This window comes from Pelodiscus sinensis, chromosome 3, assembly GCF_049634645.1.
Source record: "Pelodiscus sinensis isolate JC-2024 chromosome 3, ASM4963464v1, whole genome shotgun sequence".
NCBI lineage: Eukaryota > Metazoa > Chordata > Testudines > Trionychidae > Pelodiscus > Pelodiscus sinensis.
In genome coordinates, this window is record NC_134713.1 from 158,515,136 (window position 1) to 158,576,967 (window position 61,832).

The window sequence follows — 61,832 nt, forward strand, 5'->3', positions numbered from 1 at the left end:
ATACAACACATACTATCCCTGTATCAGTTGCCTCTTCACCTACAGTAGTATTGGATTTAACCTTGCCCCAGAAGTTCCTGCCTCAGTGCAGGGGGTGGATTAGATGACCTCTCCACGTCCCTTCCTGTCATACATGTCTGTAATTCTATGAAATAAAAAATTGGGCCCTTGAGGTAATAGGGATCTGTAGGTAAAAAGGTAGGGTCTATAGGCTATCCGCATTCTAAATCCATTCTCTGGAATGTGTGATGAACCTGATTGAGCATGAACGTCACACTTCTTCCCAGAATTGTCTGGGGGCAATTTGATATTTACACTCAATTCTGAATTGAGACTCAAAAAAGCCAGAATTAGTTCATGTGGCATGAAAGGAATGTGGGGGAGAAAAATATTTAGCGGTGACTCTTTTGCTGTCCTCTCTCAGAAGGCTGAGGGAGTCAATTATTTTTTTAAAAAACCCTCAAAACAGGAAACTCCTATCAGCTCAGCAGGAAGTTCTATTGCTTCGTGGAAGTGCTACTTTAGGCTCATTGCTACTTTAAGGAGCTGTTTGTGAGTAATCTATGATCTGAAATAGGCGTCAAACCTTCTCTGAACAGGAGGAGTGGTCCTTTGGTGGGACGGGTAGTGGCAGAGGGGTGGAGGAAGGGGGAAATGACAAGGGAAATAGCTTGTATTATCTTGCAATGTACATTTACATTGATAATATTTTCATTGTCCACTACGGTAAATTATGATCCTGTTTTTGTTCCATATTCAGATCCAGGAAGCAGGGAACCTGTGTCTTTTTAAAAATACACAGTCTTAACCTTTTGAGATTTTGTTATTCAATAGAAATTGGCATGTATAGAATGTGAGATATGGAGGGATTCAAGAAGATATATCGATTTTTGGAACAGCATGTGCTAAACTCTTACCATATATAAATCAGCAGGCTTCTGTGTGTGTATAGGTCTGCTGATGGAGTGGACAATGGGGGCAGTTGCCACAAGGCCTGCTAATGCAAAGGGATGTGGAGCCTGAATTAGGTGGCTCTTAGGGCTGCCTGGCGAGGTGGGGGCACCGCACAGCATGCTCCAGACAGCACTGGAGGAGCGGGGTGCAATGGTTAGGGAGCTGCAAGGGCTTGCTGCCCTCAGCCTGCCTCTTCCACCTGAGGCCCTGCCCCTTTCGGGCATGTAGAGGCCCCTCCCTCTTGCCATGGCCTAGCCATGGCTGTTGGCTCCCCTGAATATATATATATATATATATATATACGCTAAAATTTTTATATAGGACTGACTACTTCTTTTGGGGACCTCAGTTTTGAAATGTCCAGCATGAGACTGCTTAAAGGCTGAGCACTATGTATTCTTTGGGTGTGGAGTATACATAATAATTCTGACTGAAGAGGCGCCACTGGCTTACTACCCAATATTAGCTATCTTGTGTTGTAGTTGTTTAACTATTTTGGATTGTTCTTATCGCTGTGGTGAAGCCTGTTATGGCTATCTTTACAATGGAATCATTTATTATCTGCAAACTGTACTGAACTTGTGTAATACAAAGAAGGAAACCTATTTGCAGCTTCCAGTTTCTCAGTTATCATTTTCAAAGCTGAGGTGATCAAAGTGTTTGTTCATCTTTGTTCATTGTTTGTTCATCTTATATTATTATGAAGTTTGGGAAATCTGAATGTGTTAAAAATAAGAGCTGAACCTTCATTGAGACTTTAAAGATTTGGTTAAATGATTTCAGTTTCTAGGATTTTTGTTTAATTCACATGGGCTCAAAGTAGTATTCCAGATCCAATTCGCACACATGAGCACTTTCAGAAAATGAATATACAGAACCACCTGCACCTCCACAGCTCCATGTCAGTTCTTTGCAGATGAGGCTTTATCCCATTCACTTTAAGTAACCACTTCCAACCATGATTTCTCAAATACAATTACCGCCCCCTTCAAAGAGGATATTGCTTCTTTTCTACTACTTGTCTCCTGCCTAATGTGCTGACGAGTCTCAAGTAAACATTTTGAAGTTGGTCTTTGTCATCTTAGTTGGGGATCTTCCTAGCTGAGTTTCCCAGATGGGCAATAAAACTCCCTTCCTCCATCTCAATACTACAATTTACGCAGATAAAATTCACAGAGCAGAAATGATTTAGTGGAGGAGTTTGCAAACTTGTCATAGTGTGGTACTCATCTTCATGGACAGAATGTCTCGTGAACACCTCATCTGTCATTCACAATTGTGCAGACCACCTCTCCTCTCACTGGTGATTGCACATTATCTCTGGAGAGTCAGCACTTTTGAATGCAGGCTTCCAATATAGGTGTCTAAATATAGAATTAGAGCCTAGCTTTAGTACACTTAAGATTGTTTAGAATCTCGGCCTATGTGTTTTCAAATACATTGTTGATACAAAGAGATGTGTAGCGTATGAACTGTAATTTTTTGTTATGTGCACCTCTTTGTTTTTTATCTACTTACCTCTATGCTAGGCTTTTCGAAGAAATATATCTCAGGCTTGCTAATGCCTTTTTTGTCCTTGGATTAGATAAAATGTTTCCAGTTGTACTTAGGAAGTAAATAGATTTTTGCTAGGGCTGTAAAATCACTCTTCCTCTCCCAGTGCCTCTGGACTATTTCCTCTGTTGAGGGTCAAGTGCTGCTTCTCTGAGTAAACAATTGAATAAGGATGCTTGAAAGGGTGTAACTTGTCAGGTAGCAGCTCTCCAAATATGAACCTGCAAATAACAGGTTGTGATGACTTATCTATTTGAGGAATGGCCTCTTTCCCAAATGACATAGCACCACAATTGTGGTTAGCACTGGTGCCTGAGCTGGTGCCTTATTGTTATGAGAAAGGGTTGGCTGGAAGTCCATTCTCTACTCATGCTCCAGACTTCCACAGCTCACCTCCTCTGGTCCACAATAGCTTGAGTATCTCAGGGTACAGGGCCAGATTGCCCTTGAGGGTCAGGATGTTGGGTTGGGTTGAGTAGAGGTTGTGTATGGCAGCAAATTCAGATGACTATGCTGTAGCTATGGTGGCATGTAGAACAGACTTCTAACTTGAATGACCCTTTGCAAAACTTCTTCCTTTGACAATACGGTAGGGTTTAAATCCCTCAGAATTGCATCTTTTAATCTCATTCATGGTTATACAAGGCTGGCTTTTGACCAGAGTGATCAGGGAAGTTGCTCAGCGTGACGTACTGATAGGGGAGGAGGGGCTTCCCACTCTCCTGGACAGAGGGCCTCCTGCATTAGAAGCCATAGGGCATGGGAGGGGATGTGGTAGCAGAGGCTCCTGATGTGATGTCTGGAATGGGTGGTTGACTGAGCCTGGTGCGAGGTTGAGAGGGGTGAAGGGGGGGGATGTGGTCTGCCTCATATTCTGCTTCCTTCAACTTCTGCTCTATACACTGTCTGTAAAAGCATACTTTCATGTTTACGTGGGACATGATCCCACCATTGCAGTTGTGCTGTTCAGCTGGTGCAACACTGCAATTTGCCAGGATCTTCTGAGTATCTCCTCATTTGTGACAAAATCAAACCAATAGAGGCTAGGAATATGCCATAACTCTTCACTCTGAAAATGGTGTAGAGTTTCCTCTCTTCAGCTGTTTATAAATTCCAGACTTCTGCTCCAGGTAACATGGTTGTCATTACTATCATGTTGAGCAGTCAAATCTTCATTGTCACACAGATGCCCTGCTGCCCAAAGACAGGCCTCTGAAGATTCTCAAATACCCCTGAAGCAAGACTGAACTGGCATGTGACTTCTTCATTCATAGAACCTCCGCTGTCAACTGACTACCCAGACAGATACAACTATTCACCCGTTCAATGTCATTGCCCTCTATGTGCAGCATCAGCCGGTTATTCATTTCCTTAGCTTTTCCTTTATCACCACTGATCTTAACTTCCATAGATCCTGCATTTTTTCTCCGGCGGTAGTCTCTTCAAGTAAGACAATATCATCCACACGCTCCAGATCTTCTAAAGCCGCCATTCTCAGTCTGGAGGCTGGGACCCCAAAGTCGGTTGTGACCCTGTTTTATGGGGTCACCAGGGCAAGCTCATTCTTGTTGGGGCATGGAGCCAAAGCCAAAGTCTGAGCTCCGCCTCCTGGAACCAAAGCCCAAGCCCAAAAGTTTCAGCTCTTAGTGGCAGGGCTCAGGTTACAGCTCTCCTGCCTGGCAATGAAGTCCTTGGACTTCAGCTTTGGCCCCTTGTCTCTGATGGTGCTGCTTGGACTTTGGCCTGGGCAGTTGGGCTCAGACTTTGACCCAGGGCTGCAGGGCTTAGGCTTTGTTCTCTGTCAGGGGGTCCTATAATAATTTGTGTGGTCAGAAGGGGTTGTGGTGCAATGAAATTTGAGAACCCCTGCTCTAAAGATGAATCTAAGTTTCACATCTCCTACTTAGGCCTCATTCCCTTTTGTCATCAGATAGTTTAGTTAGTAGAGCACAATATAATGTAGATGAGAATATGCATCTCTGGCTTACCCCTGATTCTACTGAAAATCACCCTGCATGACAACCCAGACTCTTCTGGGGGTGCACAGCTGTGCCGCCCAACACTTTGTTCAGGGGCCCGTGGTAGCTGTCAGCCCCGCTTGCTAACAGTAGGAATAATAGAAATGTGCTAGAAATATTCATAGTAGTAAAGGAGCAACAGGCTAGGGCAAGAACACGACAATAGATAGGAGCCTGGGCAAAGTATCCTCCCTGTCATGTTGTGTGTATCTCCTCCCACACTCCCAACTATTTCCTCTCCTGTAAGAAGGGCTGACCCTTTTCCCATGACAGGATGCAGCCACTCAGAAAGACCAGGGCTTGGCACAGACTCCTGAGGGCTGTGTGAAATGCCTGAGTCTGCCTGAGAGAACTGTGCCTCAGTTAATTTTGACAGGTTCACTAGGGCATCTTCTAGGAGACAGGAAGCACACCCCTCTCTTCCCACTGCATTTGGCAGAGGAGGTTGGGCACCTCACTATACTTCTGTCAGAGAAAAAGAAGCAAAAAGAGACCAGAAAGGTGTTCATCCTAGGGATAAATATAGGGTACCCACCTGGCTTGTCCATGGTCACAGTTGAGGTGCCCCATCCCATCCAGCTGCTCTACTTCAGCTTCAACAGGCGTTTCTCTCTGCAGCAGAATTTCTGTGTATAGTTGTGCTGGAAGCTGACATCAGTGACAATGTCAGGGAAGTAGCTGCATATAAAGCATAAGACCAATGGTTTTCAACCATTGCTCCTTGGATCCCTAGGGGTCTACAGACTATGTCTAAGATTTCCAAAGGGATCAGCACTGCCATTCAAAATGTTTTAGGGGTCTGCAAAGGAAAAAAAGTCTGAAAACAGCTGGACAAACACATTATATGGTAGCTGGACAAGTGCCATCATGTAGCATTCCGGCAGGGCAAAGGACACGGACAACTGCATAAAACAGTGGTTCTCAAACTTTTCGGCATCATGCCCCCTTTTTGATTTTTGAGAAACCCTCACGCCTCCCCACCTCTTCTTTACCATCACCCAATCCCCCTTTTAACAACAAATTCAATTCATAATTTAAAATTAAAAATAACCACAAAAACTGATGTGGCCCTCCCCTGGCACCTCAGCCCCATGGGGGGAGGGTAGATAGGATTGAGGTTCAAGGCCTCAGGCCAGATGAACTCTTTTGGGGTTCCAGGGTTAGTGGAATTTGTGGGCCCCTCTAAATTCTAAGGTGGGGCCAAAAATCAGTGTGCAGGAAAGGGATCCAGTGTTCCAGTGAGTGGGACAGGAATGGGGTGCAGAATCTGGGTGTAAAATAGGGACAGGAACAAGCTGGGGGGGTGAAGGTGTCTGGCCAGCAGGGAGCAGGATGCTGGTGGGTGTCGGGCTAGGAGGCAGGGACAGAGTGCTGGTGGGTGTGTGGCCCCGAGGCAGAGGCAGGGTGCTGGTGGTGTCTGGGCAGGGTGCTGGATGGGGTCTGGCCAGGAGGCAGGAGCAAAGTGCAGGTGGGGCCCTGGACAGGGGGCAGGGTGCTGGTGGGGCCCTGGGCAGGGTACAGGTGGGAGACTGGCTAGGGGGCAGGGTGCTGGTGAGGCGTGGGTAGGTTGCAGGTGAGAGTCTGGCCAGGGGTCAGGGTGCTGGTGAGGTGTGGGTAGGGGGCAGGTGGAACCCTGGGCATGGTACTTGTGGGGGTCTGGGCAGGGGACAGGGTACTCGTGGGGGTCTGGGCAGGGGGAGGGGACAGAGACAGCTTGGCTCGTACTTGGGGGGTCCCACAGCTGCGCGCCAGGTCCGGGTCTCAGGAAGCACGTGCACTGCTTTCCCCCTTCTCAAACAGTTGGTGCATTTCCTGAAAAGCCAGGTCTGTCACACTGCTACTTCCCCTGCTGCCTGCCTGTGTGTGTGGGTGGGGGGAAGTAGGAGTCCCGGGACCGCACCAGCTCCAACTGGTTAGGCAGCATGCGGCTGCCATGGGGAGCAGAGGAGCAGGGCATGCGCTGCCTGAGCAGTTGGAGCTGGCACTGTCCCGGGACTCCTGCTTTCCCCCTCCCATGCACAGGCAGGAAGCAGGGGGAAGTAAGTCCCCAGTGGCATGACTGACCTAGCATTTCAGGAAATGCCCCGACTGTTTGGGGGAGGGGAAGCAGCACACACGCTTCCTGAGATGCTGGCTCTGGTGTGCAGCTGTGGGACTTCCCCCCCCACGCCGCAAGAAGCCACCACTACTTCCATTTTCATAGGAGGTAGCACCATCTCGGGCTCTTTCTGGGGGGGGGGGGAAATAATGGAGGGGCTGGTTCGCCTTGTGACCCCCTTGGAATTTCTTCACACCCTCTAGTTTGGGAACCGATGGCATAAAAACAAGATACTACTTACAGTATGCATCTGAGATGTCACAGTTCCTATACTGGGGAATTGGTTCAGAGCTAATCCAGAGGGAAGAGCACCTCCTACTGAATCACTAGCATTGCAATACTCTATGCCTTTTTCCTTGGAGAGAGACATTAAAACAAAAAGATGGACAACAAGAATGAATCTTGGGATAGGCTGGAAGTCTGTTTATACTAAAATATGCAGTGATTTTTCTGGGCATGTCTTAGCTGACTTCTTGAGGCTGTTCAGAGCAAGTTCCTGATCTCCTTCATTTCTGAAAAGCTTGAGAAAATCATGTTGTTTTCTGTAAGGGGAGATCTATTGGACAAGACATTAAACCAGGACTGGGGAACCTCAAGCCCGGGGGCAGGATGTGGCCCCCGGCTTGCCTGTTTGCAGCCCCTGAGGCACAGGGCTCCCCCCCCAGCATTGGGGAGCCAGTGCTGGCACTCTACCCTCCTCACCCGACTGTGGGGCTGGAGCACACAGAATGTACTAGCCTGCTCTCTCCCCCTCCTCCCAGGCTCTTGTGCACAAGGGGAATGTGGAGAATGTCCTTCTCCTTCTCAGTCAGGAGCCACATCAGTGAGGGGTTTTTGTTTTTTGTTGGTTTTTTGCTTCTCACTGGTATGTGGTCCCCAACTGATTTTTCTGTGGGTCAGCGGCCCCTGACCCAAAAAAAGTTCCCCACCCCTGCAAGGTCTTTATCTTATGTAGATTTCTAAGATACCTTGGGGTTTTCTTTAGGAGTAGGTTCATTAACACTGGTATCTTGGCTGAATTCCATCTCATCTGCTTATTGAAATTCCCTCTGTGGCTTCAGCCCTATGTGCTATTTTTAATGTTCTGCCGTTAATGGTCATTCAGTGTTCTGTACACTGTCAAACAGTGGCGGGCCCTTTCCCTAGAGATGGCTGCCTTTCAGTGGTGGGGGTCTTGATTAGAAATGCAACCCCCCCCTTCCTCTAATCCCACAAATATGTGTTCAAATAAACCCCTCAAATTCACTTAAGTGATGTGATTGTTTGGTGAATCTCTGTTCAATTTATGAATTCCAGATTGATTTTATTGATTGTCTGTATTCATTGTATCTGGCAACCGTCTTTTACTGTGTACGACCTCTTTTCCCTTATGCTACAGAGCAGGGAAATGCTGCCTACAAACCTGTCTTTGAAAGAGACAGCAGATAACTTGTGAACTAACCTGGCCCAAAGGGAATAATAGGAAGGCTGAAGTTTGGGGGAAGCCAGTTTTCTCCAATTTCCCTGCCAGGGAGTTAGGGTTTAGACAGAGCAATGCAATTTCCCAGCGGCAGAACAAAGGAACCAGGTGTTAGTGGCAAGATTTACAAAATCCAGGGACTCACAGGGCAAGAAGCGAGGAAGCCTTTGACATGACGGAGGAACAAAACAGGGCATGCTTTTGTATCATGGGGGACTGTTTCTGACTGAGGAACCAGTCAAGACCAAAGGAACCTAATCTCGAGGAGGGAGGGAGAGACTCCATGATTCAGAGAAGTCATGAACTACATGGGAAAAGATCTTGGGCAATCCAGAGGACTGTAATCTAAGCCTAAATAATGCTCCAGAATGGTGAGGAAACTGAGGTAGGGAACTGCATCGAAGCATACTTATTATTTTTGTCTCTCTCTGTGTATGTTTTGTGTTATAGAAGGTAAAGAAGACATTATCTTTAGAAACCTTTGCAAAACCTTTTGGGTTTGTTAGCTTCAACATGGCATAGAATCCTAGGGTTAGAAGGGATTTCAGGTGTCATCTGTAAACCCAGAGTCCCCACAAGGTTAGAGTTTCAGGAAAGCCATGCTCCCAACTACTGGAGGGTCTTTTAGGAGGGTGGAGGGTAGGAAGGAGCATTGGGAACTTAGGGTTGTTGGTTATGGGGCCTGGTTTCTGTGATGGTGTAACAAAGAGCCTGTGCCCGAAGTATACCACAGAGGCCCTGGTGTGCAGTCTGGGACTGTGGTGATCCCACTCTCTCCCTGCTTGCCCTCTACTTGCTGGAAGCCAATATCAAAAATAAAATCAACAAGTTACAAGCCAAATTTTCTGCAGTTTTATAGCAGTTTTGGTAACAAACATTATATGACTGAGATATCCAGTCACACAGCACAAAGAATGCCCACTCAAAGCAAATACTCAAGGAGTGTTGCTAATTTTGCTTGTATAGAGGGCATTAGGCTCAGAGGTTTGGCCCAATATATCATCATTTTGTTAGGGCTCGCTGTGACATCTGGTGGTAAAAGTCCATCATCGATTTCAAGGTGTCTGGTTCTATAGATACTCTTCTCCACCCACATATGAAGGACTGGGTCTCTGAGATTTTGTTTTAAATTACTACCTATCCTTAATAGAAGGTGCTCTATTAGCATCAGAATTAAGACATTTTACTCCAACCAGGAGTAGACTCTTATAGCTCAAAATCCATAGACCTAATCAGTGGTCAAAATGAACACTACTTGGTGTCTAGCAGATTGTCTTTAAAAAATTAAGACATTGAGTTTCCAGAACTGAGCTTCAGCTCCTAAGTGTATCAAAAAGAAAACATCATGTATATGACTTGAAAGAAAAGCAGGGCTTTGATGAATGCCCACAGCTAGCAGATCCTGGCACCTGCTAATGAGAAAGTTTGGATTGGGTTAGATCATTTTTAGACCTGAATTTATAAGCTGTGACTGCCAGACAAGAGAACTGTCACCACTGTTCTGTGGTTTACAAATACTTTTGCTGTGCTAGATTTAGATGGATGCATAAAATGTGTGTTGGGTATACCATTACTTATAGCATTCAAGGTGTACAGAGAATCAGAAAATTCTACCAGAAAGAGAAAAATTGCTTGGCGTATTGAGGAAATCTGTAGCTGGCTATATGTGTCTGCTGTCAAAATTATGAGTCAGTTATATTCAGGATTTTGAGAGTCTTACACGGGGAGCTGGTACAATTTGTATTAACTGGGGGGGGGGGGGGGGGACACTGAGAGCCACTGAACCAAACTGTCAATCCTATATATGATGGAAACTACTTCAAGCCAAGGGGTGAGACACATCCCTCCCACATCCCTGGTTCTAGCACCTATAGTCTTACATATCTGGAATTTGAAAGCCACTGACAAAGTTAGGGTATATATTAAAGATGAGCCCAAGCTGTAAAACTGAGATGTAAACTTTTAAGGCTGTTTGCATTTGAACAATTCCCTCTGCTGTATCCATGAATCTTTTCAATTACAGAGCATTGGGGTATGTCTACACTAGCTCGGTAGTTTGAGCTAGGTAGGCAACTGAGGGCAACCGGAGTTGCAAATGAAGCCTGGGATTTAAATATCCCGGGCTTCATTTGCATCTTCCCGGGCGCTGACATTTTTAAATCCCCCTTAGTCCAAACTCTGTGCCCGCAGCTACACGCGGTATGGAGTAGGTAGTTCGCATTAGGATCTCTAATTCAAACTACCGGTACACCTCGTTCCACGAGGAGTAATGGTAGTTCGAATTAGAGATCCTAATTTGAACTACCTACTCCGTGCTGCGTGTAGCCGCGGGCACAGAGTTCGGACTAAGGGGGATTTAAAAATGGCGGCGCCCGGGAAGATGCAAATGAAGCCCGGGATATTTAAATCCCGGGCTTCATTTGCAACTCCGGTTGCCCTCATTTGCCTACCTAGCTCGAACTACCGAGCTAGTGTAGACATACCCTTGGGTGGCTATGGCTTTTTACCCTGTTTAATATCTTTATTTCCAAAGAGTTTAAAATTCTGACTTCAGAAATAATAAAGTGTCTAAGTCAGTGGAAAGCGAATGAAATGGCTTAATCCTAGCCCTCTGAATGACTGCAACATCCTTCCCTAGGGGTGCTCTATTTCTAGGCACCTATTTCATTTTCATCTTACTGGTAAGGACTTCATTTCAGAGGCCAAGTAATATGTACAAAGCTATATAAAGAAAATTTCCACTTTGCATGAGTATTGTAATCAATTTAGTGCTAAGGCCAAGGAGAGGAATTTTACACTTACACCCTACAACTGATTTAATGCAGGGTTCACTACAATGGAGACAGACAATTTTCCACCCCTGTAACCACATAGGACTATTCCTAAAAAAAATAACTCCTGTGGGATTTGTGCCAATAAGCTCATTTAAAATACACAGAGCCTTCATTCACATTTGTTTACATGGTATTGTCATATTGTTAGCAGGCCCTGGAAATTTTGCAGTGTTCTAAGGCCTATGACATCGAGGGACCAATATTATACACCAAAGCTGTCACGTTGCTGGATCTTGAGGGGAGCAGCCAGATCACTGATGCACCCATAGGTGGGGGTGTTGGCCCCAAAAAGGGTATAGAAGGGGGCCATGTGAGGTATTGAATAGAAGCTTATTATCTAATAATCCTATGTACGCTGTTCATGTGTTTGTATAATGTCTGTGTGTGCAATTATTAGCATGTACTTGTATGGACACTGACGATTTCCCTGCATGTGGTTAAGCATTGGGCAGGGCCGAGCCTGTGGAACAATGGCTCTCAATGGGCCAAGGACACACCCAAAGAATGGGGGCTGTCACCTGAGAGCAGCCAGCAGGGAACATAGAGATTGGCCTCTGACCAGGTGACTCTGCTACATACTAGAAGAGGCCAGGAAGGAGGTATAAAGAGGCCATGTGGTCAATGCCATTTTGTTCTCAGCTCAGCACTTCATCCCAGAGGCAGCATTGCAGGGATCGAAGAGCCCGGAAGACCTGTGAACCCATCCTGATCTTAGGATGTGCAATAAGAACTTTTAAACCAGCAGCTGTAACATCTCTGCTAGAGCCTGCATCGAGAACTGGGAGATTCGGTGCATGTAACGTACTGTACTTTAATAACCTTACTCTCATGCTTTTCTTTCTTATGTTAATAAACCTTTAGTTGTTAGATGCTAAAGGATTGGCCCAGCGTGATTTGTGGGTAAGGTCCAGAGGGTAAATTGACCAGGGATCTGTGGCTGGTTTCTTGGAACCGGACAGAACTTGTTCAGGGTAGGTGGGATTGGGTGCTAGGACCCCCCCACCTGTGTATAGGCCCGGGGCCATCTGAGGCACGGATGTTGCTGGGGTGTCGGAGGGGTTTTGCTCGGGAGGCTTCAGGCAGGTTGCTGAAGCGCTCTGTGGGACTGGTTTGTGGCCTGTTTGGAGAGGTCACCAGTCTGGGGGCTGTAAGGAGCCCCGAAGTTGAGCGATTCGCCCTGAGCGGACGCCCTCAGCTGTGCCCAGACACGGCCCGGTCCGTCATAAAAGCCTAGAGCAAGCAGGTCACATTCACGTGGATTTCCTTTCCTCTCGGCAGAGATTAGATGTTTTAGGCACACTGACTCATTTGAAATATCAGATTCATTGTTCCATTTGACCTGCTTGCAGAAATAGGAAAATGACATGCTGAGTGAATTGCCCACATTAGCCTTGAACTTTCTCTGTGTGTAGAGTTTCATACTAAACTCTGATCTGAACATCCCCAGTCCAGCTTTGGGAAGGGAGGGAGGGAGGGAGGGAGTGGTTTGGAAACACAAGGAAGGAAAGGGATAGACCAAAAATAACAGATGCATGCTGTATTAGGAAAGCTTCATAAAAAATAACACAAAAGGTTACTGTCCGGCCATTCCTGTGTAACAATTCGGTGTCCTCCTCCTCCTCCCAATTCTTTTCAGACTCAGGCACACTCTCAAACTTAGCAAAGTCAAGCAAGCCGGAGGCTAGGCAAAATTTGCAGATGGGCTGAAATGGCAATGTCCTCTTGCCTTGCCAAAGCTGAGATGAATAGCCCCATAATCCCCCTTCCCAAAGCTAGCACCATAATAAAGGAAATAATAGTGGAGGAGGAAACTGAATAAGCTGCAGAATGTGCAGCATTCTCCTAGATGGTTCTGCAGGCACTCCATCAGGTATTCCCCCAGTGATGTGTTGTGGGTGGTACAGATCATGGTCAATGTAAGGTCAGGTCACCCACAGCTCTGATGGAGAGCTGGGTGTGTCTAGACTACAGGGTTTTGTCGACATAAGTGGACTTTTGTTGACAAAACTACCTGCGTCTATGCTGCCGCCGAGTTCTGTCGACATAACGTCGACAGAACTCAGCAGTTTTGTCGATGGCTGTAAACCTCATTCTATAAGGAATAACGCCTTTTGTCAACAGAGTTCTGTCGACAGAAGGTGTTATTGCATCTACACTGTCCTTTGCATCTACACTGTCATGTTGACAAAGCAGCTTGCTTTGTCGACAGAACTGGATGTAGTCTAGACGCTCTTTGTTGACAGAAGCTCTGTCGACAGTATCTGTCGACAAAACTTCTGTCGACAAAAGCCTGTCGTCTAGACGTACCCTGAGTGTGGGTGCATCTGTTGCATCTGACAAAGTGGGTCTTTGCCCATGAAAGATTATGCTCTAATAAATCTGTTAGTCTGTACTGTGCCACAGGACTTCTCGTTGTTTATGCAGATTCAGACTAACATGGCTACCCCTCTGATACTTTCATCACAGCTCTAATTGTTCTCTGTACAAAGGCAAAATATTTAGGCATCAGAAGGTAGTTACCAGAGGACAGTTTTCACCTTTAACTCTGAATTTCCTGGTTGTATCCAGTTTACTCCAGTTATTAAAATGACGTAAAACAAGTTCTGACTGTCTGTTTCATTAAAGATACCACTGCAGTGTAGGAAAGTTGACCTCACTGTCCTGGCTAAGTTCCAGATTGGCTAATTAACTGCATTCTGCCAACCTAAATGCCCCCTAAAGTTTCAATGGAACAATTTCTTCCATGCATTTATGTTCTCTTCCCTGAAACAACTTGTTGGGTAGTGTTGTCTGTATGAAACGACTGGCTTACCCTAGGGATACATGCAGCAACTCCAAAATGCAGTTTTCATACATAGGGACAAAGAGTCCCCCCTGAGATTTTTTCCAGGGAGGAATGAAAGTAGCAGAAAATCCATTACAACAATAGCTGAAAATCAGAGCAATAGGATTTGAGCCAAATGGCATCTTATCGTGCCCTTCTTCTGACTGTGGAAGTTCCTCTGTCTGTTTGGGGAGGGCAAGACAGGAGCAGAGAGAAGAGTGGCTGAGTATGTTGGTAGAAGCAGTCTTGTAACAGTTGGTAGAGCTGTTCATTGGACCCCTCCTGTTGGCATTTTTACGGGTGTGCAAAAGCTATCTGATTGGCAAGCATGGAGACGGAACTACTCTGTATAGCCATTCAGTATGGACAGAGGGAGAACAGCAGCTCTCATGCGGGGACAAAAATCTCCCTCTGCTGTCTGTTCAATTCTTGACCTCTGTTTCTGAAACTGCTAAGTGCAAGGCTAAGTGTGGTGTGACGGGTTTTTGTCATGTGGACTGAATCCACTGACTCATTTCATATGGACAGATCAACAACTGAAGCTGCTAATGATGTTTCAGTTCATACAAGGATGGCCTGAGTTGATCCATACAGGAAGGCTTTGTATTCCTGGAGCCCTGCAGCCCCCACTTGAGTGACATTTATGGCTATCTTCAGTAGTCTTGCCAGTGGAAACTTTGTATTGGAAGACAGGTTGATGAACACCCAGTTCTTTGGTGTTGGGAAGGTGGACTTGTTTTGCTGCTAAAAGCTAACTTGCCAGAACTTCACTACAAGCCCTTGCAAGTAGAGATTTCCTCACAAGCCAGTTCCCAGAACTGTGAACCCCACATGTAGGTGGGAATGTCATTAAGGAGTGATACCAGATGCTTCCCACACTATCCTAACCAGCCCTGTGTCCTGTTGAAATCAAACAGAAACGCAGGGTTTGGAGTTAAGTGAATGCAACTTCCTTGGAGGAATCTAGCAAAATGCAGCAGACACATGGATTGCAATGCAAGGTAGTCAGAAAAAAGGGGTTCCTGGCAAAACAGTGGCCCTGATAATGTTGTGGGAAAGCAGATGCAGCCTCCTTGATCATGCAACTTTGTGTTAGTTGCTGATCAGTCAACATATCTATATCAATGAGCCAAGGGTGTGAGTGTAAGCTTGCGTGCACACGCATCCTCGCATCTGCTTGCTGAGCACTAGCTGGGTTGTAAATAGCAGTGACAGTGGCAGAGGCATTGCCCTCTGTGCTGTGTGTGGACCCATGAGGATCAGGTGCCTTTGTACATGGCTTGGGTCAGCCAGGCTGCTGCTGCCTGTGCTACTGTGGCTACACTGCCTCTTATACTCATATTAATTCTCATTAAGCTCATGTGGGTATACGAGCTGGGAATTATCTTGGCTCATGGTGTAAACGCTGTATATGATGGAACCCACTTCAGGTCAGCGATGTTGCCACATATCCTTAAATATAAGGCCAGATGCTAAATCTGTGCTGTGTTACTGGTTCCACCCACTTTCTACACATCTTCCCAGCATTACACCAGCACTCAGTTGGGCCTTCACTGTATTATTGCCTGGAATAAGGTCACCCAAATGAGTATCTCATCTTGCAGTGGCTGATTAACACAAGCTCAGAAGCGTATTGCAGAGGCTGTGGGACTAAGTGGTTTGGTTCATTTCAAGTCCCAGTGAAACTGTGGAGCTTTGGCAACTTCTTCCATGACTGGCAGGAAAGAAATGACTTGGTTACAGTGAAGCTAGTGGCAAATGACAGCAGAGCTGAGCAGAAGCAGAAAGGAGTTTCTTATTTGGGTTTTACCCTGCCCATATATTGAGCCAAATTAATCTTGGGGGCAATTAAACTGGCTCCAGTGAAGCTACACCAGTGATTACAATTAGATTCCCAGAAAGTAGCAGGAAATTTTAATGTAGGTGTTAACCACAAGTCCAGTAATCTTGGTCTATACATCATCAGTACAGATTGTACTAGGGATGATTTGCTTCTGTTGAAGCCCCATGCAGGAACAAGGGTCTCTTTAAGAAACCACTGATATTTTATTCTACTATATAAAGGAGAAGAGAAAGAAATAGACCTTTTTTTTAAACTTTTACCTTTTTTAATAATGTTTTAGGACCAGGGTACAAAAAAGGTTAATGCACTATTTTTTAAAAGATAAATGCACTGCAGTAAGCACATCCTACATACATAGAATATATTTCTCTATATAATATCAACACAGATATAAAATAAGTTATACTTGTCTCTTTTTTTCATCACAGTAGGAGCTCAGCATATATAAAGTGACAACAAGACGCAAAGCCACACCTCATCCCAAATGAGAAAAATCAAAAGAGGTGAGGGAGGAAAACAAAGCTTAGATCGGGGGGGGGGGAAGCGTATTACCAAAGTAAAATCCCAGAGATACAGAAATTCCATAGTGAATGAAAGGAAGAGTTGAACATTTCTTGGCTCAGGATGGAAGTTCTGGATGGAATAAACAGTAGATGTCTGAGGGCTAAGCAAGGGCTTATTACTGGTATCCAGGCTGTTGTTCACAACGACACAGAAAATACAGCAAGCCCTTCCTACTGCTATGTGGTGCCTCTGTGCGCCGGACAATGAATGAGTCATCTGACAGTGCTGGATTTTATTTTAAGATAAGAACACGAACTTGCAGTTTTCACTATACACACTTTTGTGATAACAGGTATCACTTTCTAGGAATGATAAAGACCATCCATCATCCAACAAGTTTTCAGATGGGGAAAACACTGAGCAGTTCCAAATAACACAGTTAATGGATTATTGGGAGATGATGAAGCAAGCGGAAATTCCTTCTGTCTAAATCATCTGATCTTTGCCTCTAAACAGTCAGCTATTTCCCTGCCTTTCTACTCTCCTTCTCTTGTTTTCCTATGGGATGCATTATCATTTGCTTGGCCATGCTCTGTATGGGAATGTCCCAGTGGTGTCAATGGGAAATACAGGTGCTCAGTAGCTCATTGGGTCTTACCTACTGTAGTTAGAGGAATTCATGCTGCCAAATTCAGACCTAGATTTCAAAAGCACTGATGTTTGCATCAGTTCAGATCTGCTGTTTTGGCTGAGCCCGCCCTAATGACAGAGGCCATTTGGAAAATTCATCACTGGATCTGGATCCAGATTACAGTCACCTCTATAGGACCATGTCCATGGGAACTTTTATCGTGTGGGCTTGTCACTAACTACAATGTGCTCTTTTATGTTGTCCTGCAGCTCAGGGACTTTTGCATTGTTGCTCCTTCCCCACCAGGTATTTCACAAATCTTAGGCTGTGTCTCAGAAATAACGTGGATGAAGTTCAGGAATGACTTGGGAGATTTATCTTCAGATAACTCACGCTGAATCCAACCCCAGAAGACACAGCCCCCTTGATTCTTCCCCCGCACTCTCATCTCTTAACTACTGCCACTGCCTCTACGCATTTCCTTTTCCTTCATCATTACGGACTACATATTAGGAAACAGGGAGACTACATAGGAAGAGCTAATTGTATGTTATTGTGAGAAAGGGCTGGGCTTTTTTGTTTTCTTTTATACATTACAATTATTACAAATCCAAAAGTGACCTGACATCTAAAGGTATAATTTAAGTAAACATGTCTCTGAGTCTTCTCTCTGTCCTCCTCCTCCCCATCTCTCTCTGGTGACCTTCCTTTCACTCTGTCAGTTTCCTCTTGGATGGAGGGAGGAGATGGGAAGGAAGTTCATTTGGGAGCTCATGACCTTCCAACTTGACCTTAATGAGATGATTAGCCAAGGCAAATTCCTCATCATCCAGCATCCCATCCTTGTCGATGTCAGCCAGTTTCCATATCTTGCCCAGCACAGTGTTGGGAAGCTTGGATCTCACCATTTCCTTCTTGGCGTTGGCCCCGGTTATTTTGCCATCGACAGGTGACAGCGTGTAAAAGATCTCATCGTACATGGGCTTGTCCCTGGCTACCACCCACTCTGCGTCATCGATTCCTTCTCCCGCTCCTTCACCATAGCCGTGGCCAAACGGGCCCTGCTGGGTGCCCTCAAAGGCACCTCCCTTCACCATCTGCATGGGTCTTTGGGACTCTTCTTGGCGTACCAGCACCATGAGCTGCGCTATGTCATTGGCCAGCATGTCTTCCACTGTCTCCATCAGCCTACTCTTCAGTGGCTGGAACTTGCTGAAATCTTGGCCCTGCAGCTGATCCTTAAAGCAGGACAACAACAAAGAGAGGGTAAGCTGCACGCATTAGTGAGACTTAGTTGGGCTGCACCGGGCAGGAGGGGACACAACAGTAGTGCTTGGTATGCCTCTTTCCTGCCACGGATCTCAAAGCACTCGAGGGCCAAGAATAGAACTTCCTTTCCAAAAGCAGGCACCAGGAGCACTATGCAGTGCATCTTCCCTACAAGCCTCACGGTTCCTTAATCCTTTCAGCCCACAGCTGCTTCTGTGCCTCAGAGTATTTCAGCCTGGATTGCTACAACCCAGCTACTCTCCCCGATGTGCTGCCTGCCAGAGCGCCTACACCCGTGCCAGAGAGCAGAGCAGCCACAACTGAGGCATAAGAATTTATTTATTTATATAGCTTTGATTTTTGCCACTGTGAACTACAAATTCAAGGCAACAAAAAGATGCCAGTACTTTACAGCATATGCTGTGGCCAGTACAGCTCCATATTACTGGGTGGAAACATACAATGCTGGTATTACCTGGGAATGTACTCTCTCACATTACAATACAGAGGCACAATTAAATCTACATCAAAAAAGTTCTAACAGAAGCTGTGACATTTCAGGAATAAGCCCTCCTTTTAAAAATGCAGCAGAGCCCCTCTCCAATATCTTATGAAGCAAACTGAGGGAGTGCGTGGTGTGAACGATAATTTCATTCTACCCTTTGAACTTCAGGGCGTAAACTGATTGTCCATGAGAATAAAGAGGAGTTTTTCCTCTTATGTGCTGCATTGTGCAAATGGCCAAGTGCATTCTTGTTTTCCAAACATCACATACCAGTCCCTCTCCACACCGGCGACTGGCCTGGAACTAATCTGATGTGACAAACTCTATTGGCTTGACTTTGCACAGCAAAGTAGAAGTGCTTAGAGCAAGTATTACAGGTTCATCCTCTACTAAGAGAAGCCAACATCTTTATCCTTCAACCTCTACTTCTTTCATAAACAGCATCCATTTACTCCTAACTAGTGGTATAAAATGTATATCTGAGCAACTAAGGAACTAGATCCTCCAGCTGGCGCTCAAGGATTTAAGAGTATTTTCCTTCTCTGTACATAAACAGCAGATACCATGCGCTCCACAAAGATGTGGTCATATTCTTCCCAATGCAACCACTGGAAACTAGCTGCTGCCTGGACTGCAGCCAGACAACAGTTTGAACATCTCTGTACCATAGTTAGTGTATGTTATATGAAGTCCTGATCCAGCATTCACTGAAGTCATTGGAAAGGCTCCCATTGACTTACATGGCTGTTGGCTCAGGCCCCAAATGTGCAGCACAGAAAACTTGCTTGTCCCTTTGAAAACGGAGGGGGATACTTGTCACATCCTCTTTCTCTACTGGAGTCTTTCTTTGCCAGAAATAAACAAGCAAGGGAGAAGAGAGAAAATAATAGCCTCAGTTTGAATACAGAATGTTATAAGTGTTATATTAGTAGCATTTGTGAGGCCAGACTGGCCCTGAAAGCTCTAAGCCCAAGGTCTGAAATAAAAGACAGAAGGAGTTAAATAATTTACTGTAAGTGCCAGAGGCTTAAGTGAAGGAGTCTTCCCTCTGGTGAGGGCATTAACCTGCCATTGTTGAAATATCTATGTCCAAATATAGCCTGGACATAGATATTTCAATAATTGTAGCAGCATCAGTTAGGCATTGCTTCTCACTCATTCCTCACAGCTGCTACAATGCTCTTGCATTCATTGGTCAATGCTCTGGCCTGGTTATTCCAATCCTTACCTGCATCTTCCTGAGATTCGGGAAGTCTCCTGGTGAGATCTGATGCTCCCGTTCGATCCGGCTGTAAATCTCCCCCAAATTGTTCACAAGCTCCTTCTTCTTATTGTCTTTACCAAACACTGATGGCATTTCCTTCTTCAGAGAGCTAATGATGTAGGCATGGACCTGTGGGGCAAAACAAGAGATGGGAAAGAAGATAAAAAAGAGCATTCATGGGTACATCTGAATGTTATCCTCCGGCAGATGGTACCCATGCATCCAAGCTTGTGGGTAAACCCCATCCTCTCTCCCTTTCCCTTCATTGAGCTCTTTCTCCCCGCCTGTTTTTGCTGGTTACCACTATAGCACAACACATGCCATTCTCAAGTGTGCTTCCTGATTCATCTGACACAACTGCACTGTGCATGCTGGGAGATGTGTTTGTAAGTCACCCATCACAGGGAATTGTTTTGTTTCATTTTACATCTCCCCTCAAGGCAAAGCATTCTTCCAGCTAGCAATGCCAGTCAGGTTAGCAGACACCGTGCATTTCGGATCTAGCTACAGTCTAATCTTAAGATTCATATTTTCTGTGTGGCCTACTTGAATATGACTCATCAAATGAGCATCTGGTGTACAAGGAGTCTGCAGACCCAGGGTAACTAATTCCTCTGATGTCAACTTACATCAATGTGACTAAGGACAGAATCTGTCTCAGTGTTGCTGAGGCTGAACTTACCCACAGTATTGACAGTGAGTCTTGTAGTACCTTAAAGACTAAGGGTGTGTCTAGACTACAGGGTTTTTTGAAAAAAGTGGCCTTTTTTCGAAAAAATGTACCTGAGTCTAGACTACCACCACATTCTGTTGACAATAAAATCGAAAGAACGCGGCGGTTTTGTCGACGGCGGTAAACCTCATTCTACGAGGAATAACGCCTTTTTTCGGAAGTCATCTTTCGAAAAATGGCTCTATTGCATGAAAACAGAGCTTTTTCTAAAAAGAGTATCTAGACTAGAAAAATCTTCTTGTTGTCTAGACGCTCTTTTTCGAAAGAGGCTTTTTCAAAAGATACTTTAGAAAAAGCCTCTTTCAAAAGAGGCTTGCAGGCTAGACGTAGCCTAACAGACTTATGTGGGCATAAGCTTTCATGGGTCAAAACTATTTCATCAGCTGCATGGTCACTCTGACAATGTGGTTTTTACCCACCAAAGCTTATGCCCAAATAAACGTGTTAATTTTTCAATTGCCACAGGACTCCTTGTTGTTTTTGCAGATACAGACTAGGGGTACGTCTACACTGCAAGCTTATTTCAAAATAGAGCGTCCACGCTACAGGAAAGCCTCAAAATGAGTCCGAGTCAGGTTCCCCTAATGTGGACATGCTATCTCGATTTAGAGCCACAGGAGGCACTGAGGAGGAGTAACTTAGGGTTTGTCTAGACTACAGGGTTTTGCCGACAAAAGTGGACTTTTGTCAACAAAACTATACCTGCGTCTACACTACCGCTGAGTTCTGTCGACATAACGTCGACAGAACTCAGCAGTTTTGTCGACGCTGGTAAACCTCATTTTACGAGGAATAATGCCTTTGTCGACAGAGTTCTGTCGATAGAAGGCGTTATTGCATCTAAACTGTCCTTTGCGTCTACACTGCCATGTCGACAAAGCAGCTTGCTTTGTCAATAGAACTGGCTGTAGTCTAGACGCTCTTTGTTAACAGAAGCTTTGTCGACAGTATCTGTCGACAAAACTTCTGTCGACAAAAGCCTGTAGTCTAGACATACCCTTAAAATGGCCCTGGGGAGGAACTATTTTGACATAGCAACAGTGGAGCGTCTACACATGCCCTCTTCCAAAATAGCTTTTTTGGAAGAGGTGTTATTCCTCATGGAATGGGGTTTACCAACGTCGGAAAAAGCCCTCTGTTATTTCGATTTTCTTCTGAAATAATAGAATTGCTGTGTGGATGCTAGTATTGTTTTTCCTGAATAACGGTCCTTATTCTGAAATAACGGTGCAGTGTAGATGCACCTAACACAGCTACCCCTCTGAGACTTGCCACAGTATTGAGTGAGGCTGTCCTTCTATTTCCTCACCTAATAATGCATCATGTTATGCTGGTCCAGATAGGATAGAGAAGCCTGAAGTGTTATTTGGTTACTCTTTTTCAGCCAGTTCAGATCAATGCCATTCAGTGTATTCTTTTGTCCCCATTCAAATAGTTCCAGGATGGGGCTTCCCCCCTATACTTTGAGGAAGATTTCCACAGGCTGCTAATAAGCTCAAAGGGTGACCTAGCAGTTTGAGTGAATTGCACTGTATCTCTTTCTCTGGTGTACATTGTTCTTATGGGTCTTCTCTGAGTCAGACTTCCTCTGTGATAGAAGCAAAAGGCCCAGAGATGCCCAAGCCCGATGTGTGTATTATTAAGTCTGGTGATCTGGGGTGAATTTTAAAAAAGAGGCTGTAAGAGATGGTGCCCACAGCTTGCTGCTTCTTGTGCAGACATACTTTCTAATATGATTATTTTTGCTTCACCCTGTTCTCAAACCCATCTTTATAGAAGCACCACTGGGAACAGCAACAAAGGTGAGGCCCTGATGGGACATTTGTTTTTCATATACACAATATGCCCGTGTGCCAGGATGGGTAGGAATGGTGTCCCTAGCCTCTGTTACTCTGGAGATGAGTGAGAGGGGAAGGATCATGAGGATCATGTGAGGATTACTTGTTGTGATCCTCCCTCTAAGGCATCTGGCATTGGCCACTGTCGGCAGACAGGATACTGGACTAGATGGACCTTTGGTCTGACCCAATCTAGCCATTCTTATGTGCCCCCCCGCTCCCCATATATATGATGGACAATAGCAGTGACCCAGTGAGCTGAAATTGCAAACTTTATAAAACCAAGCCTGAGTTTCTCTGGCAAGACCCACCTTGGCCAGCCGTGCACGCTTGATGAGATCGTTCAGCTTCCGCAGGGCTGCATTGCGGGGCAAGCTCTGAATATCTCTGAACAAGTCCTGTTCTTCGGCCTCAAAGAGCTTGCGGTTGTCAGGGATCAGCAGCGGATGGGACCAGAAGGATCCAATGTAGACCCTGATCACCTCAGGCGTGTTCACAATCTTCCCCAGGGACCACATGAGGGCTCCGTAAACCCGCATCAGCTGCTGGGTCTCAATTTGGTCAGCCTTGTTGAGAACCACCCTCATCTTGTCCTCGTGGTTCTTCAGCGCCTTGATGACCTCGGAGAACTCGTCTGAGATGTCCAGCTTGTGGGCATCGAAGAGGAGAATAATGCGGTCAACCCGCTCTGCAAACCACTCCAAGACGGCTGCAAAGTCATAACCTGATGTGGGAAGCAGGAAGAGCAGAGAGACACATGGGAGACAAGAGGCAAAGTGGTGCTATATTCACTGACAAGCTGAAAAAGAGTAGGCAACATGCTGCAGGTTGTGTAGAGCTCTAGGGAATTGAGATAAGAAGGGAACTGGAGACATCACTCTCCTCTCCACTATATATTCCTGACCCTAACATATGAGCTTCTCACATCTCCTTCTTACCAACACTTGCCTAACGCATGCCAGTTTATTTTACATACACTCGTTATCTCTGGTCCGGCTCAGGGGAGCACCCCGACCAAGTCTTAAAAGCCACACATACAAGAAACTGTGTTTTGAACCCAAACTAGTATATTTCTGCATGGCAGGAATGTCTAGCTTCTTACTTACTTTTCAACAAGGTAAACCACAAAGACGGCTGGGTTCTGGATAATTATAATCCGTACCCAGCTGCTCCAAGGTGCATTTCTTTTTTCTAATTAACAATATTTAGCCTTGCCAGAATTCAAGTTGTACTTTTTAAAATAATTTTGAGGAATAATATGGATGTCTACTTTTAAACATTTTTTAACGTTTTTTCATCCATTTTCACAGGAAATTATAGGAAGGTATCGGACAATTATTATTTAATGATCGCAGATAATGAAATTCAAAAAGTTAAAGCTTTCTAACCAGTAAACCTAAACTGTCAATATCAAATGTCAAACATACAAATGATATAAACATCCTTAAATCAAACTGTAATGTAATGTCTCAAGCAGCTTTTTTCATATGTTGGCTATCTGTGAATGTAGAGGATTATCAGGGGAAATATTTTTTTCAGCAACTTGTGTGTGTTCAATATTTACTGACATTTAGTTATAAAAATCTAATAATTCCAAGCCTATTGACAGTCTATTTTCAGGCCTTATCTAGTTTTATGGAGCTAATTTTGGCCCATTATGTTTAAAAAATTGACACCAACAATCTATTTTACATACGCGAGGTTGTCTCATCTGATCATCACATATGCTAGCAACAAAAGCCACAGAATTCACATTTAAAAGGCATCCTTGTCAATAATCCCAGAGATGTACCTGGGCTGCAAGCTTTGGATCAGCTGTTCAAGAAGCACCGAAGTGCAGCACAGTCCAACTGCCTATGCTCCTCTAGCAAACAGATGCTCTTCCCACCACTACTGTACCATGCAGCTCCCCTCTTGCTGGGCTCAGAGAGGTTAGAGTGCTGCTGTTGCTATTTTCAGACAAATCATTAAAAAAAGCACTGTTTTCTTCTTGCTTCCTTGACTAAATGTATGAGAATTTGCTTATCGGCTTTACCCTGGCAATCCCTCGAGGGAGGCAATGTGTCCTTAGGTCATAGAAGGCAGGGTCTTGCTCTTCCAGGCCTCTGTTCCTTGCAGTGCCACTGACTTCTTGTGTGATTTTAAGCCAGTCATCTACAGTGAAATCTTGCATCTATTGAAGTGCATGGCAAAACTCCCATTGATTTTAATAGAGCCATTATTTCTGCCATAAACTCTTTGTGTGCCTCAATTTTCCAACCAGTAAATGGGTATGATATTGTGAAAAGGTCATATGAGTTATAGCGCCTTGCTCTTATAAAGCACTTTTCATCAACAGATCTCCCTACATATGGGGGTTCATTGAAATATCGGATACATTATTGGACAGAGGTGGCTATGAGCACTCTAGAGAATGGTGGAATCTCTACTGTATCAAAGCAAAGGTCAGAAAGAAAATGTAACGGTGTTCCTTTTATGTAGTCTTTTCAAGTGGCTTCCCACATGCTTTCTAACATTTTACAGAAATAACACCACAGTGGGGCTCCCCTGCCATAGAATTCATATGATCCTTTCAGAACCTGACTGATGGGAGTAGCTACATCATGAACTCAATTGTCTCCGCAGCCAGCCTAGGGGTGCTGTACCCGTTCTGTGCTTCAGTCTGCAATATTTCCCACCTCTCTTTTCCTCCTTATTTTTTATTTGACAGTTTCTTAAAGCTTTCCCCAACATGCACTTGTTTTCTTTCTGGCTGTGTCTACACTGGCCACTTATTCCAGAAATGCTTAAAACGGAACAGTTTTCCATTATAAGCATTTCCAGAAAAAGCACCTCTACATTGGCAGGATGCTTTTCCGGAAAAGCACTTTTTCCAGAAAAGCGTCCGTGGCCAATCTAGACACGCTTTTCTGGAAAAAAGCCCCGATTGTCATTTTTGCGATCGGAGCTTTTTTGCGGAAAAGACTACTGTGCTGTCTACAGTGGCCCTTTTCCGGAATAGTTTTTCCGGAAAAGGACTTTTGCCCGAACGGAAGCAGCATAGTTTTTCTGGAAAAAACACTGACAATTTTACAGTAGATCGTCATTGCTTTTCCGGAAAAGCAAGCGGCCAGTGTAGACAGCTGGCAAGTTATTCCGGAAAAGCGCCTGCTTTTCCGGACTAAGTGGCCCAGTGTAGACACAGCCTCTGAGTATAGCTGTGCCTGTCAGTGCAAATGACTAAAGGAAGGACAGGAGTACAGCAGAGGTACATGCTACAGGGCTATCTATCACTCTGCTTGGCACAAATAGGAGTTGTGCGCATAAATTCCTTCGAATGTCAAGTGCAATGTAACATATCTGAGCAGAATATAATTCCTTTGGGCTTTTCATGGCCTGCCTGAGTTAGTGAGTCTCATGGTGCTGATTGCTGGAACTCCACTGGCAACAATCAGCAAGAGATACAAGCAGATGCCCTGCCCCAGGCATTTGCTCTCTCACTGAAATCACATTCCCTTACTGGTAGGTGAGAGTCAGACATGAATGGAAAATAAGTCCTGACAGTGGAAGGGGAAGCAGACAAGATAAACAGGATAGCTATTTTCTTCCATCTGATGTTTCTTCATGGGACAGGTTTCCTACTCCAAGCTTGAGAGGCAGACAACGGATTTATCACAGCTACCACGTTGACAAGCATTTCAGATCGGTAAGTCTGATGAGGGATTTTTCAGAAGGTGGACTAAATTTAGAGAGAGAGAGAGAGGTTTTCTTGTGAATGACTCCTAGCCCAGCCCTAGCACTCTCTGGTGTTCAGAGGTTAGTAACGGGGCAATACGATCCATGAGAGAAGAAAATAGGCAGCCCATTTATTCTTATCAAGTTGCCTTTCTTTCTGCTGTGCTAAACAGCAGAGAGTTCCTGCACAGTTTGACTCCATCCACCATTGTTTTGGTGACTTCAACCCCTACCTCAGATTTTGGTGTTTCCTGCAAATTTGAACCTGGCCACTGAATTTACACCAACGAAAACCTTCAAGAAGTGAGGGTATGTGTACACTATCACCCTAGTTCGAACTTGGGTGGTTAATGTAGTCAATCGAAGTTGCAAATGAAGCCTGGGATTTAAACATCCCGGGCTTCATTTGCATCTTGCCGGGCGCCGCCATTTTTAAATCCCCGGTAGTTCGGACTCCGTGCCCGTGGCTACACGCGGCATGGAGTAGGTAGTTCGAATTAGGCTTTCTAATTCGAACTACCGTTACACCTCAGAGTAACAGTAGTTTGAATTAGAAAGCCTAATTCGAACTACCTACTCCGTGCCGCATGTAGCCGTGGGCACGGAGTCCGAACTACCAGGGATTTAAAAATGGCGGCGCTCGGCAAGATACAAATGAAGCCCGGGATATTTAAATCCCAGGCTTCATTTGCAACTTCGATTGACTACATTATCCACCCTAGTTCAAACTAGGGTGGTAGTGTAGACATACCCTGAGACAGCAACTTTCACTGATAGAGAGATTGGTTCTGAGTCAGAAAACCCTCCAAACCTTCCTCCTATATGCACTAAGAGATTCCTACACTAGGCTTCAAACTGGAGACATATCATGACTTGAATACTAATAGGCTTCACTGCTGTGACAGTATATTAACTCTGGGAAGCATCTGGAATTGCTCTGTCAGCCAGTCTACAGCACGGCTCTAGGGCCTTTTGCATTCAGTGGCATTGCAGCTACTAACACCAAACGAGTTTCCACCAGACAACATACGCGTGTTTCCATCACCCCACTTTAGAGTTATCCCTTCATTGCACCCCTCACAGCCTGTGATATTATCTGATGTCACTAGGGAGAAGGGATCAGTCCTAAATAATAATAATACTTTGCACTGCTAAAGCAAGGATCTCAATGTATTTCCAAACATGAACAGAGCCTCAGAATATCTGTGGAGGGAGAGATGTTTTATTATCCCCAGTTGGTAGATGTAGTCACTGAGGCACAGAAAGGTTAAGTGACTGGCCCACAGTTGCACAAGTTAGTCCATTGCAGAGTCAGAGAGGAGCACATGAGCACTGCTGAAGGAGAGGAGATGATGGTCAGGAGAGAGATCAGACACACTGAGGGATCAGGGTATGTCTACACTACCCCGCTAGTTCGAACTAGGAGGGTAATGTAGGCATACCGCACTTGCAAATGAAGCCCGGGATTTGAATTTCCCGGGCTTCATTTGCATAAGCGGGGAGCCGCCATTTTTAAAACCCCGCTGGTTCGAACCCCGTGCAGCGCGGCTACACGGGGCACGAACTAGATAGTTCGAACTAGGCTTCCTAGTTCGAACTACCGTTACTCCTCGTGAAATGAGGAGTAACGATAGTTCGAACTAGGAAGCCTAGTTCGAACTACCTAGTTCGTGCCCCGTGTAGCCGCGCTGCACGGGGTTCGAACCAGCGGGGTTTTAAAAATGGCGGCTCCCCCCTTATCCAAATGAAGCCCGGGAAATTCAAATCCCGGGCTTCATTTGCAAGTGCGGTATGCCTACATTACCCTCCTAGTTCGAACTAGGAGGGTAGTGTAGACATACCCTCAGAGATTAGTGAGAAGATGCAGTGAGTAGTCAGTTTGGTCAAAGATCCAGGATTTGAGAACAGATGAGGAGGTGAGGAGGCAGGATCTAATGGAGCAAACAGGTCATCAACCTGGGAACAGAAGTCATCAAAGTTGAGGGCAGAAAACTAGGGAGCAGAGGGAGAGGCAAGAGGCTGTGTTGGAGAAGTAGGTAGAGTGAGGTTGGTTCAAGTGATGGCTACATGGAGGGGCTAAAAGAGAAGAATTGGATGGAGCATTCTTTAGAGAAGAATGAATGAGAAGGGGGAGGAGGAAGAGGAGAAGCCCTATGCCCTTGCCATGGCCCTTTGTGGATAAATCGAGGCAAGGAGCATGAAAAAATGGCAGCAGAAACAGTGGCCACAAAGAGATGGAGACCTAGGTTTCAGTCAGAGCCAGGAGAGGGAGGAAGGGACAGCTGAAAAGGTCACAAGAGGTGGTGATCTTTGAAGTGGAGTGGTCCTGTTCTTCCACAGAGGTGGCTGTATTTCAGTGAAGGGTAAAGGTATTTTGTCAGCCTGAAAAAGCCTATCTGAATGTACCATGTCATCATTCATCATGATACTTTTTGCCTGTGCTTAAAGAAATAATCTACAACGGAGCTAGCAATTTGAATCAGTAACAGTGCATGAAAAATAATGGGTATATGGTGTGTGGGGGGGGAGTGGAGGTTAGTGGAAACCTCTCACATATCTTGGATATGTAAATGTTTCCAAAGCAAAGGTACAAGTTACTACACAGCAGGACAAGTCTTGCTGCTTTCTCAGGCAGGAATGATATGTTAATATCAACTTTATAACACTAATATTTATATTAACAAGTATTTGGACTGGAACAGAGCAATCTCCTGCTTTCCTGGTGTTTATTGTAGTGGTTTCAAGGCTGCAAAGAAACCAGGGGACTGTTTCTGTTCTCGCTCACACCACGGTTAATCAAGAATTACTTTCAACAACAGAATTTGATTCAGATGGGTGTAAAACTTGGAGAAGATGAGCCAGTTTTGGCAACAGGCTGTTTATTTCTACACACAATATAAATGCTACTTTCCCTAAGTGTTACATCTCAGAGTTTGTAACAGCCAGACTAAGCTACTTCGTATCACATTCTGGTAAGAGCTGAAAGCAAGATTTTTCAGTGCTCAGCTCCCAAAACTGGGACCAGATTTTCAGAAGTGCTCATTTCCCATTTAGGCATAATAATTAAGGCTCAGATTTTCAATGAGCAGCTCCCATCATGCCACTCATGGTCAGGTCTCTTTTGAAAAATCAAACCCCATTTATGACTTCTGAAAATCTAGCCCCAATTGCAAATGCTGAACTGTTGGAAAAATCTAGCTCTTAATGACCACTTGCAGTATAAGCCTTCAATCATCCAGCCACAGTTACTCAGCGACCACCTTGAAAGACCTTCACTATCAATCATTAGTCAGTGCATTGAAAGAATAAGTGATCTGCATAAATAATATGAATCGATTTAAAATCTGATTCATAAACATGGTAGAACATTCTCTGATTGATAAACAAGGCACTTAGAAAATATCTACAAGGCACGATCTTCAAAAAAATAAAACGTGCTACAGAAACCTATTAGCAATTAAAATGTTGTTTTATTTAAAAAAATGCAACATTTGCCTCTCCACTGTTGGTGGAAACACAACACAACAGCAGCAGTGCCACCACTGAGCATTTAAAAAAATCATGAGTTGGGCTGTGAAAAAAATCATGAGACTGGTTTAATAATTATGAGACATTAAAAATAAATCTTGCTCAGGTCACATTTCCAAACTTTTTGTCTGCAACCGGTAAGGCTATAAAGTTGCTTTAAAAAAAAGAAACCTGAGTCTTATGTCATGAGATGACTCTGCTGGCCTGAGGCATTAGGTAAAACACCAAATACTGTGATACTATTACAAGAACTGACAATACTGTAACACCATTCTGCTACTGGATGAGCAGGAGGAAACTGAAATTGACCAACATAGTTTCATCCTGCCAGCTGAGTGAAATACAAAATGTAAACAGCATCTCTAGTGAAGACTAAGGCACAGGTTTAAAATTCTTCCCTTTTCAATAATTTTGGGTAGCTCTGCATTCTATAAACTCTTCTTGACATTAGTAAGAAAACATTTTGAAAAATTAGTTCCATATTTATAGGGTCCATTTAACTGAATTCTTCATGTGGTTTAGGGAGTGAAAAGGCCTGTGGCTCCTCTCCTTTCTGCTCCAATCATGGTCAATACAGATAACCTATTGGTGCTATAAGATGGCTATATATTTCAATGTTACACTGTTCCATTAAAATGCAAGACTGTCACGGTCAGAATTGTTTAAAAAAGAAGAATGACTTTGCCCTGCATTTTCCATCACTGATGCTCATTCTTCATGAGAGAGATATCTGGGCTAGAATATACAGCTCCTTGGCTGTGCAGATCACGTGAGTCGGCAAAAACAGACATGGATAAATGGAGAAGGCTGTAATAGTGTGTGTGCTGGAAATGAAACCTAAATCCAGTTTACCAGCTCTCCTCCTTTATCTCCTGGAGAGGATTTCCCACTCAACCACTTATGGGAGAAGGAAAGCAGACTGGCTTGAAGGGTTTTCACTAGGAGAAGATTGAGTTTAAAGAAGCACTCCGATTTCTGGATGTCTATTCAAACCTTACCTCAACCAGGAATCAAATACAGCCCAGCCATAACCCCACTGGACTCAGTGGAATTCCATTTGCTTAGCGAAGGGCTATCTTTAGGCTAAGGTGAAGCTGTCAATCATTGGTTAGCAAAGTGTGCAATGCTTAGCCCTCAAGTGCTGCATTGCTATAGCAGGATAAGTTATTGTTATCAAAGGATTATTGGTTTATTTAGGAGTGTGTGCAGTTTGCTGCTCCATGCAGGACATTGCTGCAAAATAAACAGAGGCAGAACGGCCTAGTGATTTGCACATAGGGGCAAGGAGGCAGAAGCCTCTGACTCCTAGTCCCTACTCTGTAAACGAGTCGTGGTGTGACATGGCACAAGCTGCACCCGCCCTTGTGTCACAGTTATTCCTGTTTCACCAGTGGACATAAAACTCCCCTCCCAGGAGCGTGGTGAGGGTTAGTTATGCACGATCTGAACAATGCTTTCAGTATTATTATCAAAGCGGCCAAGACTACAAAGCGACCGCTGCTTTGGTACGAATACCTCCATACGGGCATCTATGCAGACTGCTATAGCCCTCCTCTTGAGCTGGAGGAAATAAAAGAGAGGGGAAGGAAATGGAGTGAGAGACAGAGCTAGATAATGACAAATGCTTTAAGCCTGGACACCAACACCTATCTCAGGAAGTGAAGAGAGAACAAATGGCCACTCTTCTCATGACCAGGAGAGTCCAGAGCAGTGAAGGCGATGCACATGCTGTGGCTTCCAGACAGCATTTCTTTCAGGTACTTTAAATAAAACCTCCTTTTATCTCCCCGTGAGGTAGCTCCACCCTGCGGCATTGACTCTAGAGATCACTAGGCTAAGTATGTGCTATACTTTATGGCAGAAACATGGTAGATCACTGTGGGCAACACATCAGCAAGGTCACATGCCTTTCCTGCTTTTACAGCCAGGAATTTCCCTGTGGGACTCAGCTTTGTGACTCTGGCCCTGCTCTGCTCGGCAGCACGACCGATGGAGTTCTTCTTGCAAAGTCAGATGCCCTGGACCTTTGCACTGATGGACCACATGGGCCTTCAGCTCCTCAGCATCATGCGCCTGACTGCTCCCACATCCAGAATCTCAAGGTCCCTCAGGACTTTCTTTTGGGAGGGTGACCACTGGTAACATTAGGGCCTAGGAAAAGCATTGGCTTGTTTATCCACCACACAGCTGCAGCATGGGCTGTGATACTATACTCCTGACTCCATTCTCTCACCATGCCTCATCCCTGCTTGGGAGGGACTGCACCCAGGAGCAGGCAAGGGGTCTAGTTTCCAGGCTCTGTCTTCTGAAACTGCCAGCAAGGGAGCTAGTTAACTTGGGTGCTTGTGTCTGAGGGGTCACCTGCTAACTGGGAATGCCTCTCCATTTGACAGTGGTGTTCAGTAGCCTAGCAGACAGCAGTGGGTTTTGGACAACGTGACCCTTCACTGGGTTCTAATTAGCATGAGGCTCAGTACTTCACTCTCAATGCCAAAATGTACTGATTCTGCTTGCAGTGTGTCTCTGCTGCACGCAGGTTCCTAAGCACTGGGACAGGAATTATTATTATGCTTCTATTCTGAGGGACAGTGGAAACTAGGGATGTGAACGACTAGCAAATGCTTATTGGATAGTTGACACGCTAGTCGACTAGTCGCTTCCCCGCATCTATCAGAAAGAGGCAGCAGGAGGAATGGGGGGTACTTCAAAGCGGCAGCACCGTGTGGAGCCAGGGGGCAGACCCTGGGCTCCATGGGGCACTGCTGCTTTGAAATGCTGTGAGGAGCCTAACGCTGGGCTACCTGCGGCATTGCAAAGCCACAGTGCCGCACGGAGCCCGGGGTCAGCAGGCTAGCTACTCCGGTCCCTGTGCTGTGAGGGTTTAACTGCTGTCATCATTTCAGCTCGCTACTCCAGGCTACGCATGCTGCAGTCACATCTCCAATTGCAGTGCAGACATATCCTGACAGGCTCATAGAGAGTCAATGGGAAAATTCATAGCAGAGACTGCAGAAAACACGGGTCCATTTTGCTACAGGATATGGTCTGTGTATTTTATACCTCTCTTGGTTTCTTAACTGAGAATTTGCTAACGGGTGTCAGCCAGGGAAGCCAATAGCCTCTGTGGGCCCCTTGGCAAGGGAGGGCAGGACTCCAGCCCTCAGAAAGGGCAGAGCCTCAGGTACGAGGGCTGGGGCCAAAGCAGCCTGCCCTCCATTCTCCCCAGAGTGCAGCACACCTCATCCCCAGCCCTCAGAGCCACACAGCAATTTAAAGAGCCCAGAGCGCCAGCCACTTCTGCTGCTGGAGTAGCAGTGGAGGCAGCCAGGAGGCCCAGAACCCTTTGAATCACTGGGCCCTGCAACAACTGCTTCCTTTGTTCCCCCACTTCTGCCCATCAGCGGGCCTGGTGTCAGCAAAACACATTAGACCTTGTTCAAGCAGCGTGGGTAACTCAATGACAAAAGAAAGTGAGAGGTACAAGAAGAGCACTGTTTATGGGATGGAGACAAGTATAATACTAGAAAGGGCATTCAAGGCACCAGAAACATTAGGGGAAGGACACGTGTTAAGGCGAGGGAAAGGGATTAGCAAGGCCTGCATTGAGATTTAATTGAGAAAACATTAAAATAAGACTTACACGACCATTTAATTTTTCAGAACCATATTTTGGGTTGTCATTATTGCTTACTAGGTTATTGTTCCTGGTGCCCGCATCACGCTTTCTGTCATCAAACCACTGTGCAGACACAAACTGCTATGCTACCCAATCTCAGGAAATGCAAATGTCCCCAGCCCCACTTTACAGAGGAAGAAACCAATTCAGAGATGTTATGGCCAAATGGATGAAGACTATCCACTCCTTTTGGGTGCCTAAGATGAGGCATCTGCATGCCTGAAGCGGGGCTCCCAAAAATGGAGACACCCCAAATTAGTAGATGCTTTTTGATATTTCTGTCCTAAATGATTCCCCCAAGATCACGAAGCAAGAGGTTGACCTGGAGCTAGCACAAAGGAGTCCTGAATCCCATTAAACCGCATGGCTCTCTTGCCAGCCTCTACTTTGAGTCATGCAGTTTCATCCTGCATTCCTGCTGCATGAGCACCCAGAACCTGCAGCGCAGAAAAAAAAATAATGTGGGGAAAATAGCAGGTGAGCAGATCTTCTCAAACATCAGAAAAGCTTAGCTTAGGTTCCAGGTCATTGCTTATTCCATTTGTATTCCTTCTCCCATTCTCTGCTTGGGTGATATGCAACCAAGGCAGTCCCTCTTGGCAGCCCATTCAGGGATCATTTCCCGATTAGGATAATACACATTAAGTCCAATGTTAGATCAATACAACCACAAGGTAACACTGAAGACTCTCATTATGGTTACCTACCTCTTGAATTTTTATAGGTTGAAAAGAAAGTCTGAATGTTGGTCTCTATTTGTATTCCCAAGCCAGATGTACTAGCACTTACCTCGGCTAATTCTTTGCTTTTCTCCTGAAAGGATCCCCGGAGTATCGATCACACTGATACTCTCTAGAACTGGGTTGGGCAGCTGGGCACATACAAATCTGTGTTAAAAGAAGGAAGAGAAATCTGGTGATAAACTGATACCTCCAGTTGTATGGCTCAGAACCTGGTCTCATTTACTCTACGGTCAATCCAGAACTCTGTTGACATCAATAGAGTTCCTCTGGATTTACACAGATGGAAATGAAGCCAGAATCAAGTCCTTTTTGTGCTTACGTGGCTCTTCTGGTAAATATTTTTGGATATGTGGAGCTTTTTCCATGTGGACCCCAAATTTAGATAGCTAAAGAAAAACAATGTGCAAATCCCAATGTGGAGACAACTGTTTTCATTTGTTGTTTAGATTCCAGTGAGAAAGGGCTTTTGTTTTTCTTCCTGCAAATGTTTCCCTGCAGGGTTCTGGACTCCACTGAGTTGAAACAGCAAGGCATCTGAAAAAGCAACGGCATTGTGCTAATGCCAGAAAACCCAAAAGCAAACTGGGCTATAAACAGATAGCAAAACTGACCATTCCAACCTCACTGATGAGACCAAAGGAGACCAAAAGCATAAGCAGTTATTTATCTTGTTGGCCCATGAAGCCAACATAGCATTGCCTGGCTGTCTATTTTGCACTCATGTCATGAAGGAGAAGAATTGTGTGTGGGATGGACAGCAGTGGAAGTTGGCATGAAAAGTAACTACCATGCATAGTCATGGGAGGAAGCAGCACCTTTGGGCCCAAACCAGAAGTAAATCTGGCACACAGCACGGCAGGGTGCAGTCAGGATGGGGGAACACATCCCACGCTACTGCTGCAGTCACCATGATGTCAGAACAAACTAATGTCACTATTGGTTGTTTCTTCTATACCTTTTCATTCTCAAGTATGACACTGCTGGTTTTCACAGGAATGAACCTCGTCATCTGGCAATATGAACCCCACAAACTTCTGCCCCAAAGGTTTAAGAATTCCAGTTCAAACCTGATTTACTCCCCCAGCTGAGCAAGTGAGCATTTCTTACTGAGTGGTTCTTAGCTTACAACCCCAGGCTACATCTACATTACGAGTTTTCTTGGCAAAAAATATGCTAATGAGGGACTCATTTGCATGAGTCATGATCTCATTTGCTTATTTTCTGCCAATCCATTTTTGCACTAGGGGTTTTTGCACAAAAACACGCAGTGTAGACATTTTCTTTTTGCACAAAAAAACCCTTTTTCTGCAAGACCCAGACTGGTATGGCTCTTGTGGAAAAAGGGAGTTTTGCGCAAAACGAAAATGCCCATACTGCTTGGTTTTGCACAAAAACTTCTAGTGCAAAAAACGGATTGGCAGTAAATATGCAAATGAGTCCCTCATTAGCATATTTTTTGCCAAGAAAACTCATAGTGTAGATGTAGCCCCAGAGTATTCCATGGCATTTCTGGCCTGGCTTTCTCCCTGTGTACTTATGCATCAACAGAGCAGTCAGAGCTAGAAAGCTCCCATTAGGACATGCAGCCAATCCCTTGCCAAGGCAGGATTCTTCCCTGCAATATGTGCCAGAGAGCTTTTTCTGGACTAGTTTTAAATGACTCATGCACTGGGACTTTCACCACTTTCCTTGGGGAAGCAATTCCATGGAGGAGATTGGAGCTGAGCCCAGAAGAAAGGGATTTAATAGAATGCCAGAACACATAATTGCATTTGCAACCCTGCCATCATTTTCAGTGGGATAAGTTATTCCTCACTAAAACATGGTGTGGGCAGCTATTCTATGCCAGCAATATATGTGCCACTGCAGAGATGGTTGTATCTCAGTAGTCATATTGTAGATGTCAGGGAGGAACTAAGCTGAATGCATTTTATTGACCAGCACATTCAGCTCAGGTAGTGCATGCCCAACAACAACAAAGCCAGTCTCTTAACTGTGCATTTCATGGAGGCAACATGGTATTTTCCACAGAGTACTTGCTACAATTCCACCAGGGAAAAGGAGCCACTGGTATGATGTTTTATGAGCTGTACTAGGTACTCGGTGATAGAGACCCAGCCCTGAGAGCACACAGTCCATTGCTGTGGAACCCAGGGTGGGCCTAAATGCATTCTCCGGGCAAGCAGGAGGTTAGCCTTTAAAGACTGCGAGGGCTGCTAGGTCTGGTGGGGAGGGCTGGCAGGGGTGACTTGTCAGACCTTGAGAGGAGCGACTGACTGCTGTGCTGGGGTGGGGATGAAGCAGCCCATAAAAGCAAAGCAGTGGAGTGTGATGGGGAGAGAAAGGAGTTTCTCTTCAGATAACAGCTGTGGTAGCCCTAGGCTGAGGAGACAGTAACTGTGGAAGTTCAAGCCTGCAAGGCACTGAACCCAAGAGGATCATGTTATCCTGGTTTTGTTTGGACACTATGGTGAGGGGGAAGGCAGCTGCCCTGCCATTGTTTGATGTCCTGGGGCCTGATGTTAGGAGGATCCAGGCCTGAGCTGGGCTGTTTCTCAGGACTGAGTCTGTGATGCTTCTTTTGGTCACTTGGGCTGTGTCCAGACTCAGGGTTTTTTTTGGGAAAAGTAGCCTTTTTCCAAAAAAACTTCCCCTGCGTCCAGACTCAAGCCGCGTTCTTTCGAAATTAAATCGAAAGAACGCGGCTTTTCTTTCGATGGCGGTAAACCTCATTTCACGAGGAAGAACGCCTTCTTTCGAAAGCTCCTCTTTCGAAAGAAGGCGTTCTTCAATGTAAATAGGGCTTCTTCGAAAGAGAGCATCCAGACTCACTGGATGCTTTCTTTCGAAAAAGCAAGCCGCTCTTTCGAAAGTTCAACGTGCAGTCTAGACGCTCTCTTTCGAAAGAGGCTTGCAGTCTAGACATAGCCTTGCTGTATCTCTGTTGGGTTTTGATCTATCTTAAGGGAGAGGGGCGGCTCTTACTCCATCCCTGATCCCCTCTTTATCCAGAGTGAGGCTGATAGGAATACCCCTTTGGGGAAGGAAGGGAGAGCTGGATTCTGTTCTGGTCCAGGCACTGTTAGCTACATTCCAGTTGCAGGGCCAAACCCAAGGGGTTAGGGATTGCACAGTGGTACTATACTTGTGGGGGCAGACTGGCTTCTGAAATCTTACTGCTGATAAAACACAAAAAAGGAAGACCCAGTTTGGCCAATGGCACAAATCTGTGCTGTTCAAGTTGCCACCGGAGTGAGTACTCCCTACAGCCTCTTGGCTGGGGATACTTCCAGGAGCCCCCAGTTGATACAAAGTGGCTATGTCTACACTGGCAAGTTATTCCAGAAAATCAGCCGCTTTTCCGGAAAAACTTGCCAGCTGTCTACACTGGCCGCTTGAATTTCCGGAAAAGCACTGATAATCTAATGTAAAATCATCAGTGCTTTTCCGGAAAAACTGTGCTGCTCCCGTTCGGGCAAAAGTCTTTTTCCGGAAAACTGTTCCAGAAAAGGGCCAGTGTAGACAGCACAGTAGTGTTTTCCGCAAAAAAGCCCCGATCGCGAAAATGACGATTGGGGCTTTTTTGCGGAAAAGTGTGTCTAGATTGGCCACAGACGCTTTTCCGGAAAAAGTGTTTTTCCAGAAAAGCATCCTGCCAATCTAGACGCGCTTTTACGAAAATGTTTTTAACGGAAAACTTTTCCGTTAAAAGCATTTCCAGAAAATCATGCCAGTGTAGACGTAGCCTGTGTGTTTTTGTCTCACTTCAGCCTCTATAGCATGTGGTGGCGAAGGATAGGAGGGCAAAGGAGTGGCCAGAGTATGATGTTTCCCCAGCTGCTGTAGGGTCTTGCAGCTGGTGCTCTGCAGAAACTGAGAGCAATGACTGTCGCCTGCTTAGCCCATCTCTGTGGTACTTAATGGCAGTTGATTGCAGCAGAAACCTGGCCCAATACAAAAACAATCCTGTATGATGTCATGCTGATACTACTTTTCAGAACAGAACTGCACTCTGAGGTGAAATGCTACCAGGATCCTTATCCCAGGAAAAATCCCAATGCTCTTATACAGCTTCAGTTCTGAAATGCGAGGGGGAAGGACAGATACTGACCTTCATGGTGATTGACTACCAAGATGACTCATTCACTAGACAAGCCAAGTTATATTTGCTACTGTCTTTAACTGGCTGCTGTGACTCTCATCTCTTAGACATTCCACCCACTTTAGACATGGTTTGCTTGGGGAATGCTGCAGTTTTTCCCCATGGTATCACTGGGAAAAAGTACCGTAGGCAACTGATCATATGTGCCAAAGTGCTGGCTTAAAATAAGCAGCCACGATTAAAATACAAATACACAGGGCTTCCGGGGATCCATTACGAATTTGGTTCCTCAATAGAATTATATACAGGATATTTTGGGTGCTGCTGGGGGGGAAGGAGGGGACCAGCAGGATTGCTGAGCCCCTGGGCAAGGTGGAGGGTGGGGAGTGATTCTGCTCCTGGAAGGGGTGAGGCCTCAGTCAGGAGTGAGGTGGGAACTAGCCTCCCTCCCCCACACCAGCCTTTAAGAGCCAGTCAGAGTGTGCTACCCAGCACTGTAGTAGTGATTTAAAGGGTCCAGGGCAACGGCCCCCTTTGGGCCCCCTTGTCAGCAGGTCTGGTGCAATATAACAGCTAAACAATAACAGCCATCAGGTTAGTGCCACCTTGGTGTTGCGAGGGTGGCAGAATTACACAAGCAGGATGGGCTCCACCTAAACCATAGTGGATCCAGACTGCTGGCACTTAATATTAAAAAGGTCGCAGAGCAGTTTTTAAACTAAGAGATGAGGGAAAGCCGATTCGTGTGGAGGAGCATGTGAATCGGACAGAGACTTATCTTAGAGGAGAGCCTATTGATAGAGATTTTCTAAGTTTTAGTCAGGAGGAGAGGATGGAAGAGGATGGGCCAGATCAGACAAAAAACATTCACATACTGGGCTGGATGGACCTTTGGTCTGACCTAGCATGGCCATTCTTATGTTCTTATTTGGCTCTCTGGGTGAGGACAGGTCTTATCAATGTTCACTGGCAAGGAGGCCCCTACCAAGAACAGGACATGTTCCAGATGTGGCACTGACCACACTTGGCAAATAAACTTCCTGACTCCCCCTGGTCAATGGGTCAGATCCTTAGCTGGTGTATTGTACACTGGTATAACTTTGTTTGGGTCACTGAGGATGTGGCCTATGGCATCTTGTGGACAAAGCAGCAGGACCAACTTCTGAAGCAGTTGTTTTTTGCTTTATGTAGTTGTATGTGTCAGGTAAAAGGCACGTCTGACACCACCATATGCACTGTACCAGACTTTCCCCGCTGGAAGTCTTTACAGCTGGCAGTTTAGACAATATGGCCTCTTTCTATTTACTGCTTAGATGTGGGCACAGAAAGGGCTAATCAGATTTCTTGACGACTGCCTGAATAAACAGCAGGACCTGTGCTTCTCCTCCTGTCAATGAAATCAGGGGTGAACATAAAGGCCTCTCATGCACCCACATATATCTCCTGTAGCAGAGGAGGATGACCGGATAACTGAGCAGGTGTGAAGAGATGAACTAGTTCACTGGAAGCTTAGCAACAATGTGAAGATTCATGGCTTGTACTAGGAGCAAGTCATCTGTGTACATCAGGGAGCCAAAGGAAAAGTGCATTTGTACTTCACGCTCTGTCCAGCCTCCTTATTACCGCTGCTGTCCTCCACCCACAATGTTTTGGGCAGCTAGGACTGTCCTGAATTGTCTCTCCTTGGGGAGAAAGCTTCTGCAACTCCTTTCCGAGTTGCTTTTAATGGTGGATTTTTTTTGGGGGGCAGGGGGTTGATCTAACACTTCTGCACTCTATGTAGAGGGTATTATTTCCACACTGCAAACCACCCTGTGACAGGGCATGTGCCCTGCACTGCCCCTTTAAGGGTAAAACCCAGCCCTTAGAGAGTAAATCCCCCAGCTGAGGCAGATACTGCCAATTAGGGCCTAACCTGGGCTGTATAAATAAGGGCTCCTAGAGGGAGGTGAACAGATGCACCCTTGCTCTAGCTGGGAGTGGGAGAGACCTGGCAGCCAGGGAAGCTGGAGGCTTTCTGAGACAGAGCAGTTCTGGGAAAAGGCAGAGCAGTGGAGTTCTGGTCTCACCTAGCTCCCAGGGTGCAAGGCCTGAGGTAAGTGTATTAAGGCTACAGGGAAACAGCCAGGATAGGAGAAGGGAGCAAGTCCACAGCCCTTTGCTAATGATGAGTGGTCAGTTCAGACTGGGGTTTGCCCCTGAGGTACAGGGCTAGATGATGATGGGCAGTAGGCCAGAGGCAAGGTGTATGTTGGGGGTTCCCTGGGACGGAAGGCCCCAAGAGTGCCAGGGCTGAACTAAAAAGATTGCATCAGAGGCGGGGGCACTCTGAGGCAGAAGTGCTGATTCTCTGAGTGACCACCTTGTGGTGCCATGGGGGCGAGTGCTTGCCCGGTGACACACCCCTGACCTGGAGGAAAGAGTGGGGTGACAAGTCCTGATCATTGGCTGGATGCAGAAGTTCTGGGCCCTGTGGAACACTGAAAACACCAAGAAATCTCTCTGGAACTTCTGCCACATCACACCAGTATTGTGTGTGCTGTGATCAAATACCAGCTTCAGGGTTCACCACAGGCCTAGCACGGCCACCACTCCCCACCCCCTCTGTACACTCTGCCACCTCATGCTCGGCTACAGCAATACCCCCATGTTTCTCTCCTGTTGGTGGCTCTGCTGCTTTTCAATTGCCATCTTTGCAGCCCGGAAGCCAGGAGTGGAGCTAAAGTGCAATGCTGCAGAACACGTGGCAGAGGGTCTAGCATGCCTGCTTTGCCAGACACCATCAGGAAAAGTGGAGAAGGGCATTAGAGAGCACAGCTGCTGCTGCCAATGCTAGCACTGGTGTCAGAGAAAGCTACAGGAAAGAAACTGATGCCCTGTCTGGATTGGAGTTTGTATGCCGCTGGGCTTCTAGAGCGAGGAAGGTCTGTGTGGCTTTCTAGATGTAATGCTCACACTGGCTGTCTTGGGTCTAGAGAAATGAGCCCAAAGCAAGCTGTGATGCAGAGCACTTCCCACGGGACAATCTCTATAAGGGAGGGAGGGGGAGTTGGAGCCCTGGTCGGTCTGTATCTTAAATCAGTGCAACAGAAGGGAGAGATCTGGATGCTGTTTCAAGGGATGCTCAAGCAATGCCTGAACACACTGGATCTGTTTCACTTCTGATTTTTCTTCAGGCTCTGGGTGAGTTGCAGCAGACACAAATTTGGCCAAGGTATTGAACTGATTGGCTGTGTCTAGACTGCATCCCTTTTCCATTTTTTTCTGGCTCAGAGCTTTTCTGGAAAAAAGCGCCAGTCTAGACGCTTTATTTCAATTATAAGGCTTTATTTTCCAAAAGATCCGTGTCTAGACTGGCGCTTTTTTCCGGCAAAGCTCCGAGCTGGAAAAAAGCGGCAGCCATTTTTATGCAAATGAAGCAGGGGGGATTTAAATCCCTGCTTCATTTGCAATTGCGATATGTCTAATTTGCATCCCTTTTACGGAAAAGGGATGCAGTCTAGACACAGCCATTATGTTCCTAGATTCCTCTACTATGTAAAGGCAGGGGAGAGCAAGCGGCATGCAGCAATCCTTCAGCCCTAGATCTCTGGTGGTTTCAAGGTGGTATTAGATACAAGGCAAGGTTAGTGTCCTCAGCTCTGTCTCTTGTCCATGTTACAAAACAACTCAGCCCAGGTCATTCTGGCTGGTGGTCTGGCTTATGCCAAGGAATCAGAGGGTGGAGTGCTGCCCTCCGATGCAAAGGAGGTGGGGAGGAGGGAAACTTGTATGATGCCTTGCCCAGATGCCATTCATTGTACTGTTCACCTGGGATTAGTTGTGACCCTCTGGAGCCGCTCCACCTTGGTGTACAAGTGCAACACACTGACCTGTTCAAAAAGGCATTGCCAAAAGCATTGAGTTTCCGGAAGGGTTTTTTTGGATCCACCACCAGTGCATTTCCAGGAATGATCCCCTCCACATCTCCCTGCATCACGGCGATGAAGGAGTCAGTCGTTGGCTCTGGTCCAATTCTCATCCCTGGGAAATCCTGTTCCAGCAGGTACCTTTGGAGAGAAAACAGGGCATGATGATGGGTGAAATCTGAACTGCTGAGTTCCTGTCAGAGCTGCAGACTGCTACTATCAGCTTTAATAATGGGGTGCAGAGTGCAGTCCTTTCAGGCTATTTTTAGCACTGGAAGTCTGCAAATGCAATGGTAGCTTTACTTGGGATCTCAGTTGCAGTGGCCTCAGCTTAATCAGATGTAGAAACTGGGAGAATGTTCAAGGCTGTGAAGAGATTCTCCTGCTTATTGGGTAAATCAATGTGTCAGTCTGTTAGAAGTTTGGAACGGATCCATTTCTTTACCCAAGAAAAAATGCAAACTGCCCCCTTCATTACAAATAGGGTGGTTAACTCTGAAACCTAACAGCATTAACATCGCTCCTTATCATTTTAGCAGAAGCATTCAGCTGATGGGCTTAGCTCACAATCCAGAAAGGCTTTGCAGATGCTTGAATGCCACCACTATCCTCCACTCAGCTGCCAAAATCTCGGGCTGGGTCCCCTGCTGCACCTCTGCCTCCCTGTCCTGTGCAGAGATGGTGCTGGAGGGAACTGGCTTTTAAGCCAGCTACCCTCAGCACTGGCTCTTGCTTTCCCCACTTGCTGCCTCTGTATCAGAGGCAGCAAGGGGAGAATTGACTAGTTGAGTAATGACTCACCTACCTGATAAGCCTGGGCTTACCATATAGTTGATTAGTTGCTTACATCTGTAACACAGGGTCTCTCTCTCTCTCTCTCTCTCTCTCTCTTTCCCTAGCCCCAACCATTCTAACCTTTCTGGAAGGGCTGGAGCTGGCCTGTGACTGCATACCAAAATACATGAAGTTGTCCTCCTGCAAAAATTATTGTTCACCCCTGCCCTAGACCAACAGCCTAGTCCTAATACATTTTTATTTGCTTTCCTTGGAGCTTTTGGCAGTTTTATCTGAGCCAACAAATGTAAAAGCACTCCTTTGAGTCAGGAATTCTAAAATATCTATTTGAAAATGCTATAGGAAAAATAGACATGATACTCAAAGGAGACAAAGGCATAAAGGGGAGTTAGGCTCTGTTGAAGATCTCCACCCTGACCTTTAACTTTGTAATAAAATAGTCTGATTTATACTCATTTCTGAGTTATGCCAGCAACATGATATCACACAAGTATTCTGTGAAAAGACTTAAACCCACCTCTGTGACTGTAACAAAAATGAAAGCTAAGACCTCTAAAAAAGCAGAAGCAAAAAGCAAATGCTCCTCTTCTAGCTAGCTGGAATGGATGATTTTATCACATCTCCTTTCAGCTGGTAATTCCCCCCCCCCCCATCCCCCCAAATGTTTATTTAAAAAAAACAACCTTAACCCTTCCCCCTCCCACAAGCACTCAAACAGATACAAAAGCAGTTGGGTCACTTTGCTTTAACTTGTACATGCAACATGTGGTATGAAATGAGAATCTGCTTCCTCTGTTTAAGATACCGAGCAGTGTAAATTCTCAAGTGAGAACTCTCCAGCAGCTCGGGGCACATCGTACCACAGGAGAACTCCGGAACAAAGGCTTTGCTGTGCTCTGGGAACACAAGGCAATCTATTGAAGTAGTGTGTAAGCTAGTCTGACGGACTAAAGGCACAGCTTCAGGTCAGTGCTGCAAGCCGCCTGTGCTGAAAGAAACCCAGTGCACACTAGAGAGGAGAGTAACATAAATACACTGGCCCAGTGAATGCAATGGTTTGTAAAATGGGTTATGTAGGGAGGTGGTGGACTCTCCATTCCCTAGAGGTTTTTAAGTCCTGGCTTGATAAAGCCCTGGTTGGGATGGTTTAGTTGGGGTTGGTCCTGCTTTGGGCAGGGGGCTGGACTGGATGACCTGCTGAGGCTTCTTCCAGCCCTGGGATTCTATGATAAGGTGCTAGGTGACAGCAAAGTTCTCTACCCTGGGCAGCTGTAGTTCAAGCTTCTCCCCCAGGTGCTCTTCTTTAACTTTCAGCCGTATGGATCCCTGCTAGAGAGAAAAGGGAAGACAAATCTCCACTGCCTGATCAGGTCCCAACTGTCTTGAAGGGCACCAGACCGTGCCAGCTGGGAAGTGGATATTTGTCCACCAGGAACTAGTCTCACCACCACATTTAATCCAGGCCCCTGAACTCCCATGAGAGGGGAACATCTGACCATTTACCCTGGGTCAAAGCGAGGGGCTTTATCATGCTGTGACACTTCCTGGACTGGAGGCTGGTTGAGGACTGGTGGTGTCAATGTCTGGCTGCCTCTCTAGGGCAGGCTCCTCCATTCTAGCCCCGAGACACTGCTGCCACCTGCTAGAAAGGACAGAAGTGCTGCTCCTCCAGCAAGGACGCTGCAAGATGTGGGGGGAGGGGAGGGTGCTTTAGTGATGAGTCAGGCAGGATGCTGTGGAGAGGTAGAGATGATGTAGTGGCTGCATAAAGGGTGCAGGGAGGCAGAGAGCAGTGCCTGGAGGAGCAGTCAGCTGGGGTAGCAGAGCATGAGAATGAGTGTGTGATGAGATGCCTGCACCAAAAACAACTTGTGACAGACAGCAGGGCTGTAGCCACTTGTTAATTTTATTAACAGGGTGTCTGGACCCAGGCCACAGTTTTTTTTTTTTTTTAGCAGAGACTACAGACCACTCGCTAATTAAAATAGTCACATCCTGTCCTGCCATCCCCTCCCCAAGCAGGAAACATAAAAGGTAATAATGTTGCAGAGCCAGACTCCAATGGAATCCTGCTGTCACTGCTAAGATCAGACCGGGCTGTTAGTGGTTAAAGGAAGCGCTTTAAATGTTCCAGGTAAAGGTGCCAGCTCACTGTCTCTCTTCAGGCACATATGCCCTTCCTGCAGATCTGGAAGCTCTGCCAAGAGGCATTTGGGAGGCGTGAGGGAGGGGAGGGCTGAAATGTACCAGCTGAAATGCAGGACAGTATGACTTTCACTTAGCAAAACAAGACTCAGTCCCCTGCGTCTCTGAAGGCAGGCAAGAGAACAGTCTGATTGCACTAACACCAAAGGGAGCATTTCAGTTTCACTTCATCGACTTCCAAACACGCAGCAAGCCTCCCTGCTGCCTGGCCGCTAGAAATAGTTCACAGCTGACCTTAATTGTCTTGTTTCCACCTCCAGACACAGTAGGAATCTGGTCCCAAGATGCTGCCACTTAGGCTTCAAGAGACCCTAGAACAATTTCATCTGGATCAAAACTTTGGCTGTAGATGCCCCCTTCAACTTTCAGGGAGGAGGCTTGGGGTTCAAACTGATGTTCCCTTTAATCTTTTCCATACACATGCAGAATAAATGTTTATGTGCACCGTGGCATGTGTGCCACCAATAGAAATACAACACCTAGCTGTGGGCACCCTGCTAATCAGCTGGGGGATATCAATCTCCTGAGTGGTTACACAAGTGCTCAATTTACAGGGAACATGGTCCAAACCCAAATGTGGTGGCATAGGTTCTCCTTGTGCTGGAAGCTCCTTAATTCAGTGCCCTGTGCCTCAACAGATACATGACTGAGTTGTATTGGTCATATTCGCACTACGTAGCAGGGCTGGCTACAAGTCCTGTGCTAGAGCATACCAAGCTCAGTGTGAAGAGAGGATGGATTCTCTGGGGCAGCCTGTCCTTTCATTGTTCCAAGAGTCCTGGTTACGAATCTGAGGAGAGAGAGTCCCCAGATTTCAGAGCCATTGCTAGCTTCATCCAACTGCTGAGGCAGAGGAGGAGTGTTTTACTTCTCCCCTGTGTTTAGCTTCTACTTATGTTCCCTTGATAATGGTGGATGCTAGTCTGGATAAAAGCATCAGATTATCTGAACTCACACGTCTGCAAACTGTAACCTCTCCCAAGCTTCCTTGCATTTCCTGCTTCCACCAGATCAGAATTATGGAAGACCAGCTTCTCATATTAAATTAATGTTTCCATCTTCAGTCCCAACAGTGCATTAGTCTGCTCCCAGATCTCCCATTGCCCACCAGCACCTGCAGAGGGACAGACATACTTCAAAAGGCCTCATTCATCCATGGAAAAACAGGATGGCCTCTTCTGCACTCCCTAGGGTTCCCACGAGCGCTCATCATACCTGTGTCCACAGCAGGAGCAGGAAGTGGAGCAGGCAGATGTGGGGTAACCAATGAGAACTGGCTGATTCAGGAGAGACAGCTCACTTGCCAAAGAAGTGCATTGATCCCAGAGGTGAGGGGATGCTGCCGCCTCATGACACTCATCCCACAGCTGTGGTGGAGTGTGCTTGCATAGTGGGCAGCTCTGCTCTCAGAGGGCTTGAGTGGGAGAAGGGATCTCGGGGGTCAGTCTCATGTGGTGCGCTTAGTGATGGAAGTGGGGGGGAGGGTGTGGAACTCAGTGGTGCTGCAGAGACTAGGAAGGAACAAGGATAGACATGGGGGCTAAGACTGAGGCAAAGGGATGTGCAGGCAGCAAACTTACAGAGGAAGAATTAATGATCTTCCCAAATGTGGCGTCAGCTCTGCTCTGACCTAGGGATGAGAATGAAAATGAGGAGGGATCCAAAATGAGGTCCCACCATCCCTTTCAGATCTTCCAAGTAGCCCAAAGCAGAGTTTAAGAACAAAGATTCAGGTGTTTGTTTGGGAGAGAGGAGGGCAGCCAGCCTGTTTTTGCTTTATGCAAGGCAATTCTCTCCCTGCACCCAACCCTTCTTTAAAAATGGTTTCACGAGACCAAACAAGACAGCTGCACTCTCTACTTTCTAGCACACAAGGGTTTATGCCTCACTTGCCAGCCAAGTGGCTGGCTAGGCATTGCAAATGCATTCTGTGTCTAGCTCTTGGGTACAGTATTAGATTGCAAGGAATATTAGAGCAGGAAAAACTGCCTGTATTCCACAAGGTCATTCAGGCACTGCCAGTTTTACTGGCTCTTCCATTCTCTCTCCCACCCACCCCACCTGCTCTTTCCCTGGTAAGTCACAACATGCTGGTAAAAAGCAGAGCTTCCTCCCAGGGAGACAAGCCTGACCCCATCTCTGCTTTACTGTGGTTTTATGCCGGTGTTATTCATTTTTAATGCAGTTACTCCAGCATCAAAATAGGGATGTAAATGGGTAACTGGTTACCTAGTAAGCAACACCCTTATACCAGTAACTGGTTAACCAGCACCTGGCCCAGCTGGAACAGTCCCCTACCTGCAGTGAGACACGGTGCGCTGGTTAACCAGTTAAACATATAGTTTAACCAGTTCACATTGTACATCCTTACAACAAATAATAGATACTCAGTGATGAACTGGGCCCAAGATATTCGTCTTGTGAATCCAAAGAGGAAATGGAGAAGGTATAGCTCAAGTATGATCCAAGGAGAGGGAGCTGACCTGGGATTAGTATTGTTGCTGAGGTCTATGGGGGTGTGGCTACATACCACACTTATCTCAAAATAAGCTACACAATTTGAGCTTTGCAAAGCTATGCAAATAGCTTATTTCAAAATTTGGTGCTATTCCGAAATGTCCCTTATCCCTTGTGCAATGACGTTTACAGGGATGTCAGAATCATGAGCCTGTTATATTTCGATATAACAGGCTTGCTCTTAAGATGCGGAATAGCTATATCGGGATATGGCTCTGCTGTGTAGACGAAGCATAAGTGAACTGACCTGTAATCAAGGCCAGCTCATAATAGGACTGTGCATTTGTTTATCCCTCTCTGCTGCTCCACCAGAACTGCTTATTAGCTATTAGCCTTCCACTGAAATCACTTCTCCTGTAGGACATACCTGACACCTGCAGCAGCACAGAACATACAGAGGTACTAGATGGTGCTGAAACAGGTAGGAGGAGCTGCTTTTAGATCCTTGAAGTTTGACAGTTCTGTTTCACACCCAACCGCTCAACCTCCCACCCCCCTTCATAGGGGAACCTCAAAGCACTGTACAAAGAAAAAAAAATAAACTGAAAAATATAAATCCCAAAGAACCCACAGTAAATTTTACCCAGGATGTGCATTTGGGAAATCAACAAATTCCTTTAGAGACACATCCAGGGGACACGCTGTTCAACTCCCTTCTAAAAGCCATGGGGATACACAGGACAGTAAGTGTTATGGGTCATGGTGATGATGCAACTGCTGAAGCACAGAAGTGTATACATTTGGCATAACTACTAACAAATGGGTCAGCATGACTTATTTCTTGCTGGTGATGCCCTAACTCTCCAGCAATCTTGCTTTGGGCCATTTGCTCCTGATCTGAGTTCATATTCTAACATGGCAGAAATTACTTTTCTCTCATTTTTAAGAAACAGCAGTGATAATTTCCTAAGCAACAGCCTTTTTGCAAGTCATCAGTGCCTGGCACCCCAGGAGATTTGGAGAGAAGAGACAGGGCTGCCCTCACACTCAAAAACACTTGAGCAAAAGAATACTGTAGGCCAAAACCTGTCCTGGGAGATACAAGTACACCCTGCACTGGCTGATGGGAATTGTATGTGCATATCAGAGGACTAAATTGGCTTCTTCCACCACAGCAGAACTTGCCACACCTCAAGAAAATAGGCCAACTTATTACCTGATGAAGGTGGTCTTCCCAGTGGAATACTGCCCCACCAGTAGCACCATTGGCTTGTTATCAAAGTCCGCATCTTCCAGGGCTGGCGAATGAAACTCGTGGAATTTGTAGTATTCTTCCAAAGGGAGCAGCTTGGTTTTGTAGAGCTTCTTGAGCCCCTCGCTCACAGTCTGAAACACTTCGGGGTCCTTCCTCCTCCTGTCATCGGTACCCAGCCAGCTGAACATGTTGGAATGGTGGGAGAGGCGCCTGCCTTTCAGTGAAGCTTGGTCTTCACGACACAGAGCAGAAGAGGTACGTGGCTCAGCCAGAGACAGCAAATTCCTGAATTTAGTCACCCTGCAGTTGTGACTATGGAGCAGAAATGTGCTGCTTTATCCCCGGGGGTTGCTGGTTACCCTCTAGGAAGGCGCATTCTCTCTCATGCAGAGCAAGAAGCTTGGGAAGGGGGCAAGGAGATACCCTCAGTGGCTGCAGAGCAACGTCCTTTATCTTGCATCAGCGGAAGACGAGACGATCCTCTCCCTGATTTCCTCCGGGATCGCTCGTCACCCCCACAGCTTTGATCAGTAAATTTTTTTTTTGACTCTGCAACAGGCAAGTCTGCACAAAAACTCGTCTCGAATTGCAATGATGAGGCAAAGGGGAAACGCCTCTGCCCAGCCCGCCGGGTTGCGAGGCGATTGCGATGCTCAACTTCATTCACTTCTCCTCTCGGGTCCGAGAGGCGGGGCTGGCGCGCTGCTCGGCTCCCGGCCGGGCATGCTGCTCTCCGGCGCTGGGGAGGAGGTGCGGGGTCTCAGCGGCAGCCTCCCCCGGGGCCGCAGCTGGCGTTTAAATGCCGTTCAGCCCTTCAGGAAATCGACAGCAGCGGAAGTCATCAGCGCCTGGCAAGGTCCGGCCGTTCTGACAGGCAGGGTGAGGCTGAGCCGGGGAGCACCATGTTGGGAGGAGGAGCTGCCGCTGCTGCTCGGGATTTGCTGCAGCGCCTGGGAAAGCTGCAGTCGAGGACAGTCATCTCTGGGGCGGGAGGGTCAGGGCACAGCGCCATCTAGAGGGAGACGTAGGATACGCGGATTACACAGACAGACAGACAGACAGACACACGGTTGATTGATTCACAAACACTTTTTTTCATTTTGGATTTGGGTACCTTGGCATAGCTGCACTGACTGCAATGGTCATATGTAGGGTTGCCAGATGGTTTCAACAAAAATACCGGAGACACTTGACATTGCATCACAACCTACATTACATTTTATGTAGAAAATTCCGGACATCTATATTTTCTCAATTTGTTTCCCCAAACAGAAAGCTCAAATACTGGACTGTCCAAAAACCGGACACCTGACAACCCCTAGTCATATGATGAGATATGCCAGGTTAGAGCCTGGACCCTACTGTATGTTTCTGAGAGTGCTTTTCAGCCCAAAGAAGCTAGATTAGCAGAGCTCTTTAACTATATATCTACTTTCAAAAAAACCCTTAAAATAACAAATGGTCCTGTTGCATAGTGGTTCCCAACCTTCTTCATACCAGCACTGGCAAACCCATTCACAACCAACTCTTGGTGGTACTCTTTTTCTAGCTAGTTCCTGAAATTATTTTGTAAGAGGCTATCCTTTTATACTTTAAAAGGGCTATCCTCTTACAAAGTAATTTTGGAAACCAGCTAGAGAGAGAGAGAGAGAGAGAGAGAGAGAGAGAGAGAGAGAGAGAGAGAGAGACAGTCTGAGGAACTGGTCTTCGTATGAAAATCTGACACATTTGACCAAGGAATGAACAAAGACATCTCTTGGATAGGCCATTACAGGCAGTCCCCTGGGTTACGTACAAGATAGGGACTATAGGTTTGTTCTTAAGTTGAATTTGTATGTAAGTTGGAACTGGTACATATTGTAGGGGAAACTCTAGCCAAACATTTCTCCAGAGCTCAGTTTTATTCTCCCACACCTCACTTCCCTCAGTCCTTTATTCTCAAGCTGAGGTGTCTGCTGAGAAAAGCCGCTCTGTGTCTCCCTCATCTGCTGGGGAGGAGGGCGCTAGCTTCGCGTCTCCCTAGTCTGCTGGGGGGAAGCAGCTAGTGCGGGGTTGCCTCACCTCGTTTGTAAGTAGGGATCCGATGTAAGTCGGATCCATGTAACCCGGGGACTACCTGTATATTCAAAACCCAAATGACATCAGAAGCTAAATATTGGGCACTTACAGCCCACTCCATTAGTCTCATTTAGCACAGACACTTTAATTGACGGTTTTTTCCCTCTGCTCCTCTCCCCTCTTTTTCTACTTTATATTTGTACCCCCGAACCTCTTGCTCCATATTTTTCATCTGAAGAAGTGGGTTGTGCCCATGAAAGCTCATGGTCTATCTATATTTTTTGGTTAGTTTCTAAGATGCTACAGGACCATTTGTTATTTTTTAAGGTTTTTTTAAAGTGACAGACTAACATGGCTACCCCTCTGAGACTTTTATATATCTCCTATATATTTGAAGGAGTTTGTGTGTCTGTCTGTCCTTCCATCTGTGAGTGTTTGTTCAAGAACTCCTAAATGGTAAGAGCTAGGACCACCAAGTGGTGTGCAGCTTCCTCTCATCATAACTTAAAGCAAAGTCAGAGTTTGGTTGTGTCAGGAAAATGGGATGTGCATAGAATGTGATTGTTTCTCATCAAACGGAAATGCAGGGCTGTGATAGCCAAGACCGTTATACTCCAGAATGACCACAGGGGGCAGCAAGTGAGGGAACAGTGCAGTTTGCTGCATTCCTCACTCTGGCTGGGGAGTGCAGACGGCAGATGAACCTGGACTTAGCTGGGAACATGCACCCTTCCCCACCACTGTTCCTTTGAGAGCTGCAGTGACTGTGGAGAGGCACCTCTCAACCGGTCCTCAAGCTGCTGCTGTGAGAGAGGGCTGGGGTAATCCTCTCTCCCTGGGGCAGTCTGCATACTGAACCCCTCATCCCCAGGCCCACCCCACAGCAATGATTTCAATGAAGCATGTACTTTTTCATTTTATTTTCCAAAAAACAAAAATTGAGTTAAGGATCTGAGCAATGCCAGGTAAATCTTCTAGTATATCTATGAGAGAGGGAGAGAGAGGATATGTTGTGATCTGTCATACTGCCCCCAAAATGTACCTCAGTCCTCACCTGAACTCTGGGGCGGAGAAGGTAGTGCAGTCTCTGTTGCCTCTTTAGGCTCTGATGTCTTTGTGAAAAGTGCCCGCAAGGGAGCTTGTATTGTGGTGGGTTTCATTTTTATGTCAGCAATCACTACACCTGCCAGCTGAGTAGTATAGTTCATTGGCATTTTAGCCATGTTAGCAAACCTATTGTTTTTCTTTAGTTATGTGTAACATTACTAGGCATAGAACAGCGCGGTTAAAATATGAACTATATTAATCCACCCTGTCTGCCATATATGTGGCTGGCATTGGTAGAAGAAAATCATGGCAAATATTTTCAAACTACATGCCTAGAGGTTGGTACCTAGCTCCACATTTAGCCTCTGACTGATTTCCAGTGATGTCAAACAACCTTTCTCTGGCTGAAGTGTCTTCGAAGCATTACATGCCCTGTGGCCCCTCCTGAAAAGTGGGCACCTTTTATTTAGATACCTAAATTAAGAATGAGGTGTCCCACTTTGACTATTTTAATCTACACTCTTACAGTAATAACTAAATATTATTAAATAGGACATTTATAGCTGGTTGGCCCATAATCTGAGCAACTTTTTCCCTTTCAATGTTTTTAATGCAAAACAACCTTTAATAAAACCACAGTACCAGCAGTCCACAGATGGCAAAAAAATCTGTATATGCCTGTGCTATGACCACACTTCACCAAACCAGTGTACATGTATGACAGAGAGGAAATAACTTTTGGTTACAAAACATTTTGATTTCACAGAGTGAAATTCCTGCCAATTTCCTGAAGTTGACTGGAGTTTTGCCATTGCTTCAATAGAAGCAGAGGTTCATGGGTTTGTCAGATGGATTCCCAGAAATACTGAACACGCGTGCTAAAAATTTGTCAAGCAAAAATACCCCAACAAAAACCATAAATACATAAATACCGAACAAACGTGCTAAAAATTTGTTGAGCAAAACAAACAAACAAACAAACAAACAAACAAACAAAACCCACCACAACTATGCTTAACACTGAATGGGGACTTTATTATAAACATTCAACAGTTTACATCATATATTCTGACTCCCTGAACCTCCCAGCATGCAACCAGCTGAAGGCTCCCACCTGGCAATCCTATTGCCAGGCTGAGCTAGCCTCTCAGAGCCTTTTTTCAGCTGTGGAGGGGAATAAAGGGGGATTCAAGCCTGTCCCATATTCTGGCCATGAGAAGAAGTGGATTATATGCCTGAAAATCTGTGACCAGAAAGTGGAAGGAGCCGTACTCTACCCCCACTCCTGGGCCAGAATGTCTGGCTGGGCTCTGAGCAGAGGGCAGACTGTCTGATGAAAAGGGGTGAAGTAATTTACACTTCCCAAAGAGGACGGGGCTAATTCCCTATTCCCACTGGGAGCCCTCAGCTGGTTGCGTGCGGAAGCCTGGCAGAGGCAGAGGGAGTGGCTGGGGAGGCAGGGCCGCGATCGGTGCTAGGAGCCCCACGTCTCCAGCCACACGTCTCTAGCCACCACACCCACCTCACCAGGCTTCTGCATGCAACCAGCTGAGCTGAGGGCTCCCAGCGCCAATCACGGCCCTGCCTCCCCGGCCACTCCTCCCACCCATGCCAAGTTTCTGTCAGGTGCCCAGCCAGAAAAGCAGAAAATACCGGACATTGCACATGTCTGGTATTTTCTGGATTTTTTTTACTGGACAGAGGGGGCAAAAAATGGACTGTCCGGTTGAATACTGGATACCTAGCAACCTTCGAGGTTCAACATCTCCAGTTTTGGCCCTGTCTGGAATTGGGCACAAGCTGCTCCTGGTTTCATTTATATTAGTGATAGAGTTCCCATTGACTTTAGTGGCAAGAGGGGTGGACTCGAAAGTGCAGATCTAGCAAAGATGACAGGCAAAGGAAAACTTTCAAACTTTTCAGACTTTTACTGAAAAGATTCAGTTTGAATTTTGGCAAACAATTTGTGTTTGTTTCTTCTTTAGGCAAACCTATGTTGCCATTACCATGACATCTGTATGCAGGCTGAGAGCTTATGTGAGCTTACATCCTATCCTTTTTATACTTGCCAATTAGCCCATCATAAGACGGGATTTTCAGGTCTCTCCTCCACATCGGTCTTCTCTCCTGAGCCTCCAGTCTCTCTCTCTCCTCCTACTGCCTCCCACTCTCTCTCTCTCTCTCTCTCTCTCACTCTCTCAGCTCTCCTCTGCCTCCTGCTTCTCTCTCTGTCTCTCTCTTTCTCTTCTTCTCCCCCTCCTGCCTCTTACTCGGGGGTCTGTGGAGCCCAAACGGCCGTTTGGGCTCCACACTCCCTGTGCTGCATGAGGAACGTGGAGCCCAAATGGTTGCTTGCGCCACTTGCTCCCATGCGGCAGCCTGGCTGAGCAGCACAGAAGTCAGCTGAGCGCCATGGTAAGAGGCGAAGGGGGGCGGGGTGGTGATGTTCAGAGCCAGGGGGCGGGGCCTGGAGCCACTGTCACGCCACATGTCACCGTACCGCCCCCCTTCGCCTCCCGCCGTGGCACTCGGCTGACTTCTGTGCCGCTCAGCCAGGCCACCGTGGGGGAGCAAGTGGCCGTTTGGGCCCCGCACTTCCCATGCATCATGGGCTGCCCAGAGGGCAGACACTGGGCTACTATATATATGATTTGCCACGTTCTCTTTTACAACACACTTCCGTAACAAATAATTATTGTCAACAATTCCATTTAATTTTAATGAACAGTAACTATAATGGCAGAATCTGTCCCATGCTGGTTGAAGCCTGCTATATTGCATAAGGTATTAAGCACCACAACATATTATGTATGTTCAGCTCTGCTTTTTCCTCCCCCCGCTTCCCCCCCCCCCCGGAACTTGAATACTCTTTGCAGGTTGGTGTATTGAAAACAGAAATAATTTGTTCCAAAAGATCTAGTTTTTTCTTTGGTTGTACATTGTTTCAGACAGGGAAAGAAAATGTGCACCTTGATAGAAGAGAGATTTAATTTTGCACAGTCTTCACAAAGTCACATTTGTATTTCCACCAACTGTAGCATGGAAATTTGATTAGAAAAGACAAATCCAACAGATTTTTGGTGGCCTGATTCTCCTTTCACGGAAGCCAGTTTAAATCCGAAGTTGCTCCATGGCGGACACTGCAGATACACAGCGACCTCCTATTTCAGTGAGAATAACTGGGAATAAAGGTCAGAAATGTGAAGAGGTTCTGCTGTTGCTCCAGTGATTATGCAGTGTACTATCCAATAGGACAGTGGTCACCAACCAGTAGATCGGGATCTACTGGTAGATCGTGGAGCTTCTGACAGGTGATCTTCACTAGTTTGGCCAAGAGGCTATTATCAAGATTAGCACTTCAGCTGCCCTTCTCCCCACTGCTGTGCACCTCCTGCCCTTTGCCTTGAAGCTCCCTCCGCCCCAAGACTCCTGCTTGTGGCACAGAGCAGGGAAGGGACAGGAGGAGTGCTGTTGTCAGGGTGCCCCTTCTCCCATCCTGTATCCTATCTCCACAGAACAGAGCTAGGGAGCACAACAGAGCTTAGGATGGAGGGAGTTTACTGGCTGCCTTTGGGAGTGATGCAAGGGCTGGGCAGCGGTAAGCCTGCCTTAGCCCCACTGCACCACCACCCAGGAGCCACCTGAGGTAAGCAGCGTCCAGCTGGAGCCAGCTCTGAACCCCTGCCCTAGTCATGAACCTAAACTCCCTCCCAAAGACTACACCCTAAACTCCCTTCAGCACCCCAACTCCCTGCCCCAGACTCAGCGCAGAGCCCCCTCACACTCCAGATCCCTTAGCCCAAGACCAGAGTTTGTGCCGCAACCTGCTGCCTCTGCCTGGTGAAAGGGAGGGAAGATGGGGAAGGGAGGGAGGATGGAGTGAGCAGGGACAGGGCCTCAGAGAAGGGACATGAAGTAGGTGAGGCAAGGTATTTGGGTTTGAGGTAGATCTTATATTGCATTTAAAATTCAAAACGTGATCTTGTGCTTAAAAAGATTGGAGACCACTGCAGTAGGACAATAGTTTTCAGCCTGTGGCCCATGAACCCATGGGCATCTGCAGACTACAGCTAATATTTCCAGTAGGGGCTGCACCAACATTTAAAATTGTTTAGGGGGTCTGCAAATCTTTTATTTGGTTGAAATAAAGGTTGAAAGCCACTGCTCTAGAAGTCAGAGAGCTGATTTTCCATTGCCTCTTCAAACACTGGGCATGTCTACAGAGTCTGAATTATTGTTAATTATTTTTTCTGTATTGGCTTTGCTAAAATCATCCAAACATAAGAGACTATTGTTAGGATATAGATATTCAGGCCTGCCTTTTACGGCCTATACTGTAAGAATTTAGGTGTTTTCCTACAGAGGTATAAAACCAAATAATTAAAATCACAGTATTTGTATATGATGGCCTAAGACCTTATTTTCAAACTGGTTTAGGTTAAGAAACCGAGGCATCCATAAGCTGGGAAACCAGTTTTGGCACATTTTTAGCCAGTGGGTTGATAGCTTTCTATTTGGCGAGGACTTATTAATATTTGGGGTTGCAAAATTTGCAATTTGTATTGCTTTATTATTATGTTTCCCATTTCTCTATTGTTTATTTGTATGGTTCTGACTGGTTCTTTGATTGTTTGTGTCTCCTGAATAATTAATTTTGCTGGGTGTAAACCAACTAAGGTGGTGGGATATAATTGGTTAGATAATCACATTTCAATATGTTAAGATTTGTTAGTTAAATTTCAGTAGAATGATTGGTTAAGGTAGACCTGAAATTATTGCTAAATATATTAGGAACAAACAGGAAATGAGAGAGGAGAAAAACAAGGGGAAAAAGAAAGAAAACTGAAATCATGCTTGCTGAAAGCTAACCCCAGTAAACATGGAAGTTTTTGCATCTCCAGTCTTGGGTATTGCTGTTCTCTGTTGACATTAAAAGGACCAGGGAAGTAGAAGGGTGAAGGGATAAGCCCTCTGTAGGAGTTCGGGGGTGCGATCACCCCCTCTCCGCGGGAGAGGGGGGGTCTGCGAACCCTCTGACCCCTTCTTGATCCCTTGTTGGGTCCCGGGTCCCTGCTAGGGGGCCCCTGTCCTGGGTGCGATCACCCCCTCCCAGGGGAAAGGGGGGGTCAGCGAACCTTATGATAGTTACCCGTCCAGGCGGAGTGGGGCGCCGGCCCCTGGTCGGGGTTTCCCCTCTCTGCGGGGTCCGCATCGTAGTTCTCCTTGCTAGGGTCGTTGGGAGTGGGTTGTTCCTACAGGGGAGGGAAGGGGACCCGGTCCCGCCCCTTTTCCGGGTCCCAGCCCGGGGCCCTGGGCGCCGGGGCTTGCTAGTGCCCCGGCGCGGTGAATGGGGGAAGGGAGGATTCACTCCCTCCTAAGCTCGTCCACCCACGGTCGCCAAAAGCGCCCTGCCCCGGGCTCCTTCCTCCCTCCGGGTGCCTCCTGCGGATCACGCCCGGTGCCCCTGAACCTACCCTGGTTCGGCGGTCCGTGGCGTCCGGTGTCCGAGCGAGGTCTCTGGGGCGGGTTCTCTGGTCCCGGTTCGGCCCTGGCTGTCCCGTTCCCTCCTGGTCCGGCACGGCGGGGTCCGTCCGCCGTCTGAAGAGGGGCTGACCGATTGCCAGGGGCAGTGGCTGTCCCGGAGGCCTCGGGACCAACGCCGGGCCGACAGCCGGGCGGCGTGGCGCTTGGGCTCCGTCCTGTGGCAGGGGCCGCCCCTCCGCCGCTGCGAGGAGCTTGCCCCCTGCCCCGTTGGCGGCGGGCCCTTTTAAATCGGCCCGCCGCGCCGGCCGCCACCCAGGGCTCCGCCCCTTCCGGGCACGTCCCGGCGTGTGGCCCTGCCTGGTAGCCGTGTCCCTCCGCCCCGCCCTCGCCGTGCGGGGCCTCGGGGGACGGGCCGTGCTCACGTCGCCGGCACAGGCGCGGGGGTAGTGCCCCAGTCCACCGCCCCCTCCGGTTCGCGTTGGGGAAGTACTGGGGGATCCGTACCTGGCTGCCAGCCCCCTGCCGGCGGGGGCTCCGGCCGTCCCGCCCCCGGGTCAGTGACAGCCTGTCACACCCTCTAACAACTGTCGCTGCCCTGAATCATTCATAATCTAAGTAGAAAAGACAAGCAAATTACCAGTCATCTCCATTTGTTTCTGTGAGAATTAGGAAGTCATGATAACTGAGGGAAGATGACACGTTTCAGAGGGATAGCTGTATTCGTCTGTTTCAGCAAAATACAATGAGGACTCAGGGGTGCCTTAAAGTCTAGCAAATTTATTTGGGCATAAGCTTTCATGGGCTGGAGCCCACACCATCAGATGTGTGGCAGGGATATATATACACATGCAAAGATGGGAGTGTAGCATTACTATGCGGAGGACCAGCTAACGAGGTCAGTTTGGCGAGGGTGGATGCAGCCCATTCCCAACAGTTGATGAGAAGGTGTGAATATCAAAAGAGGGAAAATTACTTTTTGCAGTGAACTAACCACTCCCATAATCAGGCCTGCTGATGGGGACAAAGAGGGTAGTTGTGGCAGCAGCTGAAGACCTGGGCTCTTTAAATCACTGCCGGAACACTGTGCAGCATTCTTCATATGGCTCTGCGAGGAGGTACTCCATGCTCCAGGAAACATACAGGGCTGACTGCGTCTACCGCCGCCCCTTCCACTTGAGGCCCCGTCTCTTCCAGAAGTGCAGAGCTGGCCCACCTCTCACCTTGCCCAGAGGCCCACAGAGGCTGTCAGCTCACCTGACCATTCTCTTTTTAGCCCCAGCCTAATAATGTCAAGTTTGCATATGAATTCCAGCTCTGAATTTTCATGCTGCAGTCTGTTTTTGAAGTTATTTTGGTCAAGTATGGCAACTTTCAAGTCTATTACTGAGTGTTGAGAAAGGTTAAAGTGCTCTCCTATGGGTTTTTGAATGTAGTTGTTTTTGATGTCTGATTTGTGTGCATTTATGCTTTTGCATACGGGCAGTCCGGTTTGGCCAAGGCACGTGGCAGAGGGGCATTGTGGGCACATGGTGGCATATATCACATTAGTAGATATGCAGGTGAATGAGCCCCTGTTGGTATAGCTGTTGTTGTTAGGTCCTATGATGGTGTGGACGGAGTTGGCAACAGGTTTTGTTGCAGGGTTTGGTTCTTGAGTTAGTATATCTGTTGTGTGGTATGAAGTTGGTGGAAAGGGAGAGCGCTCTTTCATTAACAGAGCATTTCTCTAAATGTGCTATGTTGGCAGATGTAGCATGGTATTGAAGGCAAGCCTTAAATCCTTCACTAAGAACGCTGTCAGGAGGCATTTTTGAACAGCTCCCAGCAAGTCAGAAGCTCTGGCACCTTCTACCTGGTGCTGGGTGGTCCATATAACACACACTTGATAGTGAAAATACCCCGACCAAACTCAAGCTGCATTCAAGAATCTTGCAACCAAATTTGTTTTGCATAAACAATTCCAACTCTGCATGAAAGGCAGTCAGTCAATTTATATCTGCTGAAGACTGACTGGGATGAAAGTGGTCCTCTGTGTTGGCCATTTGATACAAAACACAGTCTTTGCATTTGAATAAGAATGAACAAGTAAGGGATAATAGGGTTTTCAGGCTCTTAAATGTGGTTTTCCTTTTCTAGTAGTCTCCAGTGAAGAGTCACCTTAGAATGGCAATGATAGTGTATGACCACCAGTGCTAGTGTTTATTGTAATCACAGAAACTACAAGAGATTTCATAGAGATAACTTCTTGTGAAAGTGGGATCATTTTGTAAGATTGGAGTGAAATTCTGTCCCACTGAAGCCAATAGGCCAAGATCACCCTTATATTTGTATTCACTTATTTCTGTTGTAGCATTCTTTCATGAAGAATATAAAAGAGCTACATTTGATGGTTCCATTATCTCTAAGGGTATGTCTACACTACAAAGTTAATTCGAACTAACAGACGTTAGTTCGAATTAACTTTGATAGGAGCTACACTAGTGCTCCGCTAGTTCGAACTTAATTCGAACTAGCGGAGCGCTTAGTTCGAACTAGGTAAACCTTATTCTACGAGGACTAAGCCTAGTTTGAATTTACTAGTTCGAATTAAGGGGTGTGTAGCCCCTTAATTTGAACTAGTGGGAGGCTAGCCCTCTCCAGCTTTCCCTGGTGGCCACTCTGGCCAACACCAGGGAAACTCTATTGCCCCCCTCCCGGCCCTGGACCCCTTAAAGGGGCATGGGCTGGCTACGATGCCCGTGCCAGGTGCAAGCCTGCCAGCACCCAGCTGGCAGACCCTGCACCAGGCACGGCTCGAGCCAGCCACCCGATGCCCCCCAGTCCTCCCCCTCTTCCCGGGACCAGGCTGGCGGCTCCCGGGAGCTTGCCCAGAACCGCAAGAGGCGGGCACCCGCCTGGTCTAGTGCGGACATCATGGACCTCGTCCACGACCTCCGCACTAGGCACAGGAAAGTGGCCGTCTAGGGCAGGAGAGCTGCCAGCCTTGCCGTCCAGGAGCAGGTGTGCATGAAAATCAAGGTGGTCCACTGAGACCCCCGACCCTGAGCCCTGAGCTTACAATGGCCGTACTGGGTCAGACCAAAGGTCCATCTAGCCCAGTAGCCTGTCTGCCGACAGCGGCCAACCCTAGGGACCCTGGAGGGGATGGACCGAAGACAGTGACCAAACCATTTGTCTCGTGCCATCCCTCTCCAGCCTTCCACAAACTTTGGGCAGGGACACCACTCCTACCCCCTGGCTAATACCACTCCATGGACCCAACCTCCATCACTTTATCTCACTTCTCTTTTAACTCTGTTCTAGTTGTAGCCTTCACAGCCTCCTGCAGCAAGGAGTTCCACAGGTTGACTCTTTGCTTTGTGAAGAACAACTTTCTGTTACTAGTTTGAAGCCTGCTACCCATTCCTTTCCTTTGGTGTCCTCTAGTCCTTCTATTATGGGAACTAATGAAGAACTTTTCTTGATGCACCCTCTCCACCCTACTCATGCTTTTATAGACCTCTATCCTATCCCCCCTCAGTCTCCTCTTTTTTAAACTGAAAAGTCCCAGTCTCTTTAGCCTCTCTTCATATGGGACCTGTTCCAAACCTCTGATCATTTTAGTTGTCCTCCCCTCTCCCACCCTCTCTCTTCCCCTCTCCCACCTCCTTTTCCCAGTCTCCCCCAGTTTTGTTCAATAAGGAGAGATTCTATTTTTGAACACACATTTTCTTTATTTTGTACATCAGGAAGGGGGGCTAGGGAAGGGTAAGTGGAAGGAGGTGAGGGAGAAATGGGGTATGAGCCCCCGATGGGGAGGACTGGGCTGGCTTTGTGGGCTTCTGGGGGTGGAAGCTCTCCTGCAGCCCCCCAATTGCCCGCTCTCCCCAGATGGCAGCCTGCGGCAAGTGCAGCCGGTCTGATGGCCGAGTGCTGTGATGTGCCCAGTGTGGGCACTCAGGGCACTCCAAGACAGGACTGCTTTGCAAGCAGGGCACCCCTGAGAACTGTCTGTCCGGGGGGTGGGGGTCGGGTCCCTTTAAGTACAGCCCTTGGCTAGCCTGAGGCAGCAGCTCCACGCTCTAAGTTCTCATCTGATGCCCTGTCGGCACTTCTTCCGGCCATCCTTAACCCCGGTTCAGGGTCCACTTAATGTGGACATGCTAGTTTGAATTAGCAAAACGCTAATTCGAACTAGTTTTTTAGTCTGGATGCGTTAGTTCGAATTAGCTTAGTTCGAATTAACTAATTCGAACTAAGTTAGTTCGAATTAGCGCTGTAGTGTAGACATACCCCAAGATACTAAATATTTTAGAATAAATATGTTTTTCCCCCATTGGTTAAATATTTTGTCATCTCTGGTTGATTTCTTTTTATGATCTGACTTACTTAAACAAGTAGTTCTTCCAGCTGATCTCCAAATGGATCATGGAAGTTGGATAGTTCACAATCCCGATGGTGATTACCTGTTCTGCACATATATTCATTGTGGCAGAAAATTACCTTGTTATTGTATTTTTTGCAGGTCAAATTTCTTGCCTCAGTTTCTTCCT

At 46.5% G+C, this 61,832-nt stretch overlaps 1 protein-coding gene across 2 annotated transcripts; it reads right to left on the minus strand.

The window, feature by feature from the left end:
• Positions 1-15,817: 15,817 nt before the first annotated feature.
• Positions 15,818-57,544, minus strand: EHD3 (EH domain containing 3). Of its 2 annotated transcripts, XM_075925328.1 has the most exons (7): positions 57,291-57,544; positions 48,673-49,723; positions 41,964-42,140; positions 34,036-34,133; positions 22,640-23,052; positions 19,722-19,886; positions 15,819-17,957 (listed from the first exon to the last, which is right to left on the minus strand). In XM_075925328.1, exons 2-7 carry the CDS (start codon positions 48,897-48,899, stop codon positions 17,430-17,432), a joined length of 1,608 nt encoding a protein of 535 aa, XP_075781443.1. In that variant the 5' UTR covers positions 48,900-49,723; positions 57,291-57,544; the 3' UTR covers positions 15,819-17,429. The 2 variants fall into 2 exon arrangements, with proteins under 2 accessions (XP_006118127.1, XP_075781443.1); XM_006118065.4 differs by lacking the exon at positions 57,291-57,544 and having other exon boundaries at positions 15,818-17,957; positions 48,673-49,038.
• Between the last annotated feature and the right edge of the window lie 4,288 nt (positions 57,545-61,832).

Bases quoted from the DNA above. Each gene is read 5' to 3' on its own strand.
- EHD3 (XM_006118065.4), bottom strand. From the start codon at position 48,899: ATGTTCAGCTGGCTGGGTACCGATGACAGGAGGAGGAAGGACCCCGAA. The intron at 19,887-22,639 runs GTGGGTCTTGCC...TTTGCCCCACAG, and splicing joins AGCGTGCACGGCTGGCCAAG to GTCCATGCCTACATCATTAG. The intron at 17,958-19,721 runs GTAAGGATTGGA...TCCTGCTTTAAG, and splicing joins CGAATCTCAGGAAGATGCAG to GATCAGCTGCAGGGCCAAGA.